This window comes from Bufo bufo, chromosome 7 (assembly GCF_905171765.1).
Source record: "Bufo bufo chromosome 7, aBufBuf1.1, whole genome shotgun sequence".
Taxonomy (NCBI): Eukaryota; Metazoa; Chordata; class Amphibia; order Anura; family Bufonidae; genus Bufo; species Bufo bufo.
Genome location: NC_053395.1, coordinates 211,043,600 through 211,115,688, shown reverse-complemented (window position 1 = coordinate 211,115,688; position 72,089 = coordinate 211,043,600).

Here is a 72,089-nt window from a genome sequence, read left to right as displayed (position 1 = left end):
ACCATTCCTGAGATATTTTAAAAAAAAATCATTAGCCAATAGAAACCTGCCATACACACGGTCACATGTCCCTTATCAGCCAATAGAAGCTCACAGGTGCTTAGACTCCACATACACACAGTTTTACACCAGGTTTCCCTAACAAACCAGCCATTTTTCTTCACTGCTGCAGGTCAGCTTTAAAGGGGCAGGGCGCTGTGGATGACACTGTTAAGGGAGTGGAGTGCTGTGCAGATCACAGTCAAGAGGGCAGGTAGGGTGGCCATTCAGGCCACCCTCAAAATACGAACTTAAAAACCCCACCCCTATGCCCTGCCAAGCCACACCCCCGACCCAGTTAGACAACAGGTCACTGTTAAGGGGGCGGGGTACTGTAGATGTCAATGTTATAGTGGATACTGTCGATATCTTTTAACGACACACACAAACATTAAATGAAATAGACAAAATATACCCGAGCGAAGCTGGGTCCTTCAGCTAATATATATATATATATATATATATATATATACACTCACCAAAAGAATTATTAGGAACACCTGTTCTATTTCGCATTAATGCAATTATCTAGTCAACCAATCACATTGCAGTTGCTTTAATGCATTTAGGGGTGTGGTCCTGGTCAAGACAATCTCCTGAACTCCAAACTAAATGTCAGTATGGGAAAGAAAGGCGATTTAAGCAATTTTGAGCGTGGCATGGTTGTTGGTGCCAGAAGGGCCGGTCTGAGTATTTCACAATCTGCTCAGTTACTGGGATTTTCACGCACAACCATTTCTAGGGTTTACAAAGAATGGTGTGAAAAGGGAAAAACATCCAGTATGCGGCAGTCCTGTGGGCAGAAATGCCTTGTGGATGCTAGAGGTCATAGGAGAATGGGCCGACTGATTCAAGCTGATAGAAGAGCAACGTTGACTGAAATAATCACTCGTTACAACCGAGGTATGCAGCAAAGCATTTGTGAAGCCACAACACGCACAACCTTGAGGCGGATGGGCTACAACAGCAGAAGACCCCACCGGGTACCACTCATCTCCACTACAAATAGGAAAAAGAGGCTACAATTTGTACGAGCTCACCAAAATTGGACTGTTGAAGACTGGAAAAATGTTGCCTGGTCTGATGAGTCTTGATTTCTGTTGAGACATTCAAATGGTAGAGTCTGAATTTGGCGTAAACAGAATGAGAACATGTATCCATCCTCTGATGGCTACTTCCAGCAGGATAATGCACCATGTCACAAAGCTCAAATCATTTCAAATTGGTTTCTTGAACATGACAATGAGTTCACTGTACTAACATGGCCCCACAGTCACCAGATCTCAACCCAATAGGGCATCTTTGGGATGTGGTGGAACGGGAGCTTCGTGCCCTGGATGTGCATCCCTCAAATCTCCATCAACTGCAAGATGCTATCCTATCAATATGGGCCAACATTTCTAAAGAATGCTATCAGCACCTTGTTGAATCAATGCCACATAGAATTAAGGCAGTTCTGAAGGCAAAAGGGGGTCCAACACCGTATTAGTATGGTGTTCCTAATAATTCTTTAGGTGAGTAAATATATATATAAAACAGTGCCACTCCTGTACAGGTCTTCGGGTCACTTTAATGGGGAGTAATTATATTTTTTTGAACATTATACAGATATGAACAGTCAGAAGAGCACTATCTCATACCATTAACCCCTTTATTAACCCCTTAAAGACTAAGTTAGTTTTCACCTTCACTTATGTGTCACTTTATGTGGTAATAACTTTAAATTGCTTATACTTATCCAGGCCATTATGAGATTTTTATCTCATCACATATTGTACTTCATGACAGTGGTAAAATTGAGTCCAAAAAATTCATTTTTATTTATAAAAAATACTAAATTTACTAAAAATTTACCAAATTTCAATTTCTCTACTTTTATAAAAAATAGTAATAACTCCAAAAATCGTTATTACTTTACATTCCCCATATGTCTACTTCATGTTTGAATCATTTTGTGAATGCCATTTTATTTTTTGGGGACGTTAGAAGACTTAGAAGTTTAGAAGCAAATCTTAAACATTTTCTGAAAATTTCCAAAACCCACCTTTTAAGTACAAATTCAGGTCTGAAGTCACTTTGTGAGGCTTACATAATAGAAAACAACCAAAAATGACATTTTAGAAGCTACACCCCTCAAGGTATTGAAAACTGATTTTACAAACTTTGTTAACCCTTTAGGTGTTCAAGAAGAATTAAAGGAAAATGGAGATGTAATTTCTGAATTTCACTTTTTTGCCATATTTTCCATTTTAATCCATTTTTTACAGTAACAAAGCAAGGATTAACAGCCAAACAAAATTCTAAATTTATTACCCTGATTCTGTAGATTACATAACCACCCCATATGTGGTTGTAAACTGCTGTACAGGCACACAACAGGGCGCAGAAGGAAAGGAATGCAGTATGGTTTTTGGATGTCAATGTCACATTTTAAGACCCCCTCATGCACCCCTAGAGTAGAAACTCCAAAAAAGTGAACCCATTTTTGAAACTACGGAATAAGATGGCAGTTTTGTTGGTACTATTTTAGGGCTCATATGATTTTTGGTTGCTCTATATTACACTTTTTGTGAGGCAAGGTAACAAAAAATAGCTGTTTTGGCAAAATGTATATTTTTTGTTATTTACAATGTTCATCTGACAGGTTAGATCATGTGGTATGTTTATAGAGCAGGTTGTTACGGACGTGACACTACTTATTTTGGTTGTTTGTTTCAGTTTTACATAATAAAGCATTTTTGAAAAAAAATATTTTTTTGTGTCTCCATATTCTGTAAGCCATAGTTTATTTTTTTATTTTTGGATGACTGTCTTATGTAGGGTCTAATTTTTTGCGGGAAGAGATGACGGTTTTATTAGTACAATTTTGGAGTGTGTATGACTTTTTGATTTCTTGGTATTACACTTTTTGTGATGTAAGGTGATGAAAAAAGCCTTTTTTTACACCATTTTTATTATAATTTTTTTATGATATTAACCTGAGGTGTTAGGTCATGTGATATTTTTATATAGCAGGTGATTACGGACGCGGCAATACCTAATATGCATACTTTTTTTATTTATTAAAGTTTTACGCAATAGCAGCATTTTTGAAACAAAGAAAATCATGTTTTAGTGTCTCCATATTCTGAGAGCCATATATTTATTTATTTATTTGGGCAATTGTCTTAGGTAGGGTCTCATTTTTTGTGGTATAATATGACGGTTTGATTGGTATGATTTTGGGGTCTGTATGACTTTTTGATCATTTGGCATTACACTTTTTGTGATGCAAGGTGACAAAAAATTGCTTTTTTTACACCGTTTTTATATTTTTTTACAGTGTTCACCTGAGGGTTTAGGTCATGTGATATTTTTATACAGCAGGTGATTACGGATGCGGCGATAGCTAATATTTATACTTTTTTTATTTATTAAAGTTTTACACGATAACAACATATTTGAAACAAAAAAATCATGTTTTAATGTCTCCACATTCTGACAGTCATAGTATTTTTTATTTTTTAAGCGATTGTCTCAGGTAGGGTATCATTTTTTGTGGGATGAGATGACAGTTTGGTATGATTTTGGGTTGTGTATGACTTTTTGATTGCTTGGTATTACACTTTTTGTGACAAAAAATTGCTTTTTACACACTTTCTTTTATTTTTTTACGGTGTTCAGCTGAGGGATTAAATCATGTGATATTTTTATATAGCAGGTCGTTACGGATGTGGAAATACCTAATATGTCTACTTTTTAAAATTTATTAAAGTTTTATACACTAAGGCCTAGTTCACACGAACGTGTGTGATCCGTGGCCGTATTGCGGCCCGCAAATTGCAGGCCGCAATACACGGCCACAGTTCCGTGTGCATTCTGCATCACGGATGCGGACCCATTCACTTCAATGGATCCGCAAATCCGGAATCGCGGAACGTCCGCACAGGACGGGACCCCTCGGAAGCACTACGGAGTGCTTCAGTGGGGTCACGTCCCGTACTTCCGTTCCGCAAAAAGATAGAACATGTCCTATCTTTTTGCGGAACGGGCGGATCGCGGACCCATTAAAGTGAATGTGTCCGCGATCCGATGCGGCTGACCTACGGCCGGGCACGGGTCACACACGTTCGTGTGAACTAGGCCTAAGATTTTCTTAAACAAAAAAGAATCATGTTTTAGTGTCTCCATAGTCTGAGAGCCATAGTTTTTTTTAAATTTTTTGGGTGATTGTTTTAGGAAGGGGCTCATTTTTTGCGGGATGAGGTGTCGGTTAGATTGGTACTATTTTGGGGGGCATACGCCTTTTTGATCGCTTGGTGTTGCACTTTGAGTGATGTAAGGTGACAAAATTTTGTTTTTTTTAGCAGTTTTTAGTTTACTTTTTTTGACAGTGTTCACCTGAGGGGTTAGGTCATGTGATATTTTTATAGAGCCGGTCGATACAGATGAAGAGATACATAATATGTGTACTTTTTTTCCCTATTTTTTGCAACTTTTTTTTTTTACTTTATTTTGGAAAAAGGATGCATTTTTTTTACTTGAAACTTACATTTTTTTGTTATAAAAAAACACTTTTTTTTCACTTTATTTTACTTTTTATATTCGTCTTACTGTGGGACTTCATCTTTCTGGGGCATGATCCCTGTTTCAATTCAGTACAATACACAGTGAGACGCTGATAGTTGCCTAGGAGACCCAGTGCGCAGGACTTCCGTAGGCTGGCAGCTACGATGCCTGTGTAAGGCTTTAGGGCTGCCATGACAACCATCGAACCCCTGTCAGCGCAGCGCGGGGGGGGCGATGGAGTCAGAGGGAGCCCCCTCCCTCTTTATACCCCGCACGTGCATGGGTAAATCCGCTGGCATCACCGCACACACCGATGCTGGCGGATGCAGCAGTGCCTGGCCCGTGCTGCGGATCGGATGGGTGCAGCTCCTGCACCTGCCCGATCCCATCACGTACATGCACGTGAGTATGCGGCAAGGAGCCGCATTCGCTCACGTACATGTACGTGATAATGCGGGAAGGGAAAACCTAACTGGTATGTGGATGATCTTAACATATGCGTAAGATTTCCAGCTGCTATGTGCTCTCTGCTGGTCAGAAGTCCATAGGAGCACATCTGCTGAAAGCGAACATAATGCAAACCATTTCTGCTACTGTTTTATTTCTCCTCAGAGTGAGACTTTCGGAGAGTGTGACATGTGTAGTGTACGGGGACTGTAATACCCGTCACTACCAAAGGTCACTTGGTGTGCTGTCGTCCCTCCTTAATTATGGGAAGTTGCTATATGTCAGTTTTATAGAATGTAATGTAATGTGTGTATTTCCCTGTTACTGAAACTTGCATGTACAGGCCTGCTAGGGGTGTCATTCCTACTTCTAGTCCATAGAGGGAGCTAGGGAGCCCTAGTTTATATAAGGCCCAGACAGGGAAGTAGAAAGGGAGACGGAGTCTAGTGTCTGTAATCTACAGTTGGAGATTAGACAATGTCTGAGACAAGTCCAGGCCTGAAGCCTGCTGTCCAGGAGAAGATTCCCTCCTGAATTCCCATGTGCAGAAGCAGGAATATGTTAGACCAAGAGCCTGAGGAACCATTCAGAAGCTGAGAGAGACAGAGGCAAAGATCAGGAAAGCCAGAGGTACTGAGAAAGACAGAGGAGGTACTTATAAAAGCCATAGCCAAGGATATAAAGCCAGAAATAGGTTAATGGACCTTGGTGAAGAAATGCTATATTCCAGGATCAGACAGAATTAGAGTGCAAGCTCCTGTGCTGCAAGTCCTGTGTTCAACACTCTGTAATTACCCTGCTGTACTGAATTGCCTGCATCGACCGAATTGCAAAATCGACTGTATGCTAAGGAACTGCATTTCCATTATTGTCTCTGCTTGGAAAAACTACTAAAGTTGGAGTTCTGTTTTAATCCTACGTTTCCTCAATTTATTCCTGCATCCGCAAACGGCGTGCCACCGTTTACTTGGCACTGGCGTCACAAATTATTTCTACCTATACCTGCCCTTGCAGAGAGTCAGCTGTACCAGGTTAGTGTATATTGCACTACTACACCCAGAAACACCTATTGCACACAACTTGAGTACGCTGCACATGTCCCTCCCTACCCCTGCATGTGTCGCGCAGTTTGGAAGCGCCATTTAGCATCTGGATATCACACAGTCAGGTTAGTCTGAAGTATTGCACCTTCCTAATTAGAACTGGGAGGCATACTCCGCGAGTTCACGTAGAGTTGACTTGATGTGGCACCTGGGGGATCACAGGGTCCAGGCTCAGAACATAGTATTTAATTATATGTTTAAATTTAGATCTGCAGGCTCTCACAGCTGTGTGGGTTTTAGAGAGAGATTTCTAGATTTATTTTGAATGGGAAATAATGGTTTGGAGCTGAAAACCTCTTCAAAGATAGAGTCTGAAATTAAAAATGAAGTGGGCATGAAGATAATGGAAAGGATGGAGGAAGGGGTCAAGTAAAAATTGAGAAGTGCAATATATTCTGGTCAAGAAAGCTCATCACGGGTCATTTATGGATGTTAATGAGATTGGCGACTGTTGTTTAGAGCTCTACAGGAATGAGATTTCACCCAAGTCTCACAGGCCGTAGAGGCTGCTGTGAGGACAGGGTTGCCCAGATATTATATTTTGCATTGTCTGTGTATTGGCATATGTGTAAAGTTGCTATGGGTTTTTTGGTGGTTGACCAAGCCAAAAACAATCAGGGGACACAAACTTAAAAGGGTTATCCCATGAATAATGTAAAAAAATTGAAATTTGATATCCTATAGTATAGGACAGGTTTAGAACCAACCCTGTACCTCACATGGATCCAGAGATCCTGCTAGATTTATTTCAAGCTGGCAGCTCAGGGGACGTGTCTTTTCGCAGTGAATGTGTCCTGTCTGCTGCAGCTTGTGGTAGTTGAGGGATGGAATTGAGCATGTGCTTCCATCACAGAGAGCTGGACAAAGAATTTAGAAAAAGAGCAAACAGCAGATGGCGCTGTAAAGATAGATTTTAGTAAATAACTCAGGAACTATACAAAATTTTTAATTACTTGCAATGACAAATTACAGTATTTAGATCCATGTGCTGGTTTGAAAAATGTAAAATATTTTTGTAGGACAACACCTTTAACAAGAATTTTGTTTGCAAAGGAAATGTGTTCCTTACGTAATAGGAATATAATAATGATAAATGCATAGGATTAGATAGAAATTGAGAAAATATTTCGGACTAGAGAATGAGCAAATTTCTTAAATTTCAGTTCAGGTCTAATTTAGCCGAATTTGTTTCCATATAAATCTAAAGTGTTTAGATTTAGATTACTAGAAAGGTCTCTCTCTCTCTCTCTCTCTCTCTGTCACTCTCACTCTCTCTCTCTCTGTCACTCTCACTCTCTCTCTCTCTCTCTCCCTCTCTGTCTCTCTTGTTCTCCCAAATTGAATTACACATAATGTGGCTTCATTAGAAACAAAACTTTTCGTAAAATTGGAGTGGAATTTCAGAACTTGAGAATTTGCTAGTCTTTACCTTTGACCTAAAGATATAATCACTGTGGTAAAATCAGACTAAAGCCTCATGCACACGAACGTTGTTTTAGTCAGCATCCGAGTCACCGTTTTTGCGGATTGGATGAGGACCCATTCACTTCAATGGGGCCGCAAAAGATGCGGATAGCACTCCGTGTGCTGTCCGCATCCATTGCTCCGTTCCGTGGACGGAACAGGAAGTTATATTAATGGCTGTCCGTGCCATTCTGCAAATTGCGGAACGCCCACGGACGCTATTCGTGTTTTGCGGATCCGCAATTTGCAGATCGCAAAACACACAACGGTCATGTGCATGTAGCCTAAGGCTACATGGACAAGACCGTATGTGTTTTGCAGTCCGCAAATTGCGGATCGGCAACAAAAAAAACGGATGACATCGGTATGCCATCCGTTTTTTTTGCGGATCCATTGTAACAATGCCTAAAATGGACAAGAATAGGACAGTTTTTTTTTTTTTTTTGCAAGGCTACGGAATGGACATACTGATGCGGACAGCACACGGTGCATTTTTTGCGGACCCATTGAAATGAACGTTCGTGTGCATGTAGCCTTAGAATGTAGCTATCCACCTTGTAAGCCCCGGCGTCCAGCCCTTCTCACCAGGTGAATCTGCAGAGAATCTTCTATTGAATAAAGGAGGGTCCAGAGTGTAGGTTAATAAAAAATACAGGGATATGATGCAGGATGAAACTACACAGGATTTGTTTGTAGTTTGTAATTATGGAATCACATAGGTTTGCATAGGAGCTGTATACACAAAGCAGTAGGAGATATTTAATAAATACATTTTCAAAGTTCTTTCATGCATTGGAGCAACAAAACATTACTGAACATTACGGTTAAGGGGTTTTCTTGGACTTTAAGGGTTCATTCACACGTCCGTAAGTGTTTTGCGGATCCGCAAATTGCGAATCCGCAAAACACGGACACCTGCAATGTGCGATCCGCAATTTGCGGATCCGCATATTACAGACAAATTAATAGAAAATGCCTTTTCTGCTCCGCAATTGCGGACAAGAATAGGACATGTTCTATTTTTTCCAGGAACGAAATTGCGGATCCAGAAAAAACCGATCCCGAAAAAACGGATGCAGATCCAGGAAATGTGGATTTGCATCCGTTCCAGCCCTATTGAAAGTGAATGGGTCCGCAAATTGCGGAACGAATGCGGACCCAAATTACGGACGTGTGAATGGACCCTAATACTGAGTTACTCTCACTTCAGATGTTAATGGTAAAGAACTTTAGATATATCTCTGAATCTGAAATGGTCCTGCAGGTTATTCAATTTGACATCTGAAACATTCCTTCAAGGGATTGGGTCATAATAGACAGGCAGGTATTGGCCTCTATAGTCGGCAGGTCAGGCCACCTTGCATGGTGTCCTCCTCTGTCTTCCTGTAGGCTGGATGGCCAGCTTTATGGGATCGCACATATCCGTGCATGCGTGGTCAATCTCTTGCCTCCCTTTGTAAGTTTATTCCTCTCACATGACCGCGCATGCACGGTCAAACCCGCTCATTCTGTAATTTCTTCAGCTGTAAAGTCAGCCGCATGCGTGGTCTCTCTGTATCTTGCGCCTCTGCCACTCCCGACTCAGATGTGAGCGCGCACACACACACATGCGGCAGGGGGATTATGTAAGCAGAGCGCTGATCCGGCCGGGACAAGCCTTCAATGAAGCTCACTATGCCCGCCTAGCCTCACAAGCCGGAAACCAGGAAGTGAACAGCGCAGCTCGCAGCAGGTGAGTATGAAATTGCCAGATGGGACAACCCCTTTAACAATCACAAAAAATGTCCTACCGAGCCAGCATTCTGGTTCCCGGTCACGTGGTCCGCTCCTGTAGCTTCCTCTTTGCTCCAGAATCACGGGCAGTTCATTGAGCACGAGATCCTGGCCACCTTATTCCAACTCACAAGAAGTGCGATGATCATCACTGATGACACGTGCCCCCTGCACTTAGTATTATGTGAAATGAAAGTTTAGGAAAACTTCGATTCACAACTAAGCCAAATTTTCTCACGCTTCATGGTAACAAATCAGTTTTTCCTAAAATAGCTGGTGTACATGTTACAAAGTGAAAGTAATAAGCCCGGGAATGCGAGATCACCCATAGTGCCGTGCAGCCAGCAAATCACAGCCCTATAAAGTCTCCTCCCGCGCGGTCTCCGCCATTGTCTTGTGAGCTGAGCATAGGGAGAGACATGGTAAGCGTGAACGTGCTAGGAACAATGTTGCTGCAATAATCCAGCGGCCGTGTTTGGTCCATCCACCATGTTTGACATCTGGTCTTTACCGTAATAATTTTAAAAGCAAAATACCATTAGGTTCATAGTACTGAGGCATCCCAGAATTTATGGATGGATCCACATGGGATTATTACCATCCCTGTTGTGAATACCTCAATTCTATTACTTTGAGGAAGGTCTTCCCGCTTCAATGCTGTGCACCATCTCTGGTACCATCACACAAGAGGACAGGGGCTGCTGCATACACACTGGATTACCACAGCATCTGAAGGGCTAAAAGTCTGCAACCAACTTTACCGCTGGTTGCAGACATTAGAGACGGGTGTCTGCTCTTCACAACAGCAGACACCCAGCGGCCATGGCGCCTGCTGCACACGCCAGCAGGCACCATTTTTAAATGCCCGGCCGCCAATGTAAATTGACTGCCAATGGTCAAGCATTCACACTGAGATTGGGCCACCGTGTGGGAAGATTATGGTTAGGCAGAGTGGCCTGGGTAGACCTGATTTATCGTGATTGGTGACAAAAGAATTTGGAACTAATCAAATTTCTTGGTGAACTTTGGCGAATCGGCTAAATCGAATTTTTCATAACTTCGCTGATTTCTACCTGCACTCCTTCATCACAGTGCAAGTGTGAGAATAAATCTCTGCAACCTGCTGACCTGACCGCCATCAACTGTCAGTGCTGGAGGCTGCCTGAATGTGCAAGATAATAATGTCTGCTCCCACAGCGCTAATGCAGAGATTCAGTCTCACGCTTGAACTGTGAGGGGCAAGCCATGAATGTGCTGACTTACTTAGGACGCAGGCTAGTCATTTCTGCCCAGGTAGCCCCCTGGGCATCGGCCAACCGGGGAATTTCCTTGTAGGGTCTATAGCCAGTCCGCCCCCGACCCCCACTGCACCTTTAAATGAGAATCATAAATCTCTACTAAAGATGTAATGAAGCTAAATAGGTCAGACGGCAAGTTTCTGTAAATTAATATTTTCAGATTGAATTACCGTCATTTTCAGGAGTACAGCATTGTCCTTTACAGATTTCCCATCCAAAGTCTATAAATTGCAGTGTTTGAAGCCATTGGTGCATATCATCATTTTTTAGGGAATTTATGCTACAATGCTTGGCATTTAACATAGACGGGTTTCTAAATTTGCCTTCAGGTCATTCATACTGAATTGTCAATGTCAACAAATGCTCATCAGCTATGAAGCTTGCTGTGCTATATGTGTGAGCTAGTCTCTGCTCTGTATATCTTTGAATAGTCAAGTGCCACATGTCATTATTGTCCCCATGTCCCAAATAAGCAGACGCATATTATTATCTAATAGGTGGCAATTATAATGACAAAGACACACATTGCTATAGTAAAAAGAAAAATTGCAAATTTACTTTAAAAGTAGGTTTTGTAAATGCAGTTTTTTTCTACGATTGCTTTCTCTAGGACAGAGGTTGCCAATCTGTGGCTCTCAAGCTGTTGGAGAACTACAACTCCCATCATGTCCTGACAGCTGCAGGTTGTTTTGTCCTATTGAAATGTTGGTACTCCAAATGGAGGTGAGAGACAGAATTCTTGCTTAATATGTTTAGTTTACTGAAAAGTTCCCAAAGTGGGTAGAATGCAGAGCGATGACATAATCTGAAACTGCTGTGTTATTACACACCAAACTCCGGCTTTCTGCAAGAATATAACTACTATAATACTCCTATGTACAAGAATATAACTACTATAATACTGATCTTATGTACAAGAATATAACTACTATAATACTCCTATGTACAAGAATATAACTACTATAATACTGCTCCTATGTACAAGAATATAACTACTATAATACTGCTCCTATGTACAAGAATATAACTACTATAATACTGCTCCTATGTACAAGAATATAACTACTATAATACTGCTCCTATGTACAAGAATATAACTACTATAATACTGCTTCCTATGTACAAGAATATAACTACTATAATACTGCTCCTATGTACAAGAATATATCTACTATAATACTGCTCCTATGTACAAGAATATAACTACTATAATACTGCCTCCTATGTACAAGAATATAACTACTATAATACTGCTCCTATGTACAAGAATATAACTACTATAATACTGCTCCTATGTACAAGTATATAACTACCATAATACTGCCCCTATGTACAAGAATATAACTACTATAATACTGCTCCTATGTACAAGAATATAACTACTATAATACTGCTCCTATGTACAAGAATATATCTACTATAATACTGCTCCTATGTACAAGAATATAACTACTATAATACTGCCTCCTATGTACAAGAATATAACTACTATAATACTGCCTCCTATGTACAAGAATATAACTACTATAATACTGCTCCTATGTACAAGGATATAACTACTATAATACTGCCTCCTATGTACAGGAATATAACTACTATAATACTGCTTCTATGTACAAGAATATAACTACTATAATACTACTCCTATTTACAAGAATATAACTACTATAATACTGCTCCTATGTACAAGAATATATCTACTATAATACTCCTCCTATGTACAAGAAAATATCTACTATAATACTACTCCTATTTACAAGAATATAACTACTATAATACTGCTCCTATGTACAAGAATATAACTACTATAATACTGCTCCTATGTACAAGAATATAACTACTATAATACTGCTCCTATGTACAAGAATATAACTACTATAATACTGCTCCTATGTTCAAAAATATAACTACTATAATACTGCTCTTATGCCCAAGAATATAACTACTATAATACTGCTCCTATGTACAAGAATATAACTACTATAATACTGCCTCCTATGTACAAGAATATAACTACTATAATACTGCTCCTATGTACAAGAATATAACTACTATAATACTGCTCCTATGTACAAGAATATAACTACTATAATACTGCCTCCTATGTACAAGAATATAACTACTATAATACTGCTCTTATGCCCAAGAATATAACTACTATAATACTGCTCCTATGTACAATAATATAACTACTATAATACTACCTCCTATGTACAAGAATATAACTACTATAATACTGCTCCTATATACAAGAATAGAACTACTATAATACTGCTCCTATGTACAAGAATAGAACTACTATAATACTGCTCCTATGTACAAGAATATAACTACTATAATACTGCTCCTATGTACAAGAATATAACTACTATAATACTGCTCCTATGTACAAGAATATAACTACTATAATACTGCTCCTATGTACAAGAATATAACTACTATAATACTGCTCCTATGTACAAGAATATAATTACTATAATACTGCTCCTATGTACAAGAATATAACTACTATAATACTACTCCTATGTAGAAGAATAGAACTACTATAATACTGCTCCTATGTACAAGAATAGAACTACTATAATACTGCTCTTATGCCCAAGAATATAACTACTATAATACTGCTCCTATGTACAAGAATATAACTACTATAATACTGCTCCTATGTACAAGAATATAACTACTATAATACTGCCTCCTATGTACAAGAATATAACTACTATAATACTGCTCCTATGTACAAGAATATAACTACTATAATACTGCTCTTATGTACAAGATTATAACTACTATAATACTGCTTCTATGTACAAGAATCTAATTACTATAATGCTGCTCTGGTTTAATGATATTGATGACCAATGCTTAGGATAGGTGATCAATATTTTATCGCTGGGGGTCCCCGCTAATCAGCTTTTTCAAGAGGCTGCAGCGCTCGGGTGAGCCCTTTGCCCTGTTCAATATTTACCCGCTCGCCGTCTACATTATAGTTTTGGTGCGGTGTAATTACAGATGTCCATCCATTTCACTAGAAAGGGAGTGGAGGGTGTAACTACACTGCACTGCTACTACAATGTAGACGCATGCAGGTAAATATTGAAGAGAATACAGCACTCGCGCAAGCGCCACGGCCCCTTCAAACAGCTGATCGGTGGGGGCACAGGGAGTTGGACCCCCCACTGATCCTAACCTGAGGTCATTAATATCATGAAACCAGAATACCCTTTACCTACATGTATAATTCTATAACTTGAAGTTTATGTTTCGAATAGCGGCAGAACACAAACTGTGAATTAGTTCAGCGCTACTTGGTATTTTGATAATAGCTACAGTGTTTCATTACCGATCAGTGCCATTTATCCACCTGTATCTCCGGCGTTCCATTACTTATTCTTTTAAACATCTCTTTTGTTTTTTAAATCGGCTGCTCAGTTTATTTTGATCATTTTTTGTTCTCTTTGTAACAGGTAATTTGAAAACGTGCCCCAGAGTCTGCCCTATTCAACCTCAAAATGCTGGAGAAGTGACAGCGAAGAGACTGCAGCCTGTTTATGATACGTGACTGCCCCCTTTTGGTCAATTGTAAACCTAGAATTTCCCAGCCAGAATAATATGAATTCATTCAATTAGAAAATGTTTATATCATGTTGCACAGCTTTATGCTTGTGTTATATTACAGATTCATCATAGCTTTCCACGTATGGTTTTAGTATAGGCATGATGTAGCAGAGCTGAATATGTCATTTTTGGGGATCTTAAAAGGTTTACCAACACATGGTGATTTCCTAACGATGTGTGAAATGGCAAATTCAGCTCTGCTTCGTCTATACATTAAAGGGATACTCTGGTTATATCAAGTTATTTCCTTATCTACAGGATAGGTGCAGTCGTTAGATCAGTGAGGTTCTGACTGCTACTGTAGGATCTTCATTGAATGGGGCCCCGTACCCTAAAGAGACCCAGAAAATGAATGGAGCGGTAGGTTGAGCATGTGCTTCACTGCTCCACCTGTCTCTCATTTATATAGTCAACAATTAACAACAGTCCCATGGAGGATAAATGGAGCGGCGCGTCACATGTAAGAACTGCCGCTCCATCCACATTGGAGCACAAGACCCCCGTTTTTTGTTAGCGGTGGGAGTCCCACTGATCAATCAGTTAACCCCGTATCTTGTGGATAGGGTAAAGTTTTATATAGCGGAATACCACTTTAATTTTGATTATGACGTCGCGAAGAGAGAAAGAGTCATCCACGTGCAAGGTAAAATTGTAACACGACGGCAACATATGTGTGACTTATGTGAAAGTTGCGAGTGTAAATTTTCAAAAACTGCAAACAATCTCAGATGGTCATGTTCCCCTAAGGAAACACTGAAACTGTACACGAGTCACAGTCATGGTGCAATGGTCCGTGTGGGTGGGAGCCCTGCCATGATGGCGGTATTTAATTTTCAGTATAAAAGGCTTATTCAGTGTATGATAAAACAGTATGCAGTTTGATTGATCAGTTGATCAAGATCTCTGCCTCATGTCACAAAATTTGAACCATCACTGCTTACTCATTCAAAGGATGCTAATTAACTCATAGCAGTCAAACTATAGACACCCATCCATAGACAGCCCGTCTCCAGGTTCTTGCCCATCTCGCTAGAAATCGGGTACTGGTTAGCTCACATTGGGATTGGGGTACTGTTTCTCATTGGACAGGTGCAAAGATGTATGGAGACTTATTTTCATGCAATGCTCTATGGTAAAAAGTATAAAAATTAATAGAGACACCCCAGCTATTCAGTACCCTGTTCTGTAATGATGAGAGGCAAGAACCCAAAATTGTGCTTCTTCGCCTGGGTGTCTGGATTAGCTGGATACTTTTTCTCATGGGGCATTGCGTAAAATATAGCTCTCCATGCACTACTTTGGCTCCTCAGTAAGAAAAGGTACCTCCCCCGAGCTGCATCCAAGACCTCTCCTCCAGCTATCCAGTATTGTACTGCTGAGGGCAGTGGCGTACATAGAGACGTAAGGGCCCCATAACAAGGATCAAAAGGCCCTCCACACAGGACATAAGGGTTTCTGCCTAGATCCTTTCCAATTACCCTGGGCCATTTTTCCACAGTTTCAAGTTGTTCCTTTAGAGGGTAGAGTCCTGACCAAGTTTTCACCTCCAGTACAAGAGGAGATAATCCCAACCAAGCTTTAGGTGCAAGGCTCTTTGTAGCAAAGATCTTTGATAACTGTAACTAGAAATGAGCAAAGTATTAAAAAATTCTATTCAGTTGCTTTGCCGAATTTTGGCAAATTTTTTGGCCAATTTTTTTTTTCCAAATTAATTCTTCATTTGTAGTGGGGGAGCCGCGATTGCAACCTCTCCCCATCATTGTACCCCTTAGAGGCCGCATTCATACATGATATACATAACATGGTGTAAAATAAAAAATAAGAAAAAAATAAATCATACTTACCTGATCCATATGCTCGCTGTGGGCCGGCCGCCATTATCTCCCTTGAAAAGCTGGCGCGAAATCTTGCATGGCCCGAGATGTCATCTCGCCGGCCGGCATAGTGACATCATACGTCCCCACACATGGGATTTCGGCTGAGATCTTGAAGGAAGATGGTGGTGGCCGGCCCATCACGAGCAAATGGAGCAGGTAAGTATGATATTTTTTTAGTTTTTTGCACTATTTTAGGTTAAGTCGATTCACTACCACGAAGCACAAAAGCACAAATGGGCAAATTTTCGCTCAACACTAACTGTAAGTATTAATGTAGCTTTAGCTTCTGTAAGGTGTCTTCTCATACAAGGTTGGCAAGCAGAGTTCATGAAAACTGGGAACAATTCATACACAAAGTATATTAGAAAATTTCATAACATTTCCTTAATTAGCCTGGTAATTCTTGGATGAGACCTTTGCAATGTGCAGTGGGATGACTTCTAGTCCCCAAGGCAATGTCTGCAACATCTACTATGCGTCATGTATAATACGGGTGTCTTTTATGTGGCAGAGGAACCTTTGGGCCACCTGTGTCCTAACGCTACTGCCACCCCTGCACCCACTAACAATGTGCTTTGTTGCAGCCCCACTCTCTCTACTGGTCGACAAAGGAAAAATAAGTACAAGTATTAGAAATTTTCACTCCAACTGAATTGCTGCCAAAGAAACATGATTTTTTAACATCAATAATAATATAAAAGTAGCTCGATTTTAATGAAATGAGTGTTTTATTCACCTATTAAAGTGATTGTACGTTACCAGGATATGCAATGACTTTGTAATTAGTGGGGGTCCAACCTCTGGGTGTCTTTCCTTGCACATCGGCTCCCTATTGTGCAGAGAACTGCAGTATATCTCCATTGAAGTAGAAAAACACAGGGAAATATCATCGTTCTCAGGAACGGTGGGGGTCCCAGAGGTGGGACCACCGCCAATTATAAACTAATGGCACACCCCAGCAACAGGTCTTCACTTCACAAGATGAGAATAACCCTTTAAGATGCATCCATCGCGATGCACACTGCATATATAAAGAAGTAAGACGTTTGCTTGCGAATTTCATATGCAAGCAAATGAAGCTGAGCGTTTACATATTCAGTGCAGTCGCGCGTACCTGTCAGGGCAATGTGAGCCGGAATTTTTATTGTTATAGATGTTGCTTTGAACGTGTTTGAGAGCTCGCTAGTTTTTAATGAGAATGGAAGGAACTTTCCATATTCTGATAGGATGGCCAAGATTTACTTTTCAAGAGAAGAGGAAATGTGTCATGAGATGGGAATAAAGGATGAACCAAACAGATCAGTAATTGTGTTCTGGAGGCAACAAGTAGTTATAGAACAATACTACAGCTGTACGTTGTTCTGAGTTTTTTTTTATTTTGTTATTTCAGCTATTTATTGCTACTTTTACTCTTATTTTAGTCTTATTTTGTTGTTTATTTATTTATCTATTTATTTATACAATTTAAAGGCTATGGACATTTTTTATGATTACATTTTATTCATTTTGGGCTACATTTTTATTTATTTTTTTCAATTGGTATGTATTGAACATATTCAGCTGTTTCAGGGGGTTAGAAATCATTCTCTTTGCAAGCTGTCACTTTCTGTTTTCTTTGAATCCCGTCATCTGACTGCTCATTATAGCTCAATTATTATCAAACTAATAGGAACATGGCTTAAATAAGTGGCTATGATGTCAGGAGATCAGAGCTACATATGAGCCATCAAATTAAAAAATTTAAAAGGATAAATAAATAAAAAGAAAACAGAAAGACTTCTGGTTCCGGCGCTTGTATGAAATGACGCGTCCATCAGAGCTGCACTATCCTCCGAGCGCCAATACCCTCCGCAGACCGCCGAAAGGCTCATCTATCCCCACTAAGGGGAGGGGCAGCCCTGCACCTTATTTAGCGGCATATGGAGCGGTACTTATTAAGAAGCGGGAAGAACCCTGGGGACGGTGAGGAACAGAGGGCTGACATGTGCAGCAACGTGTCCAAGATGGTGGCTGATGAATCGAACACGACACTGAATAAGGAGTCGAAGGACTTGCGGCGAGTCTTCTCGCAAGAAGTTATGTTTACTTCCAGTCCTCTCCCGACCACAGATCTGAAGCGACTGGCTATGGAAGTGGACAATTATTTAGCCCCAGATCTCAAAGCCACGTTATCAATGGTGATCCAAACAGACCTTAATGAACTCCAAGATGCCTTCAAGCAGCAAGAATGCCGCATTGAGGAGCTTGAACAAAGAACCTCTGACATGGAGGACGGCCTAAATGGTGCTAACAGCAGACTGGGGACATTGCAACAAGAGATTGGAGAACTAAAAGACAAGATCGATGATCTAGAAAATCGCTCTTGTCGTAGCAATCTCCGCATAGTGGGGCTACCTGAGGAGATTCCAGGGTCTGAGCTGAGACATATCTGTGAATCGGATTTACCTACAGCGCTTGGCCTGTCCGTCCCAAGGAAAGTGGAATGGGCACACAGACTGGGGCCAAATACTACTGGAGCTGGTGGAGCTGGAGACAGGAAAGCACCCCCTCCTTGGCCAAGACAAGTAATAATGAAGTATCTAATCTTCACAGATAAAGAAGAAATTATCCCAGCTTATCGTGCGCGCAAAAAGCCACTCACTTTCAAAGGTCACAAAATTATGGTCTTCAATGATTACTCTGCGGTGGTTACCAAAAAAAGGAGAGTGTTCAGTGGCATTTTTATGTCTTTTTTTCAACGTAACATACTCTTCCAGTTATTGTACCCAGCACTTCTACGTGCTAAATATGCTGATGGATCGTATAAAACCTTTGAGTTGCCCTCGAATGAGGAAATATTCTTTGCGCAAGGACCCTATCTCCTGGATCTGAGCGTAGTACACCACCGAGAGCACTTCGAGGCTCAGCACTACGAGAGTCTAAAAACAAGGCTTCTACTGCCAAGGAACAAAGGAGACAGTGTGGCTGACGGACTTCGCCTGGGCAATTTTTCTTTTTTTGACCCCTTAGGGACACACATGAAACCAAGGTACTTTTTGCACATGGCTGTTCCCCCCACATTGTATCTGATAGAGGAGGGGTGGAGGGATGTGGAATACCAGAAAAAAGAGAAGTCCAAGCAAATTAAAAAAATTTAAGCTTACACGCATAGTGGGATGTCTGAGCGTAGTAGGTTGTTTGTTTCTATGTACATGGTTTATACTGTAATTGTTTTATACCTGCTGACCTCTTTATTACTCCTGTGGGAGATGATGCAAGAGTAACATGTCTTTTTATACTGTATGATGGTTAAGGTTATTTCATGGAACGTTAAAGGTCTGCGTTCCCCGCAGAAAGGCATGATGGTGCTCCGCCATATTAAGCGCCTAGGCGCTGACATTGCTCTTCTGCAGGAAACGCACTTTGAGGAACCTGACTTTTACAGAATGGCTAAAATGTGGGTGGGGGAGGTATATGGCTCACCAGCAGTTCATGGCAAGGGGGGAGTAGTTACCTTAATACATAAGAACTTTAGGCATAAGGCGCAAGGCCAAGCAAATAATACTGAAGGTAGAATGTCAGTGCTAAATATCTCAAGTCCGGAAGGCGACTTTAATTTGTATAATATATATGCACCTAATGTGTCCCAGAAACCCTTCTTTACTTCCCTGAGAGATAGGTTACTACAAGACCTGGTTAGAGACAAACTTCTAGGTGGGGAATTTTATGCTGTGACATCTCCAGCAGAGGATCGTAAGCAAATTGGAGGATCTAAAATCAGTGAGAGATCAGGAAAGGGGATTTTAGCCAAGTTTCTGGAAGACACTGCCTTGTTGGATATATGGAGGGTCACTTATCCCGATGAAAGGAAGTATACTCACTACTCCCACGCACAAAATTCCTGGTCGAGGATTGACTATCGGATCACAGATCCTCAGCTGTTAAGTAGGGTGCAAGAGATCCGAATAAGGGATATGGTGATATCAGACCATTTCCCGATAGTCCAGATTCGCTTCCGAAAGGCCCAGAATTAATATGAAGATTCCCATCCTTCTTAGCGAAGGATGAGTCCTTTGTGGAATTAATAAGAGGCTGGTGGTTAGAATATAGCTCCCTGAATCAAGAACATGCCACAAATACCCTGCTGTTTTGGGAGGCAGGCAAGACAATGTTAAGAGGCCGGCTGATATCTCATGTGTCAGGGCTTAAAAAGGCCACCAAAGTACAATATCATAAAACAAGTCAGGAGGTTCAGAAGACGTATAGAGAATTCCTGCAATATCACTCGCCCCAACATAAACAAGCTTGGATAGAGGCTAAACGAGATTTTGATATCTGGACAGAGAGAAAGGAAAGCTTTGTAAGGGCCCAATGGGAACTTGAGTTTCACAAATTTGGAAACAAGGCAGGGAGACTGATGGCCAATTTGGCAAAGGGAAGGCGATTGGTTCGTCCCCTGTGCACAATATGAGTTCCTGGTGGAGGTGTGGAGACTGATCCACAGAAGATTCTAAAGATCTTATGGAACTATTACTCAGAGATCTATTGTAAGCCAAATGATAATAGAGATGGGGAAACAAATTTTCTGGATGGATTGAGCCTCCCAGTTCTCTCTCAGGAACAGTTCAGTGGCTTAAACTCGCCCATCACGGCAGAGGTGATTCAAAACACAATCACCCAATTGCCAGGAAAAAAGGCTCTGGGACCTGATGGCTACTCAGGTGACTTTTATAAAATGCTAAAGGTGCAAATATCACCTCTGCTGTCATGTGTTGGTAATGCCATTCTTCAGGGGAGGAACTTTTCGACTCAGATGAATATGGCCCGCATTAGATTGTTACCAAAAGAGGGTAAGCCCACTGAGGACCCAGCATCCTATCGCAGGATTTCTCTGATAAATCAGGATGTAAAGATCATCTCCAAGCTCATGGCAAATAGACTAGCCCAAATCCTCACGAACCTGATAGGTTAACAACAGGTTGGTTTTGTTAATTGACGATCAGCGATTATAAACGTGCGTAGAGTGCTTGTGGCCCTTGACGGAGTAAGTCATAGGCCGGAGAGAGATAGGCCCCTACCCTAGTCACCCTGGAGGCTGAAAAAGCCTTTGATAACATCCATTGGGAATGTACATACTTGACACAGCTCTATCTGAATCCACAGGCTAGAATCAGCATACCGGGCTTTTTATCGGAACCCCTTTTATTGCATCGGGGCACCAGGCTGTCCACTGTCCCCGCTCCTGTTTAATTTGGCGGTGGAACCCTTGGCTAGGTACCTTGCTTTTCGGGCCAAATACTTAGGTACGTAGGTATAAGTAGGAAGTAGCACCTTAAAAGCGGCTTTTTTCGCAGATGATATTATACTGTTCATGGGACAGCCAGCGGTCGATTTGCCATTCGTTTTGCATACTATAGATAATTTTGGGAAACTTTCCGGTTTTAAACTCAACATTGCTAAATGTGCATTACTGAGCTTGAAGGGAGGGAAAGACAAGCCCAATTCAGGGTTTACCCTGTATGGAATACCGATAGCAAAAGACTATATAACATACAGTTGTGTTCAAAATTATTCAACCCCCAATGCTGTAAAGGGTTTTAGGGAATTTAGTGTACATTTGTAATTGTGTTCAGAATGAAATCTTACAAGGACTTTTTAAAGAACCAAATGCAACTAAAATGACATCAATTGTTTTTGTAATACAGTATTAAATGTTTTTTTTTGTGATTTCTTCATTGACACAATTATTCAACCCCTTAAAGACTACCACTCTTAAGAACAGAGGTTCATTCAAATGTTTTAGATCAGGTATTGAAAACACCTGTGGATGTCAAGGAGCAGCAATCAAGCATAATAAGCACCAATTAGGCAGATTTAAAAGGACTGTGATACTCAGCTCCTTCTAGACATTTACTGGTGTGTTTACAAACATGGTGAAGTCAAGAGAATGGTCCAGGAAAAGAGGTGATTTCTCTTCACAGGAAGGGCAATGGCTATAAGAAGATTGCAAAGATGTTAAACATACCAAGAGACACCATGGGAAGCATCATTCGCAAATTCAAGGCAAAGGGCACTGTTGAAACGCTACCTGGTCGTGGCAGAAAGAAGATGCTGACTTCGACTGCTGTTCGCTACCTGAAGCGCAAAGTGGAGAAAAGTCCCCGTGTGACTGCTGAGGAACTGAAAAAAGATTTGTCAGATGTGGGTACTGAAGTTTCAGCTCAGGAAATAAGGCGCACACTGCGTAATGAAGGCCTCCATGCCAGAACTCCCAGGCGCACCCCCTTGCTGTCTCCAAAGAATAAGAAGAGTCGACTGCAGTATGCCAAAAGTCATGTGGACAAACCACAAAAGTTTTGGGATAGTATTCTATGAACTGATGAAACAAAATTAGAACTGCTTGGGCCCATGGATCAACGCTATGTTTGGAGGAGGAAGAACAAGGCCAATGAAGAAAAGAACACCTTGCCTACTGTGAAGCATGGCGGGGGGTCAATCATGCTTTGGGGCTGTTTTGCTTCTAAAGGTACAGGGAAGCTTCAGCGTGTGCAAGGTGCCATGAATTCTCTTCAGTACCAGGAGATATTGGATGAAAATGTGATGCAGTCCGTCACAAACCTGAGGTTTGGGAGACGTTGGACCTTTCAACAGGACAATGATCCCAAGCATACCTCCAAGTCCACTAGAGCATGGTTGCAGATTAAAGGCTGGAACATTTTGAAGTGGCCATCGCAGTCACCAGACTTAAATCCGATTGAGAACCTCTGGTGGGACTTAAAGAAAGCAGTTGCAGCGCGCAAGCCTAAGAATGTGACTGAACTGGAGGCTTTTGCCCATGAAGAATGGGCGAAGATACCCGTAGATCGCTGTAAGACACTTGTGTCAAGCTATGCTTCACGTTTAAAAGCTGTTATAACTGGAAAAGGATGTTGTACTAAGTACTAAGATTGAATGTCACTTGGGGGTTGAATAAAACTGATAATGATGTGAGCACAGAAAAGACATTTGTGGTTATTTCATTATAAATGTTATGTTATATTTGTCTGACTTACAAGTGCCTCTTTGATTTAATTGTAAACAAGATGACTGAAATGATCAAAATCAATATCAAACTGGCCAAAACACTCAATTTCAGTGGGGGTTGAATAATTTTGAACACAACTGTATCTGGGCATCAAAATAGGGCATAGGGCAGACTCTTTATACAATCTGAATTATACCCCCCTTTTCTATAAAATATCACAGGAACTCTGAAAATGACATAACCTGTCGCTGTCGCTTTTGGGATGGATACATCTTGTAAAAATGATCAGTTTCTCGAGACTCCTATACCCACTGCAGACACTACCCCTTTTGCTTAAGCATGTTGATATCAATAGGTTATATGGTGAGATTGCCCACTTTTTTATATGGCAAAGAAAACGTCCTAGAATAGGTATGAAGAAACTCATGGCTTTAAAAATTAAAGGAGGAATGAATCTGCCGGATATCAGACTATATAATCTATCATGTCTCTTCCGACATATTATAGATTGGGTACGCAAATCCAGTTTCCACTCCGATTGCAATTTGGAGAAAAACCCTTGTTCCCTTGGGAGCCCTGCACCCTGTTACACACAACCTTGAGCAACTTACCTATGTCCTTTAGAAACTCAGCATTGTTCAGGCATGTCTGGGTGGCGTGGAGGGCACTTAGGAAGAGCTTTGGCCTTAGTCACATAATCTCTAAATACTTACATTTATGGGTTCATCCAGAATTTGAACAAGGTAGAAATAGTCTCTTTAAGGAGTGAAGGGCGAAAGGGATCTGGCTAACTCAGCACATGATACACATTTGTGATAGAAGGTGGTTGTCACGGCTGTGTCATGGTCTAGTGTAGTGGACCATGACACTTTTGCCGTGCATGCTTGTTGCTGGTGGCAACATGTTTTGCATGTTTTGACACTTCCCCTTTAAGTTGTGTGTCCCTTCCCATCCTGGTGTGTTTGGGGTTAAGATGTGTGCTTGGTGTGGCCTCTGACTCTTCCTATACTGTGTTGTGAGCCTGAAGGTCAGATGGTTGTTTGCCTGCATATGTGTAGGAGCTCAGCTCCTTTCTGGATGTTTAATCTTACCTGTGTGAGGGCATCCTAGTTGGACATCGTTTGTCTCCTTTGTCTCCTTTCCCTTCCTCACCTGTTATGTTGTTTGGTGTGGTTCATTTTGGGCTTTAGTTGTTTATGTCATGTCTGGTGTTCCATGTTAGGTCGGTTTGGTGTTGTGATCTGCATGGATGTTTGATATTTTCCCCAGTCTTTTGTTGAACTATAAGCCTGTATGCAGCGCTGCCTGGAGCTTCCATGCATCTGGTGTTCGCACGGAGGTCTGAGTAGATGTTTGGCGCCGTCTTTCCATCTCTGCTGTGGCAGGTAAGTGTTGGTTGTTGCTAGTGTTCTGTTGTTGCACTGTGTACTTACCTGCCGTCCAGTTGCTGCATATGGTCTTTTCCCTTCTGTTACTAGGCCAGTGGGAGACTCCAATTTATCTGTGTCGTGGATGAATCGGCCGTCTCTTATTCCTGACTTCCATATTGCAGGGACCGATAGGGTCAGTAGGGCCCAGGTTCGAGAGTATGAGCCCCCCTACCTTCGAGGGCGGCTCATACAGTCAGGAGGTCAGGGATAGGATTAGGGCGGCTGTAGGAGGTGACCTGCTCCCTATCCCTGTTTTCCGGCTTAGTAACAGTTCCCATTATACCACCGTGACAGTGGTTGATGCAACAAGAGGTTAGAGACAGGTAAAATGTGTGTCCCTTCCAGATCATTCAATTTACGCAGGTCAAGGTGACATCTCGACAGAGGCCATTCAAACTAGTTTTGACAAAATCCTACAAAAAGGACCAGGATCACAGCCTATATCCAACTTGTAATCTCAAATTAGAGAAGTCTTAGGTGATGGAGTACCTCCGCTCACTTTTAATTCTTGGAAAAGAGTGTTGGGATACCAAGACGCGGGCGACAAAATATTGAAAGGCTGGGGGTCTCTGAGAAATTCCATTTTGAATGAGACTTGGAGGGATACACATTTTCGGATAATGTACAATGTTATATACGCCTTTAACCTCCCCCAAACCCCTAATAAACTTGATAGACTGACAAATTGTCCTAAATGTCTTACACCACACACTGATTTATTTCATGGCCTGTGGACCTGCCAGCAGACTTCGGTTTTATGGGGTAAGATAGCACAAATCATAAAAAATATTTGGAACCTCGAGATCCCTTTAAGTCCTATGACATATCTGTTTCATTATTGGGAAGGCCAGGGGGGCGACGGTCCTGTGGAACGGAAATTACCAATCCTCTTTCATGCCATTTGTATGGTGACTAAAAGAAGTCTACTGCAGAACTGGCTACAACATGCCATTCCCACTGAAGAAATAGTTATACAAATTCTGAAGTTTGCTGGCATTAGAACAAAGGGAGGCAGAAAGTCGAAGGTAGCGTGAAGAAATTTGTTGGGAAGTGGCGCAACTTTCTGGTACATTTTCTAACAAATTTGGAAATTGAAACTGTCATGAGACCTTTCACTCTCACACAATAGTATTTAACAGAAGAATTAAAAAGAACGCTAGGCAAACTACAGATAGGATCTTGATGTTATATTTTCACATAGCACTATCTTTAGGCTGGTATAATTCATAATACATAAGGCTCTCGTCAACTTAAAGTAATAGCTAGGCCATATTTATGGCTTTAACATGACTTCAGGAACCATATGGAGGTAATACTGTTGTTTAATGAGCAGGGAATGTTCTATACAATGTTCGTACAACAATGTTGTCTGTTGGGATAATATGTAAAATAAAATTATTTTAAAAAAACGAAAAGAAAAAAAAAGAAAACAGAAAGTGACAGCTTGCAAACCCCTGTTTCAACTATAATAACCAACGTGTTGCAGGCTAAAGGGTGCTTAGCACGTTAAAGAAGCTGTTTTTGTTAGAAGGTTCACCTATGAGAGCTGATCACAGGTTGCCCCACTGCTGGATCCTATAGAGGAACCTGGTGGTAAGTGTCCATTTTCCTTGCAGCAACAACACAGAGAACATGAGCCATTACACACTGCATAGAAAACAACAGGCTACCTGTGCAATGCATAGACAGGTCAGGTTCTCGAGAGCAAAATAATCTATTTTCAGTTGTTTCCCACTCTCCATATAATGGGGGTCTCATGTATTAACTTGTGATATATCCAAATAATGGGGTATTTATGCTTGGTCTCTACTCCAAATATTAATGACCGGTTTAGTTTAAAATGGAAAACAAAGTATTGTTAGAAAATACAACCGGACCAGCTAAATGCAAGGCCAGACAGTAAATTTCATCTGAGTTCAGAAGGCAATGATCGATTTGACCGACTTGGTTGACTCTCCAGAATGAAATGAGACATTTATTATTTCTATTCCAGACATCCCATCTCCTGCTAGTTCCATTCCTGCTTAATGGGGCTCCTCAGGAGAACAAGATAGTCAGGAGTCAGGACCTTTCTACTATAAATTCAATATCAGACAACCTGTGTACCCTTTAACTGCACAAAACCTACAGTCCCAAGATGATGTAATCTTCAAAGTGGATCTTATTCTTAATATATATGCAGTGTTTGTGCAGCAAGGGAGCTTATTCCTCCTTTCTCTTTATACACAGCCCTAGCTCTGCTCCAGAAGGAAAAGTGATGTCTCGCAGGTGCCACTGATTGGTTGTTATCCTGTAAGGCAATGTCTTCTGGAAGGACTATGCCTAAAGCCAGGGTCTTATGTAATATTAAACATATGTAAACACAAGGAGTAATACTACCTAATATATAAAAAAAAAAAACACAATCTCTCCACAGTCAACTGTAAATCCAGCATGTGATGTAGCTGCTATGCCGTTTGCTCTGAAATAATAATGTGCACCTATTGCTGCTCTGTTCCCCTCTCCGCATCTACAGTTTTTTAAGATTATTATGGATTGTTTGCAGATTTCTGAACATTTACACATAGTGTAATGGCAGAAGAAACTACAGAACTACAGTCTACAGAAATTTATGATTGCTAATATATATAAAGTAGACACTAAAGTTCCTGTATTGTTGACCCGCTCAGACTGACCCACAAAGGTACAGGTGAATCCCCCGGTGGGCCCCTGAGCAAGGTGGGCCCCTAGTCTCCCACCCCTGCACAAGTGGCACATAACACAGTAGACTTACTGCACTACATACATATATTCAATATACAGCACCTCAACCAGCCTAGGTTTATATAAAAAATATATTTATATATTTGAATGTATCTGTACGATGAGCCTCCAAAATAAATTTTACGGGTAGGCCCTAGGCAGCCCAGATTGTTGATATACAGGGTGGGCCATTTATATGGATACACCTTAATAAAATGGGAATGGTTGGTGATATTAACTTCCTGTTTATGGCACATTAGTATACATGAGGGGGGAAACTTTTCAAGATGGGTGGTGACCATGGCGGCCATTTTGAAGTCAGCCATTTTGAATCCAACTTTTGTTTTTTCAATAGGAAGAGGGTCAGGTGACATATCAAACTTATTGTGAATTTCACAAGAAAAAAAATGGTGTGCTTGGTTTTAACGTAACTTTATTCTTTCATGAGTTATTTACAAGTTTCTGACCACTTATAAAATGTGTTCAATGTGCTGCCCATTGTGTTGGATTGTCAATGCAACCCTCTTCTCCCACTCTTCACACACTGATAGCAACACCGCAGGAGAAATGCTAGCACAGGCTTCCAGTATCCGTAGTTTCAGGTGCTGCACATCTCGTATCTTCACAGCATAGACAATTGCTTTCAGATGACCCCAATGATAAAAGTCTAAGGGGGTCAGATCGGGAGACCTTGGGGGCCATTCAACTGGCCCACGATGACCAATCCACTTTCCAGGAAACTGTCCATCTAGGAATGCTCAGACCTGACACCCATAATGTGGTGGTGCACCATCTTGCTGGAAAAACTCAGGGAACGTGCCAGCTTCAGTGCATAAAGAGGGAAACACATCATCATGTAGCAATTTTGCATATCCAGTGGCCTTGAGGTTTCCATTGATGAAGAATGGCCCCACTATCTTTGTACCCCATATACCACACCATACCATCAATTTATTTTGTTCCAACAGTCTTGGAGGGATCTATCCAATGTGGGTTAGTGTCAGACCAATAGCGGTGGTTTTGTTTGTTAACTTCACATTCACATAAAAGTTTGCCTCATCACTGAACAAAATCTTCTGCGTAAACTGAGGGTCCTGTTCCAATTTTTGTTTTGCCCATTCTGCAAATTCAGTGCGCCGATCTGGGTCATCCTCGTTGAGATGCTGCAGTAGCTAGAGTTTGTAAGAGTGCCATTTGTGAGTAGCTAATATCCGCCGAAGGGATGTTCGACTAATGCCACTCTCCAGTGACATGTGGCGAGTGCTACGCTGTGGGCTCTTGCTGAATGAAGCTAGGACAGCCACTGATGTTTCTTCATTAGAGACAGATTTCATGCATCCACATTTTGGCAAATCCAACACTGAACCAGTTTCACGAAACTTAGCAAGCAGTTTGCTAACTGTAGCATGGGAGATGGGTGGTCTCGTAGGGTGTCTTGCATTGAAATCTGCTGCAATGACCCGGTTACTGCGTTCACCAGACATCAACACAATTTCTATCCGCTCCTCACGTGTTAACCTCGGCGACATGTCAATGGCTGTAAACAAAGAGAAACTTGTAAATAACTCATGAAAGAATAAAGTTACGTTAAAACCAAGCACACCATTGTTTTTCGTGTGAAATTCCCAATAAGTTTGATGTGTCACATGACCCTCTTCCTATTGAAAAAACAAAAGTTGGATTCAAAATGTCCAACTTCAAAATGGCCGCCATGGTCACCATCCATCTTTAAAAGTTTCCCCCCTCACATATACTAATGTGCCACAAACAGGAAGTTAATATCACCAACCATTCCCATTTTATTAAAGTGTATCCATATAAATGGCCCACCCTGTACTCTAAAAGCCACAACTAAGGTTTGGCCTTCTACAAACTTTTTGGATGATCAAAGATAAATATTTTTAATTCATTGGTGAACGATCCAGTTTTAATGCCTATATTGACACTTTATGTTATGGAAGCTGATGTTCCACTGAACAGATTTGACTTCAGGCTATTCATAAGGCCGTTTACTAAGTGGCCTCCCTGTTCTTCACCCTTTAACCCTATACAGAGACTCTGCTGCAGGGGAACCACGAGGCCGCTACCACTGTCTCTGTTTAGTGGCTTCTGACCCACGAGGGTCAAGAGATACTGGTGTGGATCACCAAGGGATAAGGAAAAACTGTAGTCAATAAACAAGTTTTGGTCAGGGCAAGCAGCATATGAACAATTCAATAAACAGGCTAAAGGGAGAGGTCAGATGAGTTAGTTAAAGGTCAAATTAAGAAACAGGCAGAGGTTGGCACAGGAATAGGCGAACACGACTATGGCACACCTTTGAAGAAAGCTAGAGAACTAGAACCTATTGCTCAGGCACCCTCCCATAGAGGACAATGCCTTAATTACCCTGAGTTGACCAACCATAAACTGAGGAGGATTAATGTGTGCATACACTGGAGGAGCAGCAAGGCTCCAGCATCCAAGGACCGCCAGAAAGAGAGAGCAGAAGACAGGTGAGATCTTCAGCAGCCGTATCTACCTGAAGGAGTGAGGCAGCACAACCAGTATAACACTTTAATCGTTTTCTATCTAAATGATGGCACAAAATTTATCGGAATAGAAACATTTTAAGGTTTAAATTGTGTGATGGGATAATTTGGGCTGTAAAATACAGTCAGGAGCCGCACAGTTTCTGAAGCAATGTAATGGCAGGGTAAGACCCATGAAAGAGGTTCACATAACTGGTCATGGTCAGTCTCCTTGGCTGCCAGGCTTCACCAGACTTCTGATCCCCACCAGTAAACTTTCTGCACAGGCGGGATCACCTATGCCAATAACTGGCCTCGATGGTGACGTGTCTCCAAGTGGCAAGTCACTGCTGGGTCATGTGCTGCTTGGGGACACATCAACGCTGAGCCCATTCATTGTTTGCAGTTGTGCATGTGATTCCATCCATGCAGCAAGTTTAAAGATGGAGACCAGAGGTCTGGTGAAGACAGCCCTGGAGGATCAGGTACTGTAAGTTTAGCTCTCTTTACAGGTCCGACTGGGTAGGGGAGGATTTAAAAAATAATAATTATGGACAACCATTTTAATCAATAAAGCAGGACATGTTCAAAAATAGGGATTGTCTCTCCAAAAGAGGGACAGTTGGACAGTATACTTTCCACAGCATCTAGAACTTTTCTAGCCTCTTCTTTGACTCTCCCTTGGAGTGACTGCATAGACATAAATATAATTTAGATATGAATGCAGTCAAGGTACAGTATTTACACCTAAACCTTCTCTTAATCAGGTACCATTCCCCCAGGTCCATCTATAGACACACAAGTACTCTGCCTATAAGTAAATTTAGCACTGTATATTGGTATATATAGAATCTAATCTAATACCGTAGCACTGATGTTTCATTACTGTTGATATACTGCACCATAATTGTTATATACATCACTAAGCAACATATGTTAATGATTAGTCCCATTGCCGTATTACATTAATTTGCCATTCATAGAAGTTTCAGGCTTCAGTTTCACCTGTTTTACATCAAAAAAGACTTGTTGGAGCCTAAGGGACGTTTGTTCTTCTAATGAGACCAGATAACATCAAACCAAAGTTATTTCTTTTGGTCCCTGGGAATCATATTTCTTACTATCCTAATATTGATTTTTACAGTTACATTAAATGAGTTTTTTCTGTCTTTATAAACGTTCACACAGTGTGCAGTCTGACATTCAGCATAAACCATTCTTGTCTTCCAAATAAGAGGACAGTTCTTTGTAGTCTAACTTGTTTATTGGTCAACAGGTTGTACATATGTGATTGATTATATACGATTGATTGGTAAAACAGGATTGTTTGGTAAAACTACAAGAATACAAATAACATGTATAAGTATTAAGCATAGCATAGCATGTACAAAAATATTACATTACACGGAAGCATGTGGTAAAATGGCTGCCTGTACATAAGATTGCATGGCTATCTAACAGTAATAACAACTCCCTGAGTAACAATTTCAACTAGCTGAACAGCTCTGCAACACCCAATATCCCTGAAACAAAGGTAGATCTCTCACTGCGGCGACTCCAAACATTGGTTTTGTCAGTGCCGCAAGATTCCTCCTTCCGGAAGATCATCAAAGTTTGAAGGAGCCAAAGACAAGGTACTTCCGGAGGTGGTAAGAAAAAAGTTGTTGTTAACCATTTCTGTGGTCTTTGGGACCCTCAAGGGGTCAGGTAGAGCTTTCTTTGACTCTGGTTATGCCTTTAGTTTCATGGATCTTAAGTTCGCAGTACAGGTGGGAATACCCATGTTGAATCTGTCCACTCCTTTTTATATTGTCGCAATTGACTCCACTCCTCTGCTGGGAGGAACTGTCAAGCTCTGTACTCCTGAAATAACCTTGTCGGTAGGGGTGTGTCACTCAGCTAGGTGTTCATTTTTTATTCTCGAAAATCTACCCGTAGAAGTTGTGGCGGAACCCGCCTTGCCACTGGGCATTGGAGAGGCCTGGCTGCCCGCCTCCTACCTGCTGACTATGGCCCCTGGTGAATTGGTATGTTTGAATGCAATATTTGGGCATGTGGTATTTTATATTGCTGCTACTGGCCCTTTAATGGCCATCCATGGACATGTTATGACTTTTAGGAACAATGCCCCTTTAAGACTGTGTAGCAGATTGCATTCAGGCTGTCTTAAATATTATGTATGTTATTATGTGTTTGGTTAAATTGTATATGTGCATGCCAGGGTTCAAGTTAGTCCATTACGTTTGGTAATTGTATTTTGTGGATTGCGTCTCAGACAATGCTTATTTTGTTGGTTAATTACATCTCAGACAAGGCTCATTGTGTTTTGTTTATTGCGTTACAGAGGCAGAGGGAAGGGGATTTTGTGTACAATTGCTGGGAAGGTTTAAATACTGTAGATACATATGATTGGTTGTATTTCAAAACCCTGTGGGCAGTACTATGTTTGTGGATTGTATGTAAATGAGGCTGTTGGGTTTAAAGTAAGTGTGCTGTGTCTAAATAAAGTGTGTTCCTGTTTTAACCTTCAAGGTGAAGTGTCGTCTCATGCTTGGGGGAGGATTTATTGCATGCTGTCCCAGTTTGACTGCTAGGAGTGTAAACCTATTCGTAGGGTTTTCCTATTCAACTGCCTACAGCATTCATATGCTTGAAGAGGATTCATATGCTGCTTCGGTTCGGTGATTGTGGTGTCTGCCAGAGGGCTTGGAAGCCTCAGGAAAACGCTAGGCGCATCCGTCAACGGAGGTACTCAGTCTAGGGGTGCCAGGTGATCCGTTACATTGGTGGCAAGCAGTGGGATGGCGTCCTGGTGTGAGAGGAACAACACCCTGGAGACACAGGAATTATTATGGAGCGGCATAGAACCAGCGAGTCCCTGGACAACGCTCGAGGTAGAAAATGAATGTAACTGGAGGTTACAGAACCTCTTGGCACCACTGGTCAAGCCAATAGGAGAGGCAACCAGGTTGGACTGCAGAGAGAGTGCCCGACAAGAGATGTGGGAAGAAACCCTAGAAGGTGTCCAGCGTTGGCGAGGTGAGCGTCTTCCCAGCAAGGAGCAGCGGTTACAAGCCAGAGTGGCCCTACGGATACCTATGCTGGGAGAACAGGCCCAGGAGGAATTGGTGAGGCAACTTAATTCATTGGCATGGAGGGAACTGGGTCTCGATGATGCATACCAAGCGCTACGTTGGTACGCGATTCAGCGGGTTCCCGGAATGGCCAAATTTGACAAACCCGAGGGCAAGGATTATAATGGCCCTGGCTTATTATGGGGGGCCTTTGCAGAACCGGAATTTGGGAGTGCGGCAGAGTCACGGCTTTGGGACATTTTTGACTACAGAGAGGCCGTGCTGGATCTCCCTATGGCCGAAGACCTAAGGCCAGACCTGATTGAACTGGCTGTCCAGGAATGGGAACTGGAGCAGGATTACCAGCACCTGGTCAGCTCCAGTCAGTCACCCAATACCCTGCAAGTACCACCAGAGCAGTGGGAGATCGAACGGAATTATGCGGACTTACATGATCAAGTGACACCGCCTGTCTCTAACCTGATGGGGCTTATGGACTGTACACCATTGGGAGCGTGGAGTTTCGTTCCCCCTCCCCAACAAATAAGCCCGTCATCAGGAGACCTGCATTCGGTACCTCCTACTCCCCAACCAGCCCCAGAAATGAGGGACCTTATCGACTGGTCTTTGGAAGACCCACAGATGGCAGGTGGAGATGGGACCGAGATCTCTCTACCGGCCCTACAGAGATACTGGGCAGCCGGCCCAGATCTCCAACTCCAGCAGCAGTACCAGGAGGAGGAGGTAAGCAACCCCTCCCCTCCACAGCCAACTCCAAACCAGGTACTGGGGTCGGTAGAGGAGTCGTTAGCCCCCTCTGGCCCCCTCCCAGCAGAAGAGCTGGCATCTGGGCAGAGCGCCGCTGGCCTCTGCCCTACTTGTCCCCTTACTACCCAGCAGGACTGTACTCCAGTCCCTCCAGCAGAAGAGCTGGCATCAGGGCAGAGAGCCGCTAGCCTCTGCTCCACCGACCCCCTTGTTACAGGACTGACTTGTACCCCCTCTCCCCAGCGGCTGAAAGTGCGTAAGGGAGAGGAGTTTGTTACCCCCCTCCCCAGCGGCAGCCTAGCACACCAAGGGGAGACAGTAAGCCTCACAACAGTGCAGATGGGACCGTAGTCTCTGTACCTGCACCACTTGGGATATGGACAGTCTGTCCTGGTCCACAACAACAGGACAATGTATTGGAAGGAGAGGCAGTCTGTTTTCCCCTACAACAAGGAAGGGTGTCGCAGAGAGAGGAGCCTGTTACCCTTTCCCCCCAGCAACAGATTTGTTCCACCAGGGGAGAGGGCACCATGGTTACCTTCCCCCCAAGTCATAGATCTACAACTGGGCACAAGTGGCAGGGGGCCATAGGGACAACTACACCCTTGGAGAAAGGCCGGCTGACTATCAGAGCCCCAGACCGCCTGGAGGTCTGGAGTCTGGATAGTCTCAATGGGAAAGGGGAGAAATGTGGCGGAACCCGCCTTGCCACTGGGCATTGGAGAGGCCTGGCTGCCCGCCTCCTACCTGCTGACTATGGCCCCTGGTGAATTGGTACGTTTGAATGCAATATTTGGGCATGTGGTATTTTATATTGCTGCTACTGGCCCTTTAATGGCCATCCGTGGACATGTTATGACTTTTAGGAACAATGCCCTTTTAAGACTGTGTAGCAGATTGCATTCAGGCTGTCTTAAATATTATGTATGTTATTATGTGTTCGGTTAAATTGTATATGTGCATGCCAGGGTTCAAGTTAGTCCATTACGTTTGGTAATTGTATTTTGTGGATTGCGTCTCAGACAATGCTTATTTAGTTGGTTAATTACATCTCAGACAAGGCTCATTGTGTTTTGTTTATTGCATTACAGACAGAGGCAGAGGGAAGGGGATTTTGTGTACAATTGCTGGGAAGGTTTAAATACTGTAGATACATATGATTGGTTGTATTTCAAAACCCTGTGGGCAGTACTATGTTTGTGGATTGTATGTAAATGAGGCTGTTGGGTTTAAAGTAAGTGTGCTGTGTCTAAATAAAGTGTGTTCCTGTTTTAACCCTCAAGGTGAAGTGTCGTCTCATGCTTGGGGGAGGATTTATTGCATGCTGTCCCAGTTTGACTGCTAGGAGTGTAAACCTATTCGTAGGGTTTTCCTATTCAACTGCCTAAAGCATTCATATGCTTGAAGAGGATTCATATGCTGCTTCGGTTCGGTGATTGTGGTGTCTGCCAGAGGGCTTAGAAGCCTCAGGAAAACGCTAGGCGCATCCGTCAACGGAGGTACTCAGTCTAGGGGTGCCAGGTGATCCGTTACAGAAGTGGTCTTAGGGAGGCCTTGGCTTCAGCTACACAACCCGGTCATTAACTGGACCATGGGTGAGTTAGAAAAATGGGGCCCCAATTGTAACTCCTGTTTGACCTTTGTTCAGAAAGGGGTTTCCTCCAATTCCATGGCGGTCCATCTGTATATTGAAGAATTCCAAGATGTTTTTTCCACATCCGAGTTTAAGACTCTTCCTCCCAAGGGACTTATTTACAACCTATCTGGTCCAGAGCGCAGCGCTATAAAAGAGTATATTAGGGAGCGCTTTAAAAAGGGACATATTCGACCCTCCACCTCCCCCGTGGGTGCAGGGTTCTTTTTTGTTAAAAAGAAGGACGGTTGTCTTAGACCCTGTATCGACTATAGAAGGTTGAACAAGATTACAATTAGGAATCAATATTCTATCCCGTTGATTCCAGACTTGTTCAACCAAGTTTTGGGAGCATCCTGGTTTTCCAAACTCAATTTGAGAGGGGCTTATAACCTGATACGTATTAAAGAAGGGGATGAGTGAAAAACTGCCTTCAACACCCCAGAGGGGTACTTTGAGTATTTAGTAATGCCATTTGGACTCAGCAATGCCTCGGCAGCTTTTCAGAATCTAATGAATGACATCTTCAGGGAGTTTATCGGCAGATTTATGATCGTATATATATACGACATTTTGATTTTCTCTTCGGACTGGGAGTCTCATGTCTCTCATCTCAGACTTGTGCTTGGAATCCTCCGGGAAAATCAATTGTCGGTCAAATTGGAGAAATGCGTATTTGGAGTACAGGAGATTTTATATCTAGGGTATATCCTTACTCCACACTCATTTAAAATGGATCCTAAGAAAGTTCAGGCAATTCAAGACTGGGTGAGACCATCTTCCCTAAAAGCATTACAACACTTTTTAGGAATCTCTAATTACTATCGTAAGTTTATTAAAAGTTTTTCTGTAATCGCCAAACCTGTGAACTACCTAACCAAGAAGGGGGCAGATCTTGTTAACTGGCCACCTGAGGCTCTCATGGCTTTTGAGACTCTTAAAATGTGTTTTCAGAATGCCCTAGTCTTGATTCAGCCGGATCCAAAGGAACTCTTTGTTGTAGAGGTGGATGCATCTGAGGATGGGGTGGGGGCTATTCTTTCTCAGGGATCTCCCAACCTCACTAATTTAAGACCATGCGCGTGACCCATTTCACGTAAATTCTCTCCCAAGGAGAGGAATTATGACATTGGGAACCGCGAACTACTGGCCATCAAATGGGCGTATAAGGAATGGAGACATTTTTTAGAAGTGGCTAAACACTGTGTCACGGTTCTTACTGACCATAAGAATTTGGTATTCCTAGAAGCATCAAAAGCCTTAATCCTAGGCAAGCCATGTGGGCCCTGTTTTTCACAAGTTTTAATTTTTCTATTACTTTAAGGCCAGGAAGTAAGAATATCAAGGCGGACACCTTGTCCCGAAGCTTTTGTGCCTTCCAGCCTCTTGACACCCCTCCTGAACCCATCCTGCCGACTAATATCATTTTGGCATCAATATCTGCAGACCTCTCTTCTGAAATCTCTTCAGCACAACATCTTGCCCCTGCACGGACACCCTCAGATAAGTTATTCCTGGGCACTTCTGTCTCCGCCTGTTGGGTGAGTGCCATGACTCTGTTTTGTGCGGCCATCCCGGTATCGATGCCACTAAGGAACTCCTGTCTGGGTCTTTCTGGTTGCCCACTTTATCTAAAGATGTCCGTTCTTATGTGTCTGCTTGTGAGGTATGTGCTAGATCTAAAACTCAGAGAACGCGTCTTCCTGGTGAATTACGACCCCTACCCATTCCATGCAGGCCACGGTCACATATTTCCATGGATGTTATTACAGACCTGCCAACCTCCGAGGGGAAGTCAGTGGTTTGGGTAGTGGTCGACCGATTTAGTAAAATGGTGCACTTCGTCCCTCTGATTAAGCTTCCTAATGTCAAGACTCTAGCATCTTTGTTTGAGGACCACATTGTACGCTTGCATGGAGTTCCCTAAAATATTGTCTCTGACAGGGGTGTGCAGTTCATCTCTAAGATTTGGAAGGCCCTTTGCCAAAGGTGCGAAATTTCTTTGTCCTTTTTGTCAGCCTTCCATCCTGAGACCAATGGGCAGACGGAACGGTTGAATCAGGCGGTTGAGCAATTTCTGAGATGTTATGTGTCTGACAATCAGCATCAGTGGGTGAGATACCTTCCGTTGGCAGAGTTTTCCATCAACAATCGGGTGAACTCGTCCACGGGGGTGTCTCCATTTTTATGTAACCTGGGCTTCCATCTTCGTTTTAGTTCCAGTCCTTCAGTGTCCTCATCCAACCCGGAGGCAGATAGTTTTACTTCAGAACTGTGCAGTCTGGGCCCAGGTTCTAACGAACCTGGAAAAGGCCCAGGAGAGTCAGAGGGAGCAAGCTGATAAGAGACGCTCCAAGGGAGTCAATTTTGAGGTCGGTGACAAGGTGTAGCTGTCCACCAAGAATCTTTCCTTAAAAGGGGTTTCCAGAAAGTTTGTGCCGCGTTTCATTGGACCCTATGAGATTATTGATATTATTAATCCCGTGTCTTTTAGATTGAAACTACCTGACTCCCTTCGCATCCACAGTGTATTTCACAAATCACTGTTAAAGAGATACATTTCTAACGTGGTTCCTGCACAAGAACCTCCTTCTCCTGTGGAGGTAGAGGGCCAAGACGAATTTATCATCTCCAATATTATTGATGTCAGGAAGGTTACAGTACTTGGTCCATTGGAAGGGTTTCGGACCTGAGGAGAGGTCCTGGGTACCAGTGCATAGGATGCATGCGACCAATTTAATAAAAAAATTCCACTGTGAACACCCGGAGAAGTCGCTCCCGTGCTCCTTGGGTCCAGAGGCCTCTCGTGGAAGGGGGGGGGTACTGTCACAGGGCGCTGGCGACGTGCCTCTCCTCTCCTGCGCCGGTGCCCTGGTGTAACACGGCAGCAGACACGCACGCCGGGTCCTGCTGGAGCGCCGAGCTGCTCGGCATCTCGGTTGCCGGGTAACAGGGGGCGGAGCGCTGGGCACTCGGCGCTCGGCGTCAGACATGGTTTGGAGGTCATGTGGTGCTGCTCGCGTCACATGACCTCTCCTCTTTAGTATATAAACAGGCAACCTGATAGCCACAGGTTGCCTATGATTAATTGTCCAAGGCTATCTACTATTGAGTTACCTGTGCTATCTCGATTTGACCCGTGCCTATTTTTGACCCGCTACTGCTTGCTCCTTGTTCCTGACGTGACCTCTTGACTTGACCTTCGGCTTGTGACCTGACCTGTTCTTGCTCATTCCTGTTGTACCGTATTACTCTCCTGGTATTTGACCCCGGCTTCTCCTGACTATTCTTTGCTTACTCCATTTGTACTTTGTCACACTCTTGGTTTTGACTCGGTCCGTTCACTATCCATTGTTCGTCTTGTCTGTCCTCCCAGCCTGTATTCTAAGCTAGGGACAGCCTTCCAGTTGTCCCCTGTCATTAGTACTTGCGAGGCAAGTAGGCAGGGCCAGGGGTGAGGTTGGAGCGCAAGGGTCACTATCCTCCCCCTTGCGTGTGTGTGTACGTGACCGTGACAGTGTCCTGGAGACTTCTCTTTCCCAGGATGCCTTGCACTCCCACAATGCAGTGCACCACCCACAATGCAGAAGTATTGTAACAGGAAAAACAAAGTGTAATACAACTTAACAGTGTTAGATGGTGCTATAACCACATTAAACACTTCAGGAATACCAAGACTGAGGCAGACGTGATCTGTAATGATTTTCTAACCCTGCTGGGCAGAACAGAGTTGATGGTAGAAAAATATGGAGTCGCTTTATGCTTTCTTTATGTGTTGCTACTCAATGTAGATAAAAAATATGAAGACATGAGAAATCAATGGTCCTCGTCAACATATACACCGTATGTGAAGTAGAAAAATTGTAAACTCATGCTGGTGCAGAGCTACCACTCCCAAAAGAAGGCATGTTGGAAGTTGTGATTTTGCAGCTGTTAACGAGACAATAGTTGTAGACCAGAATTGTCACACTCTATCCATATTGACACTGGTATAGCCTCCAGAGGTGTAGCTTCATCCATCTGAGCCCCAAAGCAAAATCTGTAACTGGGCTCCTGCTTGCCATTAGTGTTGAACGCGAATACTCGAATTACAAATATTTACTGTGAATAGTCGAGAATTCCCGATAATTTCGAATATAGTGCTATATATTAGTTTTTCGAATATTTGTCATTCTTTATATAGTGCTTTATATTTGTTTTTTAGAATATTAATCATTTTTTTCCATCTGAAGTAAACAGTGTACAGTGTTCACTTCAGATGGAAAAAAATGATGAATATTCTAAAAAACAAATATATAGCACTATATTCTATAGTGCTATATATTTCTTTCTGACCCACGCCTGTATTGATCGTGTAATATTCGCATATTACGCGATCATTACATTGCCGATTTTTTTTGTAAAAAAAAGGAGAATATAACGAATATTCGAATTCACTTATATTCGATGAATATTCTACAAAATATTTGCGAAATATCGCGAATTCGAATATGACCCCTGCCGCTCATCACTACTTGCCATGTGCTATTTATAATCTGGTGTGTTCCTATGTAGTAGAACCCTCAGGCACCTGTGTCTGGAAGCAACAGCCTCCTTTGCACCCTCTATGGCCACATTTTTGAGAGCATCATTGGTCCGAATGCACAATGTCATACTTACACTTAATAAAGAACTACTTAAAAAAGTTCTGTACTGTCAGGCAGAAAGACTGTGAATGCAATTTATAAAAAATTCTTTCTCAAATAATGGGCCAGCAATCCAGGCTAAATACAATAAACCTTTGTTTGCCCTTGGACATTCAAACAAGTAGCTTTCCGTCTTCAGAATGGAATCTATTGAGTAAAAAAGCCTTTGGATTGAAGAATATTTTGTGATGTTTACGTTTATTTTTATATCTCATTTTATCTTTATGTCTATCATTTTTTTTTTTACGTTATATCACATCTACCTTTGAATATAGCAGATATTTTTTTATTGCTTTTTATGTTCTTTATGTTTTTGTGAATACCGTAAGTTGAAAGACGTCAACCTCTTCTTTTTTTATGAAAGCATCAGAAAATGAATTTAATATTTTTTTATATAATTTTTTTTTTCATCTAAAGCATGAAATATGGCAATGTGGGTGTAATAAAGGAAAATAGTTAATTTGAGTTTTTAAAGCTTTTGCAGCATTAAAGGAGACTTCCAGAAAGCTTGGGTGCTAGTTGCCAGGAGGCATGTAAAAAAAAAAAAAAAAAGCTATTCGGATAAAAAGCTGGAGCAGCAAAATGAATCTTTCCACAAGTGAAGAAGAATCAAGCTATTACACCGACTTGACCACGTCATCTGCAGTCCTTGGCGCTTGTAACCTTCTGGACCCCAAGACCCCAATACAAAATCTTTAGGAGAACCCCCCTCCCCCCAAGCATACACATACCTACTATGTGCCATTTATTGTACTGTTATCTTCTTTTATGCAAGAGGATCCTTTGGACACCCTTAGGCACCTACTTACCTCTGTACTCCCTGTAGCTATGTCCTTGGATGCATATTACAATGAATGCAACATCATTGAGGTATGGCCTATGTACTCACCTTAGGTAGGATAGTGCTGAGTATTGTCACATGACCGGAGAAGAAGAGCACCTGTCCACAGGATCAACCCCATTAAGCCAGGCATGTTGCCTACTAAGGTTCATCCTTCTTAAATTAAAATGGTACCTGTCTTGTAGACATTTTATGTCGCGTTCCAAGGAACAAAGGCTCCAATGCACCAGATTGCGGTGCCCATTCCCTCAGTGCACCTCAGGTACTCTGCCCAGTGCTTGCCCTGCCTCTCGCTGCCCCTATTTTTTTAAATGTATTTATTTACTTATTTATTTATGCAATGCCACAATCAATTTTTACAAGACAGGTATCATGTTAATGAGCAGGATCAGCCCTGTCAGACAGTATGTCTGGTTTAATAGGGTTGATCTTGCTGGCAGGGGCTTTTTGAGTTCATGATGTTTTTCTTTTTTTTTTTTTTTAAGCTAGTTTAGGGAAATATTTGCTTTTTCACTGCCCTTTTACAATGTGCAATTTCATTACCTTGTCTAAACCTGAGTCCAGTCGTTCTGCACCTCTGACCTCACACAGGAGCGTTGTCAATGTGAACTGTGATTCCAATGCTCCTATTGCTTTCAATATACCGTAGCTCTAAAATATGCAAAGCCATATGAAAAAATGAAACCCTCCCAGCTGTTTCTTTTTTATTTACCATTCTTTATTTCCTACGGAGAGTAAATTTCTGCAAGAACAAAGCACATTTCATTTCATCTGTGAATATTTACACTGGGTGTATTGCTGACCTTCCGCCTACATCTGCTATCAAATGACAAATTGTCTTCTTCACTTTGCTTTCAATAAGTCGAAGAAATGTTCTTCTCTTCCGGTCTATTCCCTGCTTCCTCGCAGAGGTGATTCAGTTTGCACGACTTGCTCGGTGTAACGTGCTATGTAAATAATGAAAGGCTCCGTTTTCAGGGTCTTTAATGTCTCTCCCTTGATCATATTTAGCTTGCTTATATTACCTCATCCATTTTTAGTGTAAAAATCTAGTTAGCTATAAAAACATAACACACTCTCCTGATGAACCTTTTTGTAACTCCCGTACATTGGAGAAATTGAAATTGTATTTATAAGTGTTTTACTATTAGAATAAATGTGGTGTTGGGCTTTTAACGACTCTTCATTTGTAAGTTAACTGGACTTGTCTTGTCGTTTAGTTTGTGGTTATGGTTTGGGTCCTTTGCATGATAGGAGGTGAGTTGATATGCATGGATATTGGTAAGCTTTACAATCATTCCAGAGAGATGTACAGATAGCGGGCGGCACTGCTCAGCGTTCCCTCCGCGGTTATACATACACTCAGTACCCCTTTCACAGACCAGATGATGGTGGTGCGCTATCTCTTATAGAAAAGAGACAGATTGTAGATAAAAAGGAAAGCCGGCGGCACTCTCCACTGGTACAAATCACGTCTTCTTTATTGTAGACTCAAATACAAATCACGGTGGGGCGGGGGAGGACCAGAGCCTTCACAGAGCACTTGTAGCGACGGCCGTTTCGCGCAACCGCGCTTCTTCCGGCTACTGACATCAGAGTGTAAGTCTACGCCCTCTTTTAAAGCGTCATCACGTCCGTTACCAGGAAAACACTTGATGCTTAGCTGAATACAATGCGCACCCATATTACAAGCTAAAAACATGAAATAGCAAACATATGAACACTTAAATGAATACACTTAGAGCATTCTTCTCATTAAGCCCTAAGGCACCTGTAGCATCCGCGCGGATGATCCATCTTGCCTCCTTTTGAAGTAGGATACGATGTCGATCGCCACCCCGCGCCATTGGAGGGACCATTTCAACTGGTGTTACTTCCATGAATCTCCCGCACGCTTTTCCTGTCCTCACTGAATTAGGGTGTTCCCTAAATCTCTCAAACATCGGTCTTATGGTTTTGCCTAGGTAGAAAACCCCACACTGACATAAAGTCACATAGACCACATGGCTAGTTCTACGGCTAATAAATTGGTGACTATGGTTAAACACAAGAAGCCTCTTCTGATAACTGTACTTACAGAATGAACAGTCTCCACACCTGAAATTACCTACAGGTTTACTCAGGCTCGGACTGGCTCACCGGGAAGCCGGTGAAATGCCCGGTGGGCCCCTTGCCTGTCTGCTTATACTACAGCCAGAGCCACCAGCAGGGGCAGTTACTATTCTTTCAGGCACCTGGCTGCTATCAGGGGCTGGACTGCAGCACTGGCACACATATCATTTTACTTTGGTGAAAGGGACAGCACAATACTTGTTCCTTTCTCCAAAGTAAACTTCACCGACCCGACATGAGCAGACAGCTCCCCCCTCCCTCCTCTCTGCAGTGTGATATTCCATCCTGTGTGAGGAGGGGGCGGAGCCAGAGGAGCCGAGGCAGCAGCAGGAGATGATGGAGACGCTGCTCTCTCTGAGTCACTGTGCCTCGGCTCCAGTATAAAGTTCAGTTCTCTTCTCTCACTGGTCCCACTACTCCACACAGTAGCACTGGGGTAAGTTACTGTGGGAGGGAAGTGGGAAGTTAGGAGAGTCCTGAAGCTGCTGCCCCTGCACATCTTGTGTCCCTGTTGTTCCAGCCCCTCACAGACCTTTCCCACCAACTATCTCACCTATACTTTATACAGGGCAAGAAGTTATGTCTCCCAGTGTCCCCCTCTTCCCTCATCAGTGGCATTTCACACTTTCCCAGCCCCTCACCCCCACATAATATGTAATGTCTCTGGAGCAGTGGCGTGCACACAATCCATGGGGCCCCGGTGCAAAACTGAACCATGGGCCCCCCCCCCCCCAACCTCCCTCCACCAGCAGCAGAGTTAGGCTACTTTCACACCTGCGTTAGGTGCGGATCCGTCTGGTATCTGCACAGACGGATCCGCACCTATAATGCAAAGTCTGGTATCCGTTCAGAACGGATCCGTTTGCATTACCACGAACAAAAAAAACAAGATAATGCAAACGGATCCGTTTTAACTTACACTAAACGTCAATGGGGGACGGATCCGTTTTCAATTGCACCATATTGTGTCAGTGAAAACGGATCCGTCCTCATTGACTTACATTGTAAGACAGGACGGATCCGTTTGGCTCCGCATCGCCAGGCGGACACCAAAACGAATCTGCACAGACGGATCCGCACCTATAATGCAAATGCATGTATCCGTTCAGAACAGATCCGTTTGGCTGCAAGCAGCGTTTTGGTGTCCGCCTCCGGAGCGGAATGGAGGCGGAACGGAGGCGAACTGATGCATTCTGAACGGATCCTTATCCATTCAGAATGCATTGGGGCTGAACTGATCCGTTTTGGGCCGCTTGTGAGAGCCCTGACTCTGCTATATTTCTGTAGCCTGCAACCTCTGACTGCCCAGTTGGGCTGAAACTACTACACCCAGCATGTTCTGGCAGTAATAGTAAATGGATATTGGTGCAATTCTGAGCTACTAGTCTATATAATACAATATAAGGCTACTTTCACACCTGCGTTCGGGTGTCCGCTCGTGCGCTCCGTTTTAAGGGGCTCACGAGCGGTCCTGAACGCAGCCGTTCAGCTCTAATGCATTCTCAGTGGAGGCGGATCCGCTGAGAATGCATCCGCCTGCCAGCGCTCAGCCTCCGCTCCGCTCAGTGAGCGGACACCTGAACGCTGCTTGCCGTGCGGAGGCGAGCGGATCCGTCCAGACTTATAATGGAAGTCAATGGGGACGGATCCGCTTGAAGATGACACCATATGGCTCAATCTTCAAGCGGATCCGTTCCCCATTGACTTTCAATGTAAAGTCTGAACGGATCCGCTCAGGCTACTTTCAGACTTAGAAAATTTTCTAAGTAATAATGCAGACGGATCCGTTCTGAACGGATGCAAACGTCTGCATTATCGGAGCGGATCCGTCTGATGAAACATCAGACGGATCCGCTCCGAACGCTAGTGTGAAAGTAGCCTTATACAATATAATATTATATAGACTAGTAGCTCAGAATTGCACCAATATCCATTTACTATTACTGCCAGAACATGCTGGGTGTAGTAGTTTCAGCCCAACTGGGCAGTCAGAGGTTGCAGGCTACAGAAATATAGCAGAGCTAGTTATAAAGCACCCATCAGACCCCACTCTGAACTCACTCACCATAAATGTGGTGAGCAATTATAAGGACCTTTTTTTTTTTTTTTTTTTTACAAATCTTATCTTCACTTCCGGACCGGCACCGGCTTCTCCACGCTCTCCCGAAAGCTTTTCCGGCGCCTCCTCCCTGCTGCGTCTCGGCGTTGTTGTGCGCCTGCGCAGCCTAGGGAAACGTCATGTCCGGTGCGGCCACCCAACAGGAAATGACTAGCCACGCCGCACCCGCACGGGGAGGAGAATCAGGGGGAGGAGACTCACTCAAGGAGGGTAGGGCTGGCCTGGCCTGGCACAGCAGCGCAGAAACGCAACACTGGGCGGCAGGCCCCAGGTCGGCCGCCCGGGTTAAGGCTTTTTCACACGAGCGAGTCCATTGCGGGAATCACTCTCCGTGTGTGAGTGTGATCCTCCGCTCTGGACTTGCAGGAGCGCACGGCATTATCATGATTTATAATGCTATGTGCCTCTGCTTGACCTTATTTCTACAGAATCATACTGACAGCTTTATGTCGCTATGTCCAGAGCGGAGGTTCACACTCACACACGTGTGAAACACTCACTCGCTCGTGTGAAACAGCCCTTATACAGGCAGGCACAGCACTACTGCAGGGCGGGGCCAGGGGTCCACAGGCAGCTGGGCCCCCTGGAGTGCCGGGCCCGGTCGCAACTGCGACCCCTGCATGTACGCCCCTGCTCTGGAGGTTATATCAGTACTGGAGCGATATAAGAGGAGCGGCTGATATCAGTCACATAGGATGTAATGTCCCTGAAGGTTATATCAGCGTTGGAGCGTTATAAGAGGAGCGGCTGATATCAGTCACATATGATGTAATGTCTCTGGAGGTTACCGTATTTTTCGCCCCATAAGACGCACTCTCCCCCCCCCCAAAATGGGGGGAAAATGCCCCTGTGTCTTATGGGGCGAATGCTGACATTTTTACATCGCAGGCTGCGATGTATGAGCGAGCGGGGAGGGACTGGGAGGAGGAGCTGGGGGCCGGCAATTGCTGCAGGGCTGGTGCAGTCACTGTACTCCGACCCGCCGCTCTAGTGCTGCAATATTCAAATATAAAATGTCTCATTCAATTAAAAGTGATTAAACATGCCCCCCCCCCCACTTTTAATATTACCGTACACCCTAACAGCTTCTGTAGAATGCAGGCCGGGCGGGCGGCAGCATAACTCCCTGATGTCACTTGCCTGCGCCACCTACTTTATGAATCAAGCAGGCGGCGCAGGCACGTGACGTCAGTGAGTGACGCGCTGGCCGCCCGGCCTGCCTGCCTGCGTAGTACAGAAGCTGTTAGGGTATACGGTAATATTAGGAGTGAGGGGGCATGTTTAATCACTTTTAATTGAATGAGACATTTTATATTTGTATACTGCAGCACTGGAGCGGTGGGGGGGTATCTGTGGATGACAGTTTTATGGGGGACATCTGTGGATGGCACTGTTAAGGGGTGGGGGGTCTGTGGATGGCATTGTTATGGGGTGGGGGGGGTCTGTGGATGGCACTGTTATGGGGTGGGGGGGTCTGTGATGGCACATCCATAACAGTGCCATCCACAGATCCCCCATAACAGTGCCATCCACAGATCCCCCATAACAGTGCCATCCACAGATCCCCCCATAACAGTGCGTCATCCACAGATCCCCCCATAAGGCCTCATGCACACGACCGTTATTGTGTTCCGTTTCGCAAAATGGGGTTCCGTTGTTCCGTTTCCGTTTTTGTTTCCGTGTGTCTTCCTTTATTTTTGGAGGATCACCAGACATGAAGGAAAGTAAAAAAAAATCTAAGTCAAGTTTGCCATGCAAATGATAGGAAAAAAACGGATGCGGACACGTGGACGTGGATTACAATCTTGTGTGCCTTCGCGTTTTTTTACGGTCCCATTGACTTGAATGGGTCCGCAAACCGTTTTCCGTGGAAAAAATAGGACAGGTTATATTTTTTTGACGGACTGGAACCACGGATCACGGACGCGGATGACAAACGGTGCATTAGCCGAGTTTTCAACAAACCCATTGAAAGTCAATGGGTCCGCAGAAAATCACGAAAAACTGAACAACGGACACGGAATAAAACAACGGTCGTGTGCATGAGGCCTAACAGTGCGTCATCCACAGATCCCCCATAACAGTGCCATCCCCAGATCCCCCCATAAGTGTCCTTCACAGATCCCCCCCCATAACAGTCTCCTTCACAGATCCCCAGTAACAGTGCCATCCACAGACCACCATTAGTTCCAAACCCACCAAAAGCACACCTTTTGGTTAAAAATATTTTTTTTCTTATTTTCCTCCCCAAAAACCTAGATGCGTCTTATGGGCCGGTGCGTCTTATAGGGCGAAAAATACGGTATATCAGTACTAGAGCGTTATAAGAGGAGCGGCTGATATCAGTCACATGTGATGTAATGTCTCTGGAGGTTATATCAGTGCTGGAGCGTTATAAGAGGAGCGGCTGATATCAGTCACATATGACTGTGGATAGGTCATCAGTATCTGATTGGTGGGGGTCTGACACCCGGGACTAGGGATCAACTGATATAGATTTTTTTTAGAGCCGATAACCTGTGAACTTTCAGGCCGATAGCCGATAATTTATACCAATATTTTGTGCATTTTCACAAATTCCTACACAAATCTGTTGTTAAATGAAGATATGCCATTTATATATCTAAGATTAAATATTTATACTTAATATTTTGATGTTTTTTTTTATTTAATAACTATCTCCCCCTTAAGGGCTAGAACCTGGATCCCTTGTCCTATTCACCCTAATAGAGCTCTATTAGGGTGAATAGGACTTTACACTCTCCCTGCTGCCCTGTGCATAGTACACATGTCAGCAGGGAGCTGACTATGGCAGCCAGGGCGTCAGTAGCGTCCTGGCTGCCATGGTAACCGATCAGAGCCCCGCAATTACACTGCTTGGGCTCTGATCAGAAGCTGCCACTGCCACCAATGAAGATAACTTGCCCATTAATTAAAATATAGCGACACCTGACCTCTATGAGAGGTAGCTGCGATCCGCGACAGTTAACCCCTCAGGTGCAGCTATATGATTCACCCGCCTCCTATATTTGAATTAATAACTGAGTTAACATCATTGGTGGCGCAATGGCCACAGCCCCTCCCCTCCTCCTCCCCTCTTGCCTCTCACTGGTGGCAGCAGCGGCACAGGGGGGAGGGACTGCTTCCTTCTCCCCTGTGCTGCTGAGGGAACATTGATCGTGTTGATAGCAGCGCGATCCATGTTCGTGATTCGTTATCGGCAAGGTTAGATGCTGATACCGATAACTTTGAAAATCCTGAATATCGGCCGATAATATTGGTAAATCCGATAATCGGTCGATCCCTACCTGGGACCACTGCTGATCAGCTGTTTGAGAAGGCACTGGGGCTCCTGTGAGCGCTGTGCCCTTCTCTGTGATTTTTCTGGGCCATGTGACGTCACGTTCATTGATCAAGTGGCCTAGGAGCAGCTCAGCCCCATAGAAGTGAAAGGGGCTGAACATGATGCCAAGCACAGCCGCTATACAATGTACGGCGCTGAGCTTGGTGAGCTGTGCGGAGGCCGGGGCACTACTGCCAGCACTTCAATAAACTTATCCTTTTGAATATGCAGGAAACATTTCCTTCACTTTGGATATTGTTTAGGCTGGGGGACTGGGTGGTTCATCTAGGACATGGAATGTCCATGTGTGACTGCTGTCTAAACTACTGACTGTAAATAACAGATACAGTTATCAACTAAATGAGTTGCTTAAAGGGAGTCTGTCATCACAGTTTCACCTTTTTAACCCTTCCAATAGCTTTCGAGCAGCATTACAGTTGATAAAAACGTTACCTTTATAAGCAATCGTTGACTTATAAATCATCTTAGTAGGATATGCAAATGAGGGCTCGCAAGTGCCCAGGCGCGGCGTCAACCTCGTAGGTGCCGAGATCCCGCGCCTACGCACTGAGTCCATCGGCCGGCGCATGCACACTGCGATGTCCATTCCTGGTACGGCATCACAGTAATTAATGCGCATGTGCCGGTAACGGACTCAGTGCGCAGGCGCGGGATCTCGGCAAAAGAAGAAGTAAGAAGATGGGCGGGCAGAGGGAAAAGATGGGCGGGGGGAAGCGACGATAAGGCAGAGCTGCCTGGGCACCTACGAGGTTGACGCCGCCCCTGGGCACTTGCGAGCCCTCATTTGCACATCCTACTAAGATGATTTTTGCCAGTTTTATAAGTCCACGATTGCTTATAAAGGTAACGTTTTTATCAACTGTAATGCTGCTCGAAAGCTATGGGAAGGGTTAAAAAGGTGAAACTGTGATGACAGACTCCCTTTAACCGCTTCACGTCCGCCCATAGGATATAAACGTCCTATGGGTGGATGTCTATTTCTGAACGGACGTTCCAGAACGTCTTTTCAGAAAGTGCAGCTGCACGCTAATCGTGCAGCTGCTGATCGGGTTGCCCGCTGTCAGTGACAGCAGGGCAACCCTAAGACAAGGCAGGGACAGTGCCCAGGTGTCCCTGCCTTCTAGATCGCTGCAGACACAGCGCTCACCGAGCGCTGTGTCTGCAGAGAAGGAAGCACTGTGCGCTTCCTGTTCCGGCCCGGCGGTCATGTGACCGCCGTGACCGGAGTGTGCAGGAGCTGTGTGAGGTCTCTCAGAGACCTCGATCAGCCCTGCTCTGAGGCTGTACAGCGCTGGATTGCTGCTGTACAGCCTCTATAGGGGTGCATTTGTCCTGTAACTGGGGCTACTATGTCAGCCCCAGTTACAGGAGAAATCAACAGTGAAAAAAAAAGTGAAGCAAATGTCCCCCAGAGGTCTTGTATGACCTTATGGGGGACAAAAAGTGTAAAATAAAATAAAAAAAATAAAGGGTTGAAAAAATAAAATAAAAAAAGTTTCACATGTAAAAAAAAAAAAAAAGTTCCCAAGTAAGGAATAAAAAAAAAAAATTTAAAATAGAAAAAATAAAATAAAATAGACATATTTGGTATTGCCGCATCCGTAAAAAACAGCTCTATAAAAATATCACATGACCTAACCCTTCGGGTGAACACCGTAAAAAAAAATAAAAAAATACTGTGTCAAAACAAGCAAATTTTTGTCACCTTGCATCACAAAAGGTGCAACACCAAGTGATCAAAAACGCGTATGTCCCACAAAATGGTACCAATAAAACCGTCACCTCATCCCGCAAAAAATGAGCCCCTACATAAGAAAATCTCTCAAAAAATAAAAAAACTATAGCTCTCAGAACATGGACACATTAAAACATAATTTTTTTGTTTCAAAAATGCTATTATTGTGTAAAACTTTAATAAATGAGAAAAAGTATACATATTAGGTATCGCCACGTCCATAACAATCTGCTCTATAAAAATGTCACTTGACTGAACCCCTCAGGTGAACGCTGTAAAAATAAATAAATAGAAACTGTGCTAAAACAACCAATTTTTTGGTCACCTTGCCCCATAAAGTGTTATAATGAATGATCAAAAAATCATATGTACCCAAAAATAGTACTAATAAAACTGGCACCTTATCCCCTAGTTTCCAAAATGGGGTCACTTCTTGGGAGTTTCTACTGTAAGGGTGCATCAGGGGGCTTCAAATGGGACATGGCATCTAAAAACCATGTGGAGTTCCTTTTCTTCTGCGCCCTGCCGTGTGCCCATACAGCAGTTTATGACCACATGTGTGGTGTTTCTGTAAACCGCAGAATGTGGGTAATAAATATTGAGTTTTGTTTGGCTGTTAACCATCGATGTGTTAAAGAAAAAAATTGATTAAAATGGAAAATCTGCCAAAAAAGTGAAATTTAAAAATTTGATCTCCATTTTCCTTTAATTCCTAACGCCTAAAGGGTTAACAAAGTTTGTAAAATCGGTTTTGAATACCTTGAGGGGTGTAGTTTCTACAATGGGGTCATTTATGGGGGTATCCACTATGTAGGCCCCACAAAGTGACTTCAGACCTGAACTGGTCCTTAAAAAGTGGGTTTTGGCAATTTTCTTAAAAATTTGAAGAATTGCTTCTAAACTTCTAAGCCTTCTAACGTCCTAAAAAAATAAAATTACATTTCCAAAATGATGCCAACATAAAGTAGACATATGGGGAATGTTAAATAATAAATATTTTATGAGGTATCACTTTCTGTTTTAAAAGCAGAGAAATTGAAATTTAGAAAATTGCGAATTTTTCAAATTTTTGGGTAAATTTGTTTTTTTTTCATAAATAAAGGTGAAATATTTTGACTCAAATTTATGACTATCATGAAGTACAATGTGTCACGAGAAAACAATCTCTGAATGACTTGGATAAATAAAGGCGTTCCAAAGTTATTACCACATAAAGTGAGATATGTCAGTTTTGCAAAATTTGGCCTGGTCAGGAAGGGGGCAAATGGCCCAGATGGAAGGTGGTTAAAGAGAAACTATTTGATATAGTGCAGTGCACAATACTGTTCTGTTTAGCATACTGTTACTGTATTGTGTGCTAAAATGCATACATTCATGTGTGCGAGACTGAAAAATGAACAAGTTATATCTCCAGCTCTAGGGTGGGCCCCCAAAATCAATTCCACTGGTGGGCCCTAGGCACCCCAGTCCGACACTGGGTTTACTTCTAGTAAGCCAATCAGTTTTTTTTTATTCTTGTCTATCAGGCGACTGCTTACTAGTTTATCCTTAAGTGTGTGGCAGGGGAACAGTGGCACATCTTCCTGTAGGTTTGGTAGTGCTGGCAGGCAGTATGCTGTTGGTAGAGTTGGCTTTCTGCAGTGACCCATGTTTTTCCTCCTCAACCCCCTCCTCCATATCTTAATTAGAAACAACAGGAGGAGGTCAAAACATGGCAGTTGGAAGCTTCTGAGAAGGTATTTTGTTCTGGTGCAGCAGAACCAAATGGCAAATTTCAAGAAAATATACTGCCCCTGCAGAACCACATACCACAATGTAGCACAAAACAGTACCACAACAGAACCAAATACCACAGTGAAAAAAAGTTCTGCTGGGGCAGTATGTTGTGCTGCACTGTGATATTTGGTTATGCTGGGGCAGAGTATTACACTGCACTGTAGTATTTGGTTCTTCAGGGGCAATCTATTGGGCTGCACACAGCTATTTAGTTCTACTGGGGCAGTATATTGTGCTGAACTATGCTGTTTGGTTCTGTTGGGCCAGTATATTGTTCAGCACTATGGTATTTGCTTCTGCTGCAGAACCAAATGCCACAGTGTAGATAAGAATATTGCTCCTCTATAGTATTGTTGGCCTCATCTGTCTTGAGTTAGCCCTGCATACTTCTGTTGGTCCCAAGTTCTGTCAATTTTCAAAAACTCTAAATTCCCAGTTTGCCCCTGTGTTCTCCCCTCTCTTTAGTGGTGCCCCAGAGAGGAGCAACTACATTTACTATGTTTACTATGTCTACTGCTCCCATCATCCTGGCCATGACTATTCGGACTTGGTTCCTACGGCAGCACCAGCTATAAATACAGCCCTAGGTGCACAGATTGTCTTCAGTTCACCTTTAGTGCACTTGACTGCTCATTTGCATATGGATTAAAAGTATCATTAAAGAATGAAACAATGGATCACTAAGTTATCACTAAGTATCATTACATTCAGGTTAGCTGGCCCTACAAGGCATTGTGCCAGGATTAACAGGGATTTTTCTGGTGACTGAAAGGAAATATTCCATAATCCTAAACATATTGTAACAGATAATGCATGTTTGTGAATGTTTTTGTAAAATTAATTATCTCTGTTTTACAGGCATCTAGATTAACCTAGTCATACAGTATTTATTCTTTTGCTCACTGAGATGGAGAGGGGAGACAATAATCCACCTCTTGCCTTAATCTTTTATAGATCATGGCTATTATAACTTTTTCATTAGTTGGATATTTTCTTAGGATACAAAGATTTTTAATTTATTTTTAATTTTTTTTTTTTTTACTTTGTTCAGGGTAAACTGTATCAAAAGTGAAAAAATATATATATTTTTTTAAATCAATGTATACAGTAGTTCTTTATTATTTATCTTTGCCAATTAACACCTAAATAAATTGTTAAACTTATTTGTTTTGCCTGTTTTACAGTCAGCTCCATAAATATTGGGACATCGACACAACACTAACATTTTTGGCTCTATACACCACCACAATGAATTTGAAATGAAATGAACAATATGTGCTTTACCTGCAGACTGTCAGCTTTAATTTGAGGGTATTTACATCCAAATTAGGTGAACGGTGCAGGAATTACAACAGTTTGCATATGTTCCTCCCACTTGTTAACCCCTTAAGGACGCAGGGCGTATCGGTACGCCCTATTTCCCGAGTCCTTAAGGACTCAGGGCGTACCGGTACGTCCTAACTTGAAATCGGCATTCCGGCGCCCCAGGGGTTAATCGGAACGGGATTTCGGCTGAAATCATTCAGCCGGCATCCCGTAACAATGCAGGGGGGGGTCATTTGACCCCCCCGCATCGACGATCGCAGAAAACCGCAGGTCAATTCAGACCTGCGGTTTTCTGCGTTTCCGGTCCATTCGGGTGTCCTGTGACCCGATGAACCGGAAAAAGACTGCGATCGGTGGCGTAATTTTACACCACCTATCGCAGTCCGAGGATTTGGAGAGGCGGTGCTGGCCCTGGTGCTGAACGCCGCTGTCCAGGGTGCTGATTGGAGCAGGGGAGAGAGGCGCGAGATTCAAACTTCCTGCGCTCCTCTCTCCCCTCCTCTTCCTGTCCAGCACCCTGACCGTGAAGCACCGTCCAGAACGAGCTCCTGTGTCCCCACAATCGGCATCCATCACCCTCCTGCACCCATCGCCACCCAGGTAGGTTAGGGTCAGTGAGGGAGAGGCACCGTTAGGCAGGGAAAGAAGGGAAAAGTTAGTTAGAAAAAAAAAAAAAAACTTTTATTTCCAAACTTTCTTTGATCCATCCATCAGACCCCAGATCCCCCCCTGCCACTTGCCCCCCCCCACCAGACCCCCCCACCACCAGTCCCCCACCCCACCCCACCCCACCCCCTCCCCCACCACCAGCCCCCCCCCTCCCCTGACCACCAGCCCCCTTACCACCACTTTTTTTTTTTTTTGTGTGCGCTGACTGGCCGGCACTTTTTAGCGTCCGTCCAGTGTTAGCGCATCGCCCGCCCCACCACCCCACCGACCGCTGATCAGCGTTGTACCGCTGATCAGCAAGTTTGAACTTTTTTTTTCCTAACACTTGCCCTTTCTTTTTTTGCCTTTTTTAGTACGCGAACACCCGTTGCCCCCACACACACGCACATATAATAAAGGTTTCCACACACGCACACATACACGCACACACACCCATGGCCCGCCGGATGTTCTCGGCCGAGGAGGCATACGCCCAGATTGCCTCCGACTCTGAGAGCCCCAGTGAGGATGAGGATGACCCCACGTTCCTTTTGTCATCCGCATCCTCCTCATCATCATCTGATGACGATGAGCCACCAAGGCGGCGGAGACGCCGCCAGGCGGAGCCAGGGGCCCCACATGCTAGGGATCCTGTGGCCCACCCTAGTACGAGCCGCCCTGGGGTTCGTACTGGTTTCCCGGCCCACCAAATAAGTCCACCGGAGCCCCCTGCCGATGAACTTAGCTGGTGTCCCCCAGTGGACTTTGAGCCTGAGATTCCGGATTTTGCTGGCAATCCTGGAATCCAGATTCCCACAGTGGGGTTTACTGAAATAGACTATTTTAGTTTTTTTTTCAGTAACCCACTGGTGAATCTGATGGTGGAGCAGACGAATCTGTACGCCCAACAGTTCGTCGCTCAAAACCCAGGCTCATTTTTGGCTAGACCCGGTGGCTGGACGCCGGTCAGTGCAGCCGAGATGAGGACATTTTGGGGCCTCGTGCTGCATATGGGTCTAGTCCAAAAACCCAGTGTCAGGCAATACTGGAGTGGGGACGTCCTATACCAGACCCCACTGTACAGTATGGTCATGACACGTCCCCGGTTTGAGGCCATCCGGAAATGTCTGCATTATTCCGATAATGCAGCATGTCCCCCCCGAAGTGATCCTGCCTATGACCGGCTGTACAAGATACGGCCGGTCATCGATCACTTTGGGGCCACATTTCAGCAGGCCTACGTACCTGGAAGGGAGGTCGCGGTTGATGAGTCTCTCGTTGCGTTCAAGGGGAGACTCAGTTTCCGCCAATATATTCCCACAAAGCGGGCGAGGTATGGCGTGAAGCTATACAAAATTTGTGAGAGTACCTCAGGGTACACTTACAAATTTCGTGTGTACGAGGGGCGAGATTCCCGGATTCAACCCCCAGAATGTCCCCCCACTCTGGGTGTTACCGGGAAACTCGTGTGGGACCTTATGTACCCACTGCTGGATAAGGGTTACCACTTGTACATGGACAACTTTTATACCAGCATTCCCTTGTTCAGGTCCCTTGCCGCCAGATCCACGTTCGCTTGTGGGACCGTGCGGAAAAATCAACGCGGCCTCCCTGCCTACCCCCTCCAGGTACCTATCCCCAGGGGTGAGACCCGTGCACTTACCAGTGGAAACCTGTTGCTGGTCAGGTATAAGGACAAGAGGGATGTCCTTATGCTGTCCACAATCCACGGTAACAGCACCACCCCAGTCCCTGTGCGAGGTACCGCGGCAACGGTCCTCAAGCCCGATTGTATCGTCGCCTACAATCGGTATATGGGAGGAGTTGATCTCTCGGATCAAGTCCTCAAGCCATATAACGCCATGCGCAAAACCCGGGCATGGTACAAAAAAGTTGCGGTCTACTTGGTGCAGGTTGCCATGTACAACTCTTTTGTACTATCCCGAAGCGCTGGCAGCACAGGGACATTCCTCCAATTCTATGAGGCAGTCCTCAAGGACCTGATCTTTTCGGACCGGGAAAGAGCAGGCCGGAGTACCTCGGGAATTGGAGGCGCCCGGATCGTCCCTGGCCAACACTTTCCAGGTGTGGTCCCCCATACTGGAAAGAAGGGACGAACCCAAAAAAAGTGCAGAGTGTGTCGCAGGAGGGGGATACGGAAGGACACCACCACTCAGTGCGACACTTGCCCCGATCATCCGGGCCTCTGCATTATCGATTGCTTCAGGGAGTATCACACTTCCATGGAGTACTAAATTTTTATAATCCCCAACAGTCCACTAGAGAACATAAAAAACTATGGCTCTCAGACTTTGGAGACACGGAAACATTTTTTTTTTCCCAAAAAAATATTAGTTTTAGTGCAGGCATCCTCAAACTGCGGCCCTCCAGATGTTGTAAAACTATAACTCCCAGCATGCCCAGACAACCTACAGCCATCAGCAGGGCATGGTGGGAATTGTAGTTTTACAACATCTGGAGGGCCGCAGTTTTTAGGATGCCTGCTTAGTGTCTCCAAAGTCTGAGAACCATACATATTGGGCATCGTCGCGTGCGTAAAAGTCGTCGCTATAAAAATAACTTTTGCCCAAACGCCTCGGATGAACGGTGTTAAAAATATAAAATAAAAACGGTGCCAAAACACTCATTTTTGGGCAAAATTTCCATTTGAATCCTTTTTGCCGGTAATAAAGCAAGGGTTAACCGCCAAACAAAACTCAATATTTATGGCCCTGATTCTGTAGTTTGCAGAAACACCCCATATGTGGTCGTAAATGGCTATATAGCCGCACGGCAGGGCATAGAACGAAGGGAACTCCATATGGTTTCTAGAAGGCAGATTTTGATGGACAGTTTTTTTTTTTTACACCATGTCCCATTAGAAGCCCCCCCTGATGTAGCCTAGACTAGAAACTCCAAAAAAGTGACCCCATCTAAGAAACTACACCCCTCAAGGTATTCAAAAGTTACTTTACAAACTATGTTAACCCTTTAGGTGTTCCACAAAACTAAATAGCGAATGTAGAAACAATTTTAGAATTTTTTTTTTGTTACATTGCCTCAAAAAAGAGTAATATAGAGCAACCAAAAATCATATTTACCCCTAAAATAGTCCCAAAACAACAACCACCTTATCCCGTAGTTTCCTAGATGGGGTCACTTTTGTGGAGTTTCTACTCTAGGGGTGCATCAGGGGGCTTGAAAGGGTACATGGTGTAAATAAACCAGTCCAGCAAAATCTGCCTTCCAAAAACCATATGACGTTCCCCTTCTTCTATGTCCTGCCGTTTAGCCAAATAGTAGTTTACGACCACATATGGGGTGTTTCTGCAAACTACAGAATCGGGGCAACCCATTTTGAGTTTTGTTTGGCAGTTAACCCTTGTTTTACTCCTGGAAAAAATTGATTATTTTGGAAAATTTTCCAAAAAATAGAAATTTCAAAATTGTTTCTCCATCTGCCATCAACTCTTGTGGAACACCTAAAGGGTTAACAAAGTTTGTAAACCCAGTTTTGAATACCTTGAGGGGTGTACTTTCTTAGATGGAGTCACTTTTTTGAAATTTCTATTCTAGGGGTGCAACAGGGGGCTTCAAATGGGACATGGTATAAACAAAACCAGTCCTGCAAAATCTGCCTTCCAAAACCCATATGGTGTTCCCCTCCTTCTATGTGCTCCCGTTCGGCCAAACAGTAGTTTACGACCACATATGGGGTGTTTCTGCAAACTACAGAATCGGGGCAACCCATTTTGAGTTTTGTTAGGCAGTTAACCCTTGTTTTACTCCTGGAAAAAATTGATTATATTGGAAAATTTTCCAAAAAATAGAAATTTCAAAATTGTTTCTCCATCTGCCATCAACTCTTGTGGAACACCTAAAGGGTTAACAAAGTTTGTAAACACAGTTTTGAATACCTTGAGGGGTGTACTTTCTTAGATGGAGTCACTTTTTTGAAATTTCTATTCTAGGGGTGCAACAGGGGGCTTCAAATGGGACATGGTATAAACAAAACCAGTCCTGCAAAATCTGCCTTCCAAAACCCATATGGTGTTCCCCTCCTTCTATGTGCTCCCGTTCGGCCAAACAGTAGTTTACGACCACATATGGGGTGTTTCTGCAAACTACAGAATCGGGGCAACCCATTTTGAGTTTTGTTAGGCAGTTAACCCTTGTTTTACTCCTGGAAAAAATTGATTATATTGGAAAATTTTCCAAAAAATAGAAATTTAAAAATTGTTTCTCCATCTGCCATCAACTCTTGTGGAACACCTAAAGGGTTAACAAAGTTTGTAAACACAGTTTTGAATACCTTGAGGGGTGTACTTTCTTAGATGGAGTCACTTTTTTGAAATTTCTATTCTAGGGGTGCAACAGGGGGCTTCAAATGGGACATGGTATAAACAAAACCAGTCCTGCAAAATCTGCCTTCCAAAACCCATATGGTGTTCCCCTCCTTCTATGTGCTCCCGTTCGGCCAAACAGTAGTTTACGACCACATATGGGGTGTTTCTGCAAACTACAGAATCGGGGCAACCCATTTTGAGTTTTGTTAGGCAGTTAACCCTTGTTTTACTACTGGAAAAAATTGATTATATTGGAAAATTTTCCAAAAAATAGAGATTTCAAAATTGTTTCTCCATCTGCCATTAACTCTTGTGGAAGACCTAAAGGGTTAATAAAGTTTGAAAAAACAGTTTTGAATACCTTGAGGGGTGTAGTTTCTAGAATGGGGTCATTTTTGGGAGGTTTCTATTATCTAAGCCTCACAATATGACTTCAAACCTGAACTGGTCCATAAAAAGTGGGATTTTGAAGATTTCTGAAAATTTCAAAATTTGCTTCTAAACTTCTAAGCCTTGTAACATCCCCAAAAAATAAAATATCATTCCCAAAATGCTACAAACATGAAGTAGACATATGGGGAATGTAAAATCATCACAATTTTTGGGGGTATTACTATGTATTACAGAAGTAGAGAAACTGAAAGTTTGAAATTTGCTAATTTTTCAAAATTTTTGGTAAAAATTGTATTTTTTTATGCAAAAAAATTAACTTTTTTGACCCAATTTTAGCAGTGTCATGAAGTACAATATGTGACGAAAAAACAATCTCAGAACGGCCTGGGTAAGTCAAAGCGTTTTAAAGTTATCAGCACTTAAAGTGACAGTGGTCAGATTTTCAAAAAATGGCCAAGTCCTTAAGGTGAAATAGGGCCGAGTCCTTAAGGGGTTAAGGGACCAAAAGTAATGGGACAGAATAATAATCATAAATCAAACTTTCACTTTTTAATACTTGATTGCAAATCCTTTGCAGTCAATTACAGCCTGAAATCTGGAACGCATAGACTTCACCAGACGCTGGGTTTCATCCCTGGTGATGCTCTGCCAGGCCTCTACTGCAACTGTCTTCAGTTCCTGCTTGTTCTTGGGGCATTTTCCCTTCAGTTTTGTCTTCAGCAAGTGAAATGCACGCTCAATCGGATTCAGGTCAGGTGATTGACTTGGCCATTGCATAACATTCCACTTCTTTCCCTTAAAAAACTCTTTGGTTGCTTTTGCAGTATGCTTTGGGCCATTGTCGATCTGCACTGTGAAGCGCCGTCCAATGAGTTCTGAAGCATTTGGCTGAATATGAGCAGATAATATTGCCCGAAACACTTCAGAATTCATCGTGCTGCTTTTGTCAGCAGTCACATCATCAATAAATACAAGAGAACCAGTTCCATTGGTAGCCATACATGCCCACGCCATGACACTACCACCACCATGCTTCACTGATGAGGTGGTATGCTTAGGATCATGAACAGTTCCTCTCCTTCTCCATACTCTTCTCTGGTACAAGTTGATCTTGGTCTCATCTGTCCATAGGATGTTGTTCCAGAACTGTGAAGGATTTTTTAGATGTCGTTTGGCAAACTCTAATCTGGCCTTCCTGTTTTTGAGGCTCACCAATGGTTTACATCTTGTGGTGAACCCTCTGTATTCACTCTGGTGAAGTCTTCTCTTGATTGTTGACTTTGACACACATACACCTACCTCCTGGAGAGTGTTCTTGATCTAGCCAACTGTTGTGAAGGGTGTTTTCTTCACCATGGAAAGAATTCTTCGGTCATCCACCACAGTTGTTTTCCGTGGTCTTCCGGGTCTTTTGGTGTTGCTGAGCTCACCGGTTCCTTCTTTTTAAGGATGTTCCAAACAGTTGTTTTGGCCACGCCTAATGTTTTCGCTATCTCTCTGATGGGTTTGTTTTGTTTTTTCAGCCTAATGATGGCTTGCTTTACTGATAGTGACAGCTCTTTGGATCTCATCTTGAGAGTTGACAGCAACAGATTCCAGATGCAAATAGCAGACTGGAAATGAACTCTGGACCTTTTATCTGCTCATTGTAATTGGGATAATGAGGGAAAAACACACACCTGGCCATGGAACAGCTGAGAAGCCAATTGTCCCATTACTTTTGGTTGCTTTACAACTGGGAGGCACATATGCAAACTGTTGTAATTCCTACACCGTTCACCTGATTTGGATGTAAATACCCTCAAATTAAAGCTGACAGTCTGCAGTTAAAGCACATCTTGTTCGTTTCATTTCAAATCCACTGTGGTGGTGTATAGAGCCAAAAATGTTACAACTGTGTTGATGTCCCAACATTTAGGGACCTGACTGTAGGTATAGTGAACCGGTGAACAATTGGTAACACATTTAAGAATATCTATAACTGGAATACAATATAATAAAAATTTTAAGAATTTAAGAATGACAATTTAAAACTCTGATGAGTGCTAAATGGGTTCAGGTATATGACCAAGAAATAGAGTCCTGTCATTCTGGGCATTAATAGGAGGTCCAGTTACTCAGACCATTGTTGAGTAATGCTTTAATACGTCTCAAAGCAGAATGTTTTGAAGAACGAAAGCCATTTATTCCTAGGCGATACATACTTGTGCTAATATATCACTTTCAACAGTGTTCTGCACAGTGAGAAATTGGGGACTGATATCTTGGTGTTAAATGAACAGGCATAAAATAAATGGAAACAGATGGTACAGTAGGTGTTACTGCAATTATACATTTTACAAAATAAACCCAGTTTTAATTTCAGCGACATGATAGTGAACTGAAACAGGGGCAGGGCTCCAGACAAAAAAAAATATCAAGGAGCCATTGGCTCCTAACCTGAAAAATTTAGGAGCCAAATGAAATTTTTAGTCGCCAAATTTAAAATGCATATAATATAGCTGGGATGCTTAGGACTAGGAGCATGGGGTTTTCTAGGTTACAGCCCACGCAGTTAAAAGGGGTTGTGCACTCATTCCCATGACCTATCATGTGATGCAAGGGAAGCAGATCTCCACTGTGACCAGTAATCGTCTTGATGGCACTGTCAAACTAGGCAGATTGACGTTGGTAATCCCTAGGGGCTGGGTCCTGGCTCATTCGCTTCCCAGCCTCCGCTGCTTGTCTTGGGTTTTTCTATGAAAACGTTAGACTGCAGTGCCATCAAGACGATTACTGGTCACAGTGGAGATCTGCTTCCCTTGCATCACATGACCATTTAACATAATGCAAGGGAAGCAGACAGGAGTCCATGTGTGCAGCCACTGGCATCTAATGTGTATGAGGACCTTAGTCCTGAAGAGGGGCGTCACCCGATACAGTGACTGTGACCGGACTATCAGACAGGGCAGAGGGCGGCTATGGCTGTGACCGGACGATCAGACAGGGCAGAGGGCGGCTATGGCTGTGACCGGACTATCAGACAGGGCAGAGGGCGGCTATGGCTGTGACCGGACGATCAGACAGGGCAGAGGGCGGCTATGGCTGTGACCGGACGATCAGACAGGGCAGAGGGTGGCTATGGCTGTGACCGGACGATCAGACAGGGCAGAGGGCGGCTATGGCTGTGACCGGACGATCAGACAGGGAAGAGGGCGGCTATGGCTGTGACCGGACTATCAGACAAGGAAGAGGGCGGCTATGGCTGTGACCGGACGATCAGACAGGGCAGAGGGTGGCTATGGCTGTGACCGGACGATCAGACAGGGCAGAGGGCGGCTATGGCTGTGACCGGACGATCAGACAGGGCAGAGGGCGGCTATGGCTGTGACCGGACGATCAGACAGGGCAGAGGGCGGCTATGGCTGTGACCGGACGATCAGACAGGGCAGAGGGCGGCTGACTGTAGGGACTGTCACCAGGTCCCCAAACACAGCAAACACTCCTGACTGAACGTCACCTCCGCCCCACTGGCCGTATCCAGCACGGTAGGGGTTGTCAGAGGCACCTTTCAGAGAAAACTTCAGTGGGACACTTTACCTAGCACTGTGGCCCCTTGGGTCTATGGACTGGTGAGGACCCCAGTGTGAGAAAACCCCTTCTTTGCTGTAACACATGGCAGTTATGATGCACCCAGGATTGTAAAGGGGTACTATAAAATAAAAATACACTTAAGATATAGTAAAATACAAAAAAAAAAAAAAAAAAAAAAAGTTACATCTCCAGGAGAGCAGAATTACATACATAAAAAAAGTGTAGTTATAATTAACCACTCAACAACAGCCCCCAACCCCCCCCCCCCCCCAGCAGCCTCTGCAGTACATGGTCTAAACCTGACCTGGAGATCACACTGCTGACATGTGGGAGGTTTCACAGGATCCATTCATCTTCAGCTACAAGGCAGACTTACTATGTGACATCAGCGCTGAAAGTTAAAACCACCGTGTCAGAGCCAGCATGAAATCTATACTGAGCGGCTTCATGACATATTTCAGGGCAGAGGAGACAGAGATTCCATTAAAGAGAGCCCAGCCTCTGCTCGTCAGTCTCGTTACCTGGTATGTGGAGGCTGCATCATGCTCGGCAGAGGCACAGTCCTGAGGCAATGTGTCAGGGGGAGCATTACACTATACATGAATTATAATGCACGGCGCAGAGTGAACACAGGACTCCAGAGCTCCCCGACTTGTCTCCAGTAAACGGGTAGCTCTGACGAATCAGTGGGAGGAGCTCTCCTCACCTACTAACTAGACCAGCAGATTGTAGTTCCCGGGTTATACCTGGCAGCCAATGGCGAAGTGGGTAGGCGGGGCTTTCTCCTGACACCAGAGAGCGTCGGCTAAGTGTAAAAGGAACCACAGAAGAAAAAGCCGGCGCGCAGCCTTAAAGAGACAGAGCAGCAGAGGGTTTAGGCGCAAATGGCGACAAGACTACAAAGTCTTGTCGCCATTTTCTAATTCTAAGTCGCATTGGCGACCATTTTGGTCGCCATCTGGAGCACTGAGGGGTCATACAGAGTGTTGTTCCTCTACTTTCTACTCCTGATTTATATTTTATCCCCTACTTTATTTTCTTCCTTCCTACTTGTTTTTGCTCCTTTTCCTCTTATCTATCTTTTCTTCAGCTTCATTTTCTTCTTTCCTTTTTCATCCTCTTCCTCCGTCACCTCTTTTTATGCTTCCTCTTCTCTATTTTCTTTTTCTTCTACTTTTGCTTCCTCTTCTTTATTATCTTCATCCGCTAAATCTTTTTTTTTTTCCTTCTCTTTCCACTTTTTATTTTTCTGCTCCATTTTATTCTTCTCCTTTCTTGGTTTGCATTTTTCTTTTTCAATATAATAACTTTTATTATTATTGGCGTTACACTTCAACTCTATACTAGCTCTGGTCAGTTGCGCCTGTTCTGTACAATCTGGTAAGTACATTCTGTTTAGTATAATCTCGTCAGTATAGCCTGGTCAGTACAGAGTGGTCCATATAGTTTGGTCAGTATAGCTTACTCAGTATGGTCTGGTTAGTACAGCCTGGTCATTACCACCTAATCAGTATAGCCGGGTCGAAACAGTGTGCTCAGTATGACCTGTCCATACAACCTGGTCAATACAGCCTAGTCAGTACAGGCTGGTCCATACAGTTTGGTCAGTACAGCCTGGTCAGTACAGCAGCCTGGTTAGTACAGTCTGGTCAGTATAGCCTGGTCAGTACAGCCTGGTCTTTACTACCTGGTCAGTATAGATTGGTGAATACAGTGTGCTCAGTATGACCTGTCCATACAGCCTGGTCAGTACAGTCTGGTCCATACACTTTGGTCAGTACAGCCTGGTCAGTACCGTTTGTACAGCACAGCCTGGTCAGTATAGTTCAGTCACTGCAGTCTTGTCAGTACAGTCTGGTCAATATGTATCATGCAGATATACGATTATTAGTGGGGTGGTCACATTCTATCTCAGAGGATGTTTCTATTATGATATTTGTATCTTGATGTAAATTATTCAGAACATTTATGTTTTATATAACAAATATAGTCTGATCTCTGAGCTTTTGTAGGTGGCATATGTTTTATATGTTTACAGTAGTTTAAATTAGAGATTCGCGGCGAACTTTGCTCGTTCACGAGTCGCCGAAAATTCGAACATATGGCGATATTCGCACACGCTATATTTTTTGGCATAGCGCCGAACTTTGACCCACGACACATCCATCAGGTGGGACAGGACAGTCAATTGAGATGTTTCAGCACATAGTCACACCCCCTACCCTATAAATAAACTCGATCTGGCAAACATTTTACATTCTGTGTTTTGCCAGTGTAGGGAGAGGTTGGTTTGTGGAGAAGGGACAGACTGTTAGGGACACCAAACGCTAGCTAATAGGGCCACAAAAGTCCTTTTAAGGACTGGTATAGGTGTACTATCGATAGGTGTGACATACAGAGGGGTGTGATTTACTTATAATATACTTTCTACCATAGAAAGTATATTATAGTGCATTTGTATTGTGCAGAAGTTGTGTGCAGTTCTGCTGAGATACCGCAGCTATATAGATAGACAAACGCTATTGGAATAACTAATTGCAACTGGTGTGATATACCTGTTGCACCACCCAAAAAAAAAAACTGATTGAGGGGTGTGATATACCTATAATATACCTTCTAAAATAGAAAGTATATTATAGTGCATTTGTATTGTGCAGCAGTAGTGTGGTGTGATATACCTGTTGCCCCCCAAAAAACTGATTAAGTGGTGCGAAATACCTGCTTCTACAAAATACTGATTAAGGGGTTTGATATACCTGCTTCCAACAAATACTCATTAAGGGGTTCTATATTCCTGTTTGCACAAAATACTGATAGAGGGGATTGATATACTAGCTTCCATCAAATATTGATTATGGGGTTTGATTTATTTGCTTCCACCAAATACTCATTAAGGGTTCTATAATACTGATAGAGGGGATTAATATACCGGCTTCCACCAAATATTGATTAAGGCCTGCGATACACCAGCTTCTACCAAATATTGATTAAGGGGTTTGATATACCAGCTTCCAGCAAATTCTCATTAAGGGGTTCTATATACCTGTTTCCACAATATACTGATAGAGGGGATTGATATACCGGCTTCCACCAAATATTGATTAAGGGGTTTGATATACCAGCTTCCAGCATATACTCATGAAGGGGTTCAATATATCTGTTTCCACAAAATACTGATAGAGGGGATTGATATACCGGCTTCCACTAAATATTGATTAAGGGGTTTAATTTATTCGCTTCCACCAAATACTCATTAAGGGTTCTATATACCTGTTTCCACAAAATACTGATAGAGGGGATTAATATACCGGCTTCCACCAAATATTGATTGAGGCCTGCGATATACCGATTTCCACCAAATATTGATTAAGGGGTTTGAAATACCAGCTTCCAGCAAATACTCATTAAGGGGTTCTATATACCTGTTTCCACAATATATTGATAGAGAGGATTAATATTCCTGCTTTCACCAAATACTGATTGATGCCTGCGATACACTGGCTTCCACCAAATATTGATTAAGGGGTTTGATATATCTGCTTCCACCAAATACTCATTAAGGGGTTCTATATACCTGTTTCCACAAGATACTGATAGAGGGGATTAATATACCGGCTTCCACCAAATATTGATTGAGGCCTTTGATACACCGGCTTCCACCAAATTTTGATTAAGGGGGTTGATATACCAGCTTCCAGCAAATACTCATGAAGGGGTTCAATATATCTGTTTCCACAAAATACTGATAAAGGGGATTGATATACCGGCTTCCACTAAATATTGATTGAGGCCTGTGATACACTGGCTTCCACTAAATATTGATTAAGGTGTTTGATTTACCAGCTTCCAGCAAATACTCATGAAGGGGTTCAATATATCTGTTTCCACAAAATACTGATAGAGGGGATTGATATACTGGCTTCCACCAAATATTGATTGAGGCCTGCGATACACTGGCTTCCACCAAATATTGATTAAGGGGTTTGATATACTAACTTCCACCAAATACTCATTAAGGGGTTCTATATACCTGTTTCCACAAAATACTGATAGAGGGGATTGATATACCGGCTTCCACCAAATATAGATTAAGGGTTTTAATATACCGGCTTCCAGCAAATACTCATGAAGGGGTTCTATATACCTGTTTCCATAAAATACTGATAGAGGGGATTGATATACCGGTTTCTACCAAATATTGATTGAGGCCTGCGATACACTGGCTTCCACCAAATATTGATTAAGGGGTTTGATATATCTGCTTCCACCAAATACTCATTATGAGGTTCTATATACCTGTTTCCACAAAATACTGATAGAGGAGATTGATATACCGGCTTCCACTAAATATCGATTGAGGCCTGCATTATACCTGCTTCCACAAATAGTGCTCTTTTATAGGGACTTAGGCACAGGGTCATTTTAAAAATGACAGGCAGAGGAAGAGGCAGGCCATTCCGTGGTAGGGGTCGAGCAGGTGCACCAGGCACTTAGTCGTGCAGCGATTCATTGCCAAATACCACGGGGACCAGGACGTCTGGCCATTTTAGAAGATCTTACACGGCCATGACTCGCCTTGCTGACTTTCAGCGGCGACACCACCTGCCCGTCAGACATCTGATTTGTGACAGCCCGATGCGCTGGAACTCCATCTTGTATATGTTCGTTAACGGCAGAAACCTGCCGTTAACGAATACCTGTACGAACTCTACAGCAGGGCAGGTGGGGAGCTCTGGGGAGTTTGGTTTCTTTTCACCGCTCCAGTGACTGCTCATGCGCAACACATGCAAACTTTTGTGACCATTTGATGAGATCACCAAACTGGTCAGTTGCAGCCAGGGCGCCATCAGTGACATTGTGCCTTACTCCTTCTTTCTGGAGCATGCATTGTGTCGTGTCATTGATCAAGCCGTCGAGGAGCAGGAGCTGGAAGATGAGTAAGTCGCAATGCTGAATGAATTTCCATGGGGGGCTACTCCATCTGAGACAAGTCAGCAGGAGTCTGAAGAGGAGTCAGAGGAGGATAGTGCCTGGGGGGAGGAGGAGAAGCAAGTAGAGAAGGCTTTAAACGTTTTGGGCATCCCTGGTGTTGTCCGTTGATGGGGGGAGGAGACCAAGGACGACATTCTCCTGGGAGATGAGCAGGAGCCAGGTTAATTTAGTGCACTTCATGCTCCAGTGTTTGAAGAGGTACTCCAGTATAAAATGCATAAAGGGCAAGGACCAGAACTGGGTGGCAACGCACTTGGACCCCCGGTACAAACACAAAATGGCGGACATGTTACCAGCATCACAGAGGGCTGTCAGAATGCAGCATGTCCAGGCCTTGCTGCAAGACATGCTGCATTCTGCTGTTGGGGGTGCTGGCAGAGGAATTTTCACCCACAGAGAAACAGTTGCCGGTACCAATCCTACCGCGCATGCAAGAAGAGGGCGGTTTGAAGATGTGTTGGTCACTTCGGATATGAGATCATTCTCCGGATCCAGCCTCAGGGAACGCCAAGACCGACAGGTGTCCGACTACATCGGGTTAACGGCCGATGTGGACGCTCTGAGAAGCGAGTAACCCCTGGACTACTGGGTGTGCAGGCTTGACCTGTGGCCACAGCTGGCACAATTTGCAATGGAACTCTTGGCTTGCCTTTCGTCGAGTGTCCTGTCCAAAAGGATGTTCAGCGCAGCAGGGGGGATCGTGACCGATAAGCGCACTCGCCTAGCTCACGACAGTGTGGACTACCTCACATTTCTAAAAATGAATGAGGCATGGATCTTGGAGGAATTCAACACCTGTGACGACCACATTTAATTGAATTTACTCATGCCAGCCCATACATATCCGCCACCACCCAGAAAAAAGAATCGTTCCTGTCTTATGTAAATACAGAGGCCTAAAATGCCTTTTCTGTGCAGCGAATGCCTAATGTTTGGTGCCTGTACTCCACTGGCCTGCAGTAAAATTGTTATCCAATGACCGTCTAATATACCTCCAGCTACATAATCACTTGATCTTTTCTGTACAGTGAATGCCTAATTTTTAGGGCCCGTATTCCCATGACATAAAATAAAAAATTTCTAGGCTCCAGCAGGGCACATTTTTGAGAATTTCCCTTTAGGATGCATACAAATGGCCCATGATTAAAATACATATTTTTGGTGGGAATTTTTGGCATTTATCCCCCTCTAGTATGTCACTGTCCATGTTGTGGGACTATTCGTGCACTTCTTGTAAGTATTTGGTGGCTGCAAATATGAGCTGAAGGTTTTTCAGGTTCGCCTGCCATTAAAGTGAATGGGGCATCGCAGACTGCGATGTAAATTGCCAGCATTCACCCCATAAGACGCAGGGGAAGTTTTCCCCCACTTTTGGGGGGGAAAAAGTGCATCTTATGGGGCGAAAAATACGGTATGTGAAATATGTCGAATATATGGACCTGCACCTAGAGTATATCTCTGTCCTACTGTATTTTATGAATTATTAAAAGTACTGAAACATTTTTTTTTTTTTTTTCTTACTTCAATGTTTGCCTGGATCAGATGTAGAATAGGATGGGGACTATTTGACATTTTAATGAACATAGTAACATAGTTTATAAGGCTGAAAAAAGCCCTCTGTCCATCAAGTTCAGCCTGTTATCCTGCAAGTTGATCTAGCGGTAGACAAAAAAAACTCCTGTGAGGTAGAAGTCAATTTTGCCAACTTTAGGGGAAAAAATTCCTTCCCGACTCCAATCAGGCAAACAGAATAACTCCCTGGATCAACGACCCCTCTCTAGTAGCTATAGCCTGTAATATAATTACACTCCAGAAATACATCCAGGCCCCTCTTGAGCTCTATTAGTGAACTCACCGTCACCGCCTCCTCAGGCAGAGAGTTCCATAGTCTCACTGCTCTTACTGTAAAGAATCCTCTTCTATGTTTGTGTACAAACCTTCTTTCCTCCAGAGGATGTCCCCTCGTCACAGTTACAGTTCTGGGGATAAAAAGATGATGGGAGAGATCTCTGTACTGACCCCTGATATAGTTATACATAGTTATTAGATCTCCCCTGAGTCGTCTTTTTTCTAAAGTGAATAATCCTAATTTAAATAAACTTTCAGGGTACTTTAGTCCACCCATTCCAGTTATTACTTTAGTCGCCCTCCTCTGAACCCTCTCCAGCTCTGCTATGTCTGCCTTGTTCACAGGAGCCCAGAACTGTACACAGTACTCCATGTGTGGTCTGACTAGTGATTTGTAAAGTGGTAGGACTATGTTCTCATCACGGGCATCTATGCCCCTTTTGATGCAACCCATTATCTTATTGCCCTTGGCAGCAGCTGCCTGACACTGGTTTCTGCAGCTTTGTTTGCTGTTCACTAAAATTCCTTTGTCCTTTTCCATGTCAGTGTTACCCAGTGTTTTACCATTTAGTATGTACGGGTGACTTGCATTATTCCTTCCCATGTGCATAACCTTACTGTCACGGACGTTCCCGTTGCAGATACCAGGAGATCGGAGAGAGTTAAATTGACAATTTCACTGTGGATTATTGTGTCTGTGTTTTGGTGAATGCCACACCCCTTGCTTCATATCACCATCTGGTGACTCAATTCATCTCCTTGTTTTAGTGTTTTATTGATGTTTTATTGCTTTTGACCGCCACATATTTTTTAATATAGATGTTATAGTATTCTATTTGATGTTGAATAAATAATTGTTATTCCAAGTGAACCAAATATTTGGTTGTGCCTATCTCCAATTTCAATATCCACTGTATATTGTTTCTACTGCCTGAATAAAGATTATTTTAAGCTACCAAAGAAAACGTGAGTGCTGGAACTTTTTTCGTGTTGATTTGTATACCAGATACAAACAACAGGGAATATAACAAACACAAAACTATAAGAAAAGACAAGACTTATCTGAAAGTAGAAAACTGGCAACTCCAGAAGCACCACAGAGTACAACCGACCAGCTAGTTAGAAGGCAGGAAAAAAATCTATAAACTGCACCTCCAAGAGTGAGAAGCAGCTACTTATGGGAAAAGTAAATTACCAACAAGCAACACCTGAAGCAAGGGGTGTGGCATTCACCAAAACACAGATACAATAATCCACAGTGAAATTGTCAATTTAACTCTCTCCGATCTCCTGGTATCTGCCACGGGAACGTCCGTGACAGTAAGGTTACACACATGGGAAGGAATAATGCAAGTCACCCGTACATACTAAATAGTAAAACACTGGGTAACACTGACATGGAAAAGGACATAGGAATTTTAGTGAACAGCAAACAAAGCTGCAGAAACCAGTGTCAGGCAGCTGCTGCCAAGGGCAATAAGATAATGGGTTGCATCAAAAGGGGCATAGTCCTACCACTTTACAAATCACTAGTCAGACCACACATTTAGTACTGTGTACAGTTCTGGGCTCCTGTGAACAAGGCAGACATAGCAGAGCTGGAGAGGGTTCAGAGGAAGGCGACTAAAGTAATAACTGGAATGGGTGGACTACAGTACCCTGAAAGTTTATTTAAATTAGGGCTATTCACTTTAGAAAAAAGACGATATTGGTTGGGGGAGGGTTGTCTGTCTTTATAGTTAAACATTTTGTACCTTTCATTTACTATAAAAATATATTGCAATCTACATTATATTCCGCCGTGCCCACAGTCATAGAATAGAAAGCTTTGAAGAGGTATTAAACCCTTGGGACTTTTCATGTTTAATTGGTTAACAACACTGAATGGAAAAGGAATTATATTTTCATTCATTTCTGATATTTAACCACTTCCCATCTGGGCCCTTTGCCCCCTTCCTGACCAGGCCAAATTTTGCAAAACTAACATATCTCACTTCATGTGGTAATAACTTTGGAACGCCTTTATTTATCCAAGTCATTCAGAGATTGTTTTCTCGTGACACATTGTACTTCATGATAGTCATAAATTTGAGTCAAAATATTTCACCTTTATTTATGAAAAAATCCTAAATTTACCCAAAAATTTGAAAAATTCGCAATTTTCTAAATTTCAATTTCTCTGCTTTTAAAACAGAAAGTGATACCTCATAAAATATTTATTATTTAACATTCCCCATATGTCTACTTTATGTTGGCATCATTTTGGAAATGTCATTTTATTTTTTTAGGACGTTAGAAGGCTTAGAAGTTTAGAAGCAATTCTTCAAATTTTTAAGAAAATTGCCAAAACCCACTTTTTAAGGACCAGTTCAGGTATGAAGTCACTTTGTGGGGCCTACATAGTGGATACCCCCATAAATGACCCCATTGTAGAAACTACACCCCTCAAGGTATTCAAAACCGATTTTACAAACTTTGTTAACCCTTTAGGCGTTCCACAAGAATTAAAGGAAAATGGAGATCAAATTTTTAAATTTGACTTTTTTGGCAGATTTTCCATTTTAATCAATTTTTTTCTTTAACACATCGATGGTTAACAGCCAAACAAAACTCAATATTTATTACCCAGATTCTGCGGTTTACAGAAACACCCCACATGTGGTCATAAACTGCTGTATGGGCACACGGCAGGGCGCAGAAGAAAAGGAACTCCACATGGTTTTTAGATGCCATGTCCCATTTGAAGCCCCCTGATGCACCCTTACAGTAGAAACTCCCAAGAAGTGACCTCATTTTGGAAACTAGGGGATAAGGTGCCAGTTTTATTAGTACTATTTTTGGGTACATATGATTTTTTGATCATTCATTATAACACTTTATGGGGCAAGGTGACCAAAAAATTGGTTGTTTTAGCACAGTTTCTATTTATTTATTTTTACAGCGTTCACCTGAGGGGTTCAATCAAGTGACATTTTTATAGAGCAGATTGTTACGGACGTGGTGA